The 72,089-nt window shown below is 41.9% G+C and overlaps 3 long non-coding RNA genes across 3 annotated transcripts; 2 read left to right on the top strand and 1 right to left on the bottom strand.

Moving 5' to 3' along the window:
• The first annotated feature begins 22,401 nt into the window (after positions 1-22,401).
• Positions 22,402-27,766, top strand: LOC137471679 (uncharacterized). Its single transcript, XR_010997777.1, has 2 exons — positions 22,402-22,717; positions 27,708-27,766. It is a non-coding gene; the product is annotated as an uncharacterized lncRNA (long non-coding RNA).
• On the bottom strand, positions 26,373-37,144 carry LOC137471675 (uncharacterized). Its single transcript, XR_010997772.1, has 3 exons — positions 37,010-37,144; positions 30,626-30,735; positions 26,373-27,043 (listed from the first exon to the last, which is right to left on the bottom strand). It is a non-coding gene; the product is annotated as an uncharacterized lncRNA (long non-coding RNA).
• On the top strand, positions 35,345-37,628 carry LOC137471676 (uncharacterized). The gene is made up of 3 exons (XR_010997773.1): positions 35,345-35,490; positions 35,910-36,006; positions 37,038-37,628. It is a non-coding gene; the product is annotated as an uncharacterized lncRNA (long non-coding RNA).
• Positions 37,629-72,089: the final 34,461 nt, after the last annotated feature.

The following is a 72,089-nucleotide window of genomic DNA, read 5'->3' as shown; positions in this document are numbered from 1 at the left end:
GCTGAGACCTGACTCTGGCTCTCAGCAAATGTCCACAGGACAAGCTGTGCCCTTGGAAAACACTGTCCTGAAAGGAAAAATTCATCTTCTGTGTGCTTGTGTTAAAGCTACACAACACAAACACACCTGGGAATGTCTGGGGCTCCCCTTCCTTGGTGTCCACAAGAAATGTGGGATACAACATTACCACGGGGATGAGCAGGACAGCATTTGACAGGTTTATTCAGTTTGTATCACACCCAAACAGCAGCACTGCTGTGAGTGGCTATTGACAGTACCAGCATTGTAGTGCCATGGATTTTACACTCCTAAATTACTCAGCTGGCCTTAAGCCCTCCTTTATGCCAACACAGCATCACAAATTACAGATACACATCCATCAACAGCTTGCCATTAGCACAAGCAAGTGGACTGCTCCTACCAGTCTCTAAGATGATGACAGAAATTGTGTTTGAACACAGGAGTAAAAAACCAAAGTGGTTTTTTTTTTTCTGAGATTCTGCCTTAGAAAAGTATCTCTTGATGGACTCAGGCTAATCCAAATACAGCTGATAAGTATCATTTGGTGGGCTTTTGCAACTAGTACACTTTCATATCTCAGTTCACATCTCTTTATGATCCTTATCCCTTAAAAGCCTTTGATTGATGCTGTGAAAGAAAACCTCTGGAATCCTAATCTTCTCCATCCTGAAAGTGGCTACTTTCAGCCACTTACTGTCAGATACCCCTTGCCAATGACACTCTCAAGCTTCAGATACTGGTCACAGATTCTGGAAATAGACAAATTCCAGTCTCCCTGCCCCAGCAGCCAACACACAGAATTTATCATTTACTTCCCTGTTCCCTTGGCACATACAAACACAACTTCTGCTTAGTCCTCCTTTGCCACATAGCTACAGCAAACAGCTTCTGCATTTCCTTGTCCTGGGACTGTGGGATACAGGCAATGGCAGATTAATGGGATGACTTTTTTGAGAAAACAATTATTTGTCATGTATTTAAAATTTTCTTATGGTGTTTTCATCACTGAGCTAAATGTGGTGGTGTAAGAAAGAGGGTAAGCTCAGCTCACGAGGAACTATATGGAAAGATATGAAGGGGAAGTGCTATTCTTTCAATAAATTCTATCTATTTAAACACAATTTCAGGTCTGTGAGTGGATGTCAGGGAAGCAGAACAGAGCACAAAAGGGGTCACAGGAGCGCATGGCTGACCTGCACAATCTCACACACTGCTGCCAAACAACAAATCACTGAGGCACTCAGGTCTTAAACAAAACGGTTCACAGCCCTTCTGCAACACTGAGGTGAGACTTGGAAACCAAAAGACACAATTATTCCATTCATGCTTTCATCATCCTTTTATAAGACATTCCCACTGCCTTGAAGAGTGAATTAAGGAGGGGAGGATTAAAGATAGAAGAATAATAAAAGATGAAAAAAGGCAAAACATGAAAGGATAGCAATGACGCAAATACTCCAATTTCACCTCTCAGTAACAACTTTCATTTTTAATCCTTCACTGTCTGGGAAAGGACTATGTGTATTAAAGAAAGTGCTCATATACAATTTGTGACTATTCTAATTAAAATTTTAAAAACCCAACAATGGGGAATTTCTACCAAGTTATATTGAATGTTCAAATTAAACTGAGAAAACTCAGTGTCTTATTGCATCTGTGTCATTAGCTGGGTTTTCATTTGAATGGCAAAAAGCTGCAATTAATCCCTGATTTATTCTTCTTTTCCATTCTGTATGAACCAATGGGATTTAAAAGCTCAGTTTTACTCCCATGCACATAAGCTCTTCTATAAAAGTGCTCCTACCTGCAAGTCCTTCATTGAGCACAATGCTTATTCCAACTGGTGCTACCCCAAAATCCGTAGCTCCCTGTAATGATGAAAATATTCTGTTCTTGCAGAATACTGTAACTGCAAAATCAGAGTGCTGAGTTTTCATTGCTGTCCTTGGTAACCCCCACAAATGATTTCTGAAGTAAACTGTAATGGACAAAGCTGACAGGCACTTGGCACATTCCTGGTAAGTCAGAAAAGGGCAAGGAAAGGGCTCAGCAAGTATCCCCAAAAGGATGACTCTGTTGACAAATTCTCCTGTGAGGGAGTAGGCAGCCCATCACTGGGATTAGCTTCTGACCACACTGATTTCGAACATCCCAAACAAGACAAAACAACTTCTTTCCCTCATTTCTAGCATCTTCTGATTTATGTGAGCCAAGCACCTATCAACTTGGACATGTACAAAGACATGCACATGGAAAAGGATTTAGAAAAACACACACAACATTTTACCTTCTGGAGAATAAAACAGAATGTGTGTGTAAACAAATTCATCTGCATTTACATCCTTCCTGCTTTACACTCACCCATCATAGGAGAGGGAGAGCCACAAATGTTGCTTTATCTTGCATTCAATATGGGAAGCAGTTCATGCTTGTTTCTAAATACTTTTTAAGACAAATATATCCTGTACTAGCACCAGTCCTCTAAAACAGCCATTTCAGCCACCATGTGTAAGATGTTCTGTTTTAATGATAAGAGCAGTAACAACAGGATTTGAGGTGTCAGGGTCCAAGATAATCTCTTGGAAGAACACCAGGAGGAAGTTGTAGGAAATCACACTATAAATCTCCTGAGGTGCTAAGACATTTTAAATAGTGAATGTACTTTATAAACGTAGCAATTGTGTCATGTCTCTTTTTCCCTTTGCTTACTCTGGTTATTTCTAATGCACTCACACAGTTGCACTTAACTACGAGACAGTAATTGTGTATAGGACTGAGTGTGAAAAGCAATGATTTCACAACTACTTCTAATCCAGCTAAAAGCTGCATATTAAGGAAAGTGGCAACATAAATGCTTAAAGATCCTAATACAATTCAAGAAAGGAAAGGAAAAAACAATCAGATGCTGTGAGACAGAGAAGTAGAAATAAAAGCAGCCAAGGTGTTGGTTTGAAGGCATTCTGGAGGCACCAAACCATCACTCAGCAGAGAGTGAACATGGCAGGGACAAGAAAAAGAAGATGCAGAAGATCCATTTTCACACTCATGTTTGACCACTATGGAAAAATAATGGGTCCTACTTGCACAACCTACATGAACTACAAACATGCTTCTCATAGAAGAATAGAGAATGAAGGAGAGAAGGACATTTTCCCAGGCTGATAAAAATCAGAGTTTGAAACCAGACACTTATTGACACAGCAAATCCTCAGTTCAGAACAAATGGGTAAGTGGTGCTGCCTTTAGTGCTCTTCTCTCATCTCTCAAGAGTAACAATTCAGAGCTCTCACATAACAGTGTGAGAAGGAGGTGCTTACATCACTACTGCCACTGTTCTACAGACAGGATGGAGAAAGTTCCAGTAACATGGAAAAAAATAGGATTTCATAACATTTCTCTGAGAGAAGCATTTACAATGCCACCTCTTGTTGGGTGAAAAAGTGCATTTGTTTCTTTAGGACTTGCTGCATTTCTCTGTGGAAGATGCTCACTGTCCCACTTTACTGCACACCTGGCACATCCTCTCTGGGTTTTTCTCCAGAATTGGATCCTGGCAGCTCAACAAGGGAGAAAAGCCATGGTCTACTGTAGTGCTTGGTAATTGAGACACCTAAACTCCAGCTCTATTTTCTGTCCAGAATGTCTCAGTTCTTCACAAAGATCCCATAGAAATAAAACACTGAGTTTTAGACACAGAAAGCAAAGAATTACTCCTATAAAACCCAGGTACTGAGCAGAAACAGAGCCCATGGGGGAGCAAAAGGTTTCACTTGAAATACACAAGTATTGCTCAGCTGGTGAAGATCTGCAAGAGCAGCTCTGGATCTCAGGCTGCAGCTGTTGTGTGACAGTTCCAGCACAGGGAAATCCTGCCCATTTCCACAGCCAGACAACCTCAAACATGGAGCAGCTGGAAAGGTGGGCACCAAGTAAACTCACTGCCAGAGAACAGGAGACAACACAGGGAATCTCCCTGCTTTTGCTTCTAATATTCTAAGGAAATTGTCCAAGAAAATCATCAGGGCTTTTACATTTGCTCTGTTGCGTCCCAGGAGGAGCAGCATCACCTGCACCACCCAAACAGGAATTTGCAAAGCTGATTTTTAGTGAGATTTTCTCTTTTTGAAAAGAAAAAATAAGGTTAATTTTCATCAAGAAGAATCAGGACCCTTATGGAAAACATAATAAAAAGTTTGCTGTTTTTAAAATTTCTATTTTTTTTTCCCATAAAAATTAAATCTATGCTCTTTAACATTTTGGACTTCTTCTGAAGTTTTCACTGGGATAAAACCCAAACTAATTACTTGATCATCTCCAAGCCTCCGGATCACGTTTCCTTGCATATGTACAATGAAAAATATTGAGTACAGCTTCTAAGAAACCTTTCATTGCTGCGTACTTAGCAAAATTGATTGAAAGTCAGATTTTTTTGCCCACTGGCAAATTCTGATAACTCAGTATCTATTTACATTGCAAATCAACACAAAAATTTGAAATATTCATAGATTCTTTAAAACAAAATGCACTTAACAATTTTGCCATAGAGAAAATTGACTTTTCAAAGCAACTTAAGTGCTATTTTTGCTTTCTTGCATATACCTTCTCCTGGAAGTCAGCATGGCGACTTGTAGCCTGATATTGCCCAATGAGATATCATATGCATTAGGGTTTTTTCCTCCCACCAATTCATGTGCGATTTTTGTGAAAATAAAAAAATAAAAGTGGGAGTTACTTAAATCCAGAGCTTTTCCTTCCAGCATATTGCTACTTTTTAAAATTAAGCCCTTAGGTATCAAATGAAATTTGAAGATGAAAAGAAAAATATTTACACCCCAAAGTAGCCAAGTGACCATTAATCATGAAAGTGAAAATCACCTCAAACCCAGATTTAAATTATTACATTAGAGACTTGAAGCTAAATCTTTCCTCTCTCACCACAACACTATTGCTTAGTGCAGGTTCTTAGTTTTTTTTCTAGGAAAAAATCCAAAGTAAATGCAATTATTTTTACCTAAAGCAAAACAGGAAAGAACCTAAGTCTCATGTGGTTCGTGGAATGGGAAAAACCTTCTCTTTTTTATCTTTTAGATATATTTTTAAGCCAAGTCTATTGGGACAAGCTGCAAGCTCCAATAAATCTCCAAGTGCTTCTACAGTCCTTTATTTCACACTACAGCCCATGTACCTGTGTTGTGCAAAAGCCTGGGCTGTGTAAAACTCTGGATTATCCTCAGGAAACTGGAATAATGGGAGAAGAGAAGGAACTGACCCACACATAAACCTATGAACTAAGCAGGTGTCATTTTATATTAAACTTAATCACAACACTTGGCCGTGTTTAACAAAGATCTGGTTCCCCTGTTGGGGTGATCTGCAATCCAGCAGCCAAAGTCACTTGGAGAAACATGTCAGCACCACCAATTTAATGGCAATTGCTGGAGTCACACCAGTGCCATCTTTCCCTCTGCCATACTCTATTATGTTCTGAACATACACGTGGACATCAATTACAGCCAGTGACTCACAACCCCAGGGGACCCTGCTCTCATGGCTACACAGAGCAGGCCACACGTGTCCTCGCAGCAACAGCCTTCACACACCACACACTAATCTGTGTTTGGAATGTCACTTCTAACATGCAAAAATTAAGAAAAAGGATTTGAGGCTTTTTAAGGATTTTTTTTCCTAAGGGGCCATCAGAGAAGTGGGTGTAGCACGAGCTTCAGAGCCTACAGTGCATCCCTTCAGCCAAGCAGAATTAATGACTCTAATTAGCACTGCTGGGGGCAGCAGTATGAGGCAGGTATTTATACACATGGGAACCCTCAGTTGTGCTGGACGTTCTCCCTGGCACAAAACAGGAGGTTACCTGTGATAAGCACACAGTAATGGCAAGCTGCCTTTAGAGATGCTTTATATTAACAGCAAGTAGTGATTCTCCCAGCAGGGCCACTTTTTAAACTATCTGAAAGTGCATTATGATTAAAAGCATTGTGAGGCACTCAGAAGAGGCTGTTAGGCTGTGCCTAGGACAAACAAAAGGGAAAGCAGACACTCCAGGTTGATTGCTGTCATATCTGGTCTCATTCAAGAGACAGAAATTACCTATATTTATCCCATTTGCATCATACACATCAGTTAATGTATAAATAGAGATAAGTGTACAGGATCTTGTGCTGAACTACACCAGTGAGTCACCAGAGAGGGGGAAAGATAATCTTTTCTCTTGCCTGTACAGGCAAGATAGTATTTATCAGCAAATTAAAGGCAACGTTGGGGTACAGGAAATTCTGATGAGAGAGACAAGGGAGGTGAAACACAGACAGGGGCCCAGATAAGCCATGGGAACTCCTTAAATTCTGCTGGACAAGGCCCTGACCAAACTGACTGAACTGAAAGCTGCCACTGATTGAGGCATAGACTTGCACCAGAGGCCTCTAGAAATCTTTAAAATTTAAAGTATTCTGTAATTCTAAGAGGCAACATGGATCAAAATAGAGAGACAGTTCTGGAAGTCCACAGCATCTGAGCATCTACCTGGAACTATGCTTTTCTTTGAGATGCAGCAATCTTTGTTTTCTTGCTGGGAGACACTTTTTATGATGCTCTGAGCGACACAAGTCACATAACTATAAATCTCTCTCAGACTTGAGGAAAGGTGGTTGTACAGGGACTGCAGAATATTGCACTAGAAGCCTTACAGGGGGGTTTAGGGAATAGAGGGGTTAGGGAAAGGGAAAATGCATCCCACTTGTAGCAACATCATTTAAATCCAGTTTTGGTGCTTGCATTTATCTCCACAGTGCTTTCTATCATAAATCAGGTATTATTTTCCTTCTGCACGACAGTACACAATACAATCAGCAGCAACATCTGGGCTCTGCTTTTTTTAATAGCACCTTCATGCAGTTATAATGCAAAATACAAGAACTGGAACTGGACATAAACCAGAAATGCTAATTTGACACTTGGAACTTTATTACAGTCGCACAATGTAAAGTAATTTTAACTGTAGACTTTTGCTGTTAGGTCATAATTTTCAGTAACATCTTTTTTCATCTAGAGGTGCTTTCTTAATCATCATCACTTGTATCACTTGTGTTTTGGATGGTTTAGACTTATTTTTCCTGTTCTTTTTTTTTTTTTTTTTTTTTTACAGAAGGTCATGGGTCACTTTGAGCCAATTTTATTTCCCTTTATGCAGTGAGTGTGCCCATCACTGTTCTCTGCCATGTTTCATGATAACCAGAGCTTCCTCCCAGTGAGGTACAGACTGACCTGCAGGATCCCTGCTGTCTTTGCTTGATCTTTGACATCAGGCACTTGCAATGAGGCAGGCCAGAAGTTTAGGCATGACACCAACATTTTAACTGTATTACTTTCTATTTACCTGACCACATTTATAAAGGCACAGGCTGAAAACCCTCACGTTATCATCCGTCTTAAGGCTCCTGTGTCGCTGGTGCTGGCCTCTAAATGTCTGTGCAACACGTCAAGTAACACTTCTGTAAACTGACCCTCAGTGATAAAAATGCAACAGCATCCAAAACACTAAGGGGGAAAAGTATAAACCTGTTCTGATGTCAGCTTTGTCTCCCAGACCTTTGGAAAACCACAGAGCAAAAGACACTTGACCTGATCTACAATTTAACTGCAAATACAGCTGTGAATGTGTGGTAGTGCTTAAAGTGTTCCTTGCAGAGCAAATTCTTTCTTACACATCATTTTACACCATTTGTACCTCTGGGAACATCAACTAACCTGTAATTTCCTTTAGCTCAACATTACATTGATCCACAAAGACCTTTGGGAATGCTCCCCCTTCTCATAATATTTTTATTTTCCTGGGGAGAGAGAATGGTTCATGGTCACAGATAAACAGTGCCTTGAGTTTCCCTTCCAAGCTCACCTTAGCAGTCCATGAAAACACCTTCCAAAGCTCCTGCAGCCGGCAAAGCTGCTGAGTGCAAACGCCTCCAGCACCCCGGGGCTGAGGGAAAGGCTGGAGAGGGGCCAGCCCTGTCCACTGACTCATCACTGTCACTGCTGCTCTCCAGTCAGGCTGGAGAAAGCCTGGGGCTTTTGTTCTTGTTGATTTACCAGCCTCCTCTTCTTGTGTGTTCCCTGGGAGCACCTTGAAACCTTGGTGTCACAGTAGCTACAATAACACAATTTACAGTAATTCAGCAGCAAGTTAATTAGCTACAAATATATGCAAAGTTCACTTACCAGATCACTGAGATTTGTGAAATGTTTGCATCCAGGCTTCTATTTTCCTATTCCTTGTTCTGCCTGATTAACACATGATGCATTTTCTTCTGTCTTGAGGTTAGATGTCTGAAGCTTTTCCACAGGAAATTACAAACAATTCACATTTCTTGAGTTAACATTCATTGTTTCATTAGAAAGAAAAAACCAACAAATATTTTGTAAGTCTTAGGTCTTTTATTTCCCATGAAAGCAAATAACCACCAGTACAGGCTGATCCCAAAATCTTGTGTACTTCCATGGGCTTGAAAAATTTATTTAATAAATTTGGGTCAAATGCTGTTTTAAAATTAATAAGTGATTTACTGTTGACCTTAAGCAGCCAGAATTCTATTTTGTATCTCTACCAGGTTAGCAAATTTGAAACAATCCCCTTCTGCCATACACCAGCTAATTATGCCTCTTTTTGCTACCATTAGTTAACAGTAACTATGAATTGGAAAGATGTCCATTAGTTTTATTTAAATAATTTGGAAAAATTATTTGTAGCAGTGAAATAAAACCAGAAAGGGGCCAAAGGAACAAGGAGGGAACAGGAGGATTTCACTGAGTGTCACCAATGTCATGACACCACTGGGTCCCTTCCCCAGGAATTAAGTACAGCTAATGCTGCTTATAGATAAAGATGGACAACACCCAGCACTTTATCGGGGTGCAAAAATAGGTTTGTGATGTCCTCATGTGCACTATACAGACAGGGATTTCTGAATGGGAATGCTGAGAGGAAATCAGGCAGCTATGCTCAAAGCCAAGCTCAGTATCACACTTGGATCTAAACTGTGAATGTGAGCTGCATCCAAAATGTTGCCCACATGTTACTTATTTACCAAGGGATTTGTGGAAAAGGAGGTTAAGTGGCACATTCAGACAAGCTCTGATAATTCACATGTGGAGCAGACACAAAATAAGGAGCTGCAGTTTTATGGCTGGAAGCAAAGGGGAGACAGAGAAATGAAAAGAGGGAAGCATGACATCTAGAGCTGAATCATGCCCAGTGTCCACATTATTTTTAGTTTTAACAGAATCCTTGGATGTGCAAAAACAGTTTAATTTGTCAATTTGTTGTTAAATGCCAGCCTGTACCAATAACTACTACACAGAGCAGGTGAGTAACTTACAATAGTTCTTGCAAAAGAAGGCAAAAATGTTACTGACAGCACCTCATACATGTCCATCAACTGATTTTATGATACTTTCTTTTCCCATGCCCACTCCTTAAAATGAAATAAATTAGAAAAAAGAAAATTCTAACTATATTTAGAAAGTGTAACGAGCCATCCTTGACTTACTATTTTTCTGACTGACCCTAAACCTCCAACTGCTCATGTTCTGTTCCATCCACACAGGTGGGAAGGCACAGCGACACTTCATTCAGAGCGGAATCACACCAGTTTAGAACCACTGAGGATCACAAATATGATGCTAATTAAATGGGTGGGGAGCAGGGGAGACACCACACAAAACCGCCACAAAACCTCGATGATTTCTGTGAATAAACACCCAAAATGCAAATTCTACAGCTGGCAATTGCAGAGAAGCTCCTCTGAATCTCTGCAGATTTCTTTCCAGCAGGAAGATTAATTAAGGTGGGTTGTTTTTCTTTTCTTAGCACACAGAAAATTCCCTCTGCATCTGCCATACATAGTGATTCTTTCATTTTCAGGAACAGGAATTCAAAGGAATCCCTGAAGCATATCAGAGTTGGGCTCGTGCTAAATATCAACTGTACTTATCTTCTAAAAGATGTTATTTGTCTTATTTGAAACATGAACACTAATTCAAGGCTTGCTATCATTTTGCCTCTGCATTGCTATGACAACTAAAGAAGTTAATGGAATACATAAAATACTGCAATAAACCCAAGTTTGCCCCCCAGCATTTCTAGTTCCCTTTCCAAATTAGTTCAGGGAAACAACAATTGGGTCACTCTCATTTTAGATCTCCCAACAGCAAAAAGGCAGATTTCCCTGATTTTGGTAAAGAAGCTGAAATTGTTGGTTAATTAACAAAGCCATTTAACTTTAGAAATCAATCTAAGTCCCAGAAGTGAATGTCAAGGCTATATTGAGTCAAGAGCACTGCAAAGGAATAAAACAAGGTTTTATCAATATCTCTATGCCACAAACATGTAGAAGAATACAGGGCTTTATCCAGAACGTGAAAGAAAGAATTTCAGAGCACCAGAGTTGGAAGCAGGATTGGCAATACCTTCAGATCTGTCATGATCAGGGCCATAGTGATTATTTTTTCCCTGCCAATCACAGCTAAAACACACCTCTGATTTTTTTATTTTTGCTTTTAAACAAAAGAAGGGTCATTCAGGTTGAAAGCTGTACAGCTGGTAAGAAGCAGCACTACCATTAGCCACAAAGGAGGACAAGCTTAAACAGAGTCACAGGATCTCACGCTGATGCCAACAAAGCCTCGCTGCTTTGTAGCACCCAGAGAGCAAAACCACACAGATACCTGAGGAATGCACAAATCCCAGGAGCAAACTGCAGTATGCAAGGAAGGGACACAAAACCTCTATGGACAACTCTGCTGGGGCTGCTGAGGGGCCGAATGCCTCAACAAAGTGCTGCTTTTCCCTGGACAATCCTACCAAAAAAGTTAATACTGAAAGTGCTCACCAGCACAGCCCACACAGCTGTGCCAAAGGACTCCACAAACATTGTGATCTGGGGGATAATAAACAATAACTTCAGGACACACAGAAACACATACAGTGTTTTTCTGTACAGTACTTCTAGATTTGCTAAAGACAATTTTGTCAAAAATCCCTTTGAATCTACCAGTGCTGAGTTTACAAGTCACACCTATATTATTTCAGGGTTTTATTGTTATTTTTATGCAAACCTCCTCAGAGGACTAAATGAGCTCAGGGGGTTAAAATAAAGATTGAAATTTTAAGTCTTATGACAACAGAAAGTGACATATTCTCAAACACCATGACAGGGGAAGGGTATGAACAGCCCCAGCTCACCTGACCCAGCCCGGCAGACATTGATTCCCCCTCACAGGAACATTCCTGCCCTGCTTTCCCTACAGTTCTGTGGGGAAAAAATGCAGCCCAGATGCCAGGGTCTCTGGTGGTCCAAGGACCAAGCTCAATTCCCAAAATATTTGCAGTACAAGCAGCCAAAAGTGTTCTGGCAAGCAGCAGGGGCCGTGGGTGCCCTGAGGGGCCCAGCACGAGGCGTCGCCCTGGCGACCCCTCAGCCTCACCGCAGGGATAAGATGGTGGCCTGCCCTGAGGGAAAATCTTCAAAAAAATAAACATTTAGTTGTCTTATACACACTGTTTTATAGGGAAAACACGTTTCCCTGGGATTTGGCAGCAAAAGCTAACTGGCTGACGTGGGTGGGATAGTGAGATAGTTTGTGTGCCCTTGTCACCCTGATGGCAGTGAGGACTGGAGCCCCCTAACCTCAAGGCCCATCCTTTCCACAGCAAAACAGCAGCTGTGGACAACGGCTGGAAAAGTGAAAAATTCAAAAGTCAGTACACAACAAATGCAGATATACAAGGAATTTTAAACCAATAACCTGTGTGTGCACATACCAAGAAAAAGCTGAGAGAAAGATCCCTTAACTGCCATATTGATGAGCTCCCATTCCACAAACCCTTCTGCTGAGGGAGTCACATCCTGAGCAATAGCAGGATATAATTTAAAATGTGCATTGTTTATCCCTCCTGATACATTATACATACACCTCAGCTGGCTCTAATGCAGGAGCAATCCAAACACTGCACTTTCAATACAAAAATGCATTAGAAAACACTCCTGGCCTCAACCAAAACAGGTCACTTTTCCTTCCTTTTGGGTTTCAGAAATAACCTTATGCAAAAATATAAAAATGATTACAGTTGTAATGTCCATAAGTGAGGGGAAAATGACAGTAAATAATGTAGTGCCTTTTCTGACCACATCAAGGCTTTTGGAGTTTCAATATATGGTCTTTTTTATCTCAGTGAGCTAGGTAATATAAGGTGTCTAAATGTAGAGAAAAAGAAAATATCATCTGTCAATGCCCATAACAGCAAGAAGATAAAATTATTTCTATAGGTTGAAAACAGAAGTGGTCCTGAAAAAAATCATTGCTGGAGAATTATTTTTGGAATGGTCTTCATCAAAAGTTTAAAGGGGGGGTGGGGTGGGGAAGAAAAAAATGTGCATTGGGGGAAAGAAACATAATAAAAAAAAAAAAAAATTTAAAATGCCTACTGAAATATACTTTCTAAATGGAATTAAAATTGTAGGAAGTTTTACACAATTAACCTGTCACATTTTTCCTTTCCCCCATTGTGTGGGTGACATAAAACATACAAACAATGTACTAAGATAAAGATGTTGTACTGACTGATACTGATTCTTTTTTTTTTTTTAATTTTAATGCCATGTAAACCAAGACTTGAGACCAGCTTAGGGCCAAAAGACATGATTTGAGCTGTAACAGTTCTGATCAAGTCATGATTAATTTTTTTTTCTGTTTTCTGAACAGAATCAAGGCTGCTTCTTTCCACTTTTGCACCACTGTGGCTGCATCCAGCTCAGGACTGTGATTTTGGGCTATTTGAGAATCAGATCAAAGCATTCAGCAAAGCTGTAAGATGTCTATATGAAATCTGAAAGTGCCTTAGAGACTGCATGGAGAATTTCATTCAGCTTTCTGAATGCAATCAAGGGCTCTGTCCTCTGACCATTATTCTTTTTTCAGGTTTAAAAAGTAATGTTGTGTTTGCTGAATAAGCTTCAAATGATTAATCTGTTTGGTACAAATTATTATATATATTATAAATGTCAGTTAGGGAGAAAAATTGTTATTTTAAAAGTTAGCTTTCTTTAACTGGAGGTATGATAATTTTGCCTTTTACACCACTAGCCTTTTCTTCTAAAACAGCTAGTCTAAAGAAACCCGATCAAAGATAGGTGGTCTCCATTTTTCAGCAGCTGGAAAACCTGTCTTCCTTTAAATTCTTTCACTGGAAAAAAGGGACTGAAGTAATTTTGCCTAACATTCCTGAAAATATTCCATCAGGTTGAAGTCAAATAAGAGAGATTTCAGCTCCAACAATGCACGCTGAATGTGCAAATCATACATTAATCATTAATGGTTTTTAATCAGTTCTGCCTTGACAAAAATGCTCCAACATGCACCAGGCACTCAGAGCAGCCTCTTCTCTTCCAGTGCTTCATACTGGGATGTAGGAAATGGCACCCCATGTTCCCAAAGAAAATGAGAAACACTGAATATATTGAATGTCAGTGTGATCAAAGGGATCAGCTAAAACAGTCATTGCATGATCTTTCCATTTAAATACCTTTTTGTTTGTATACCTCTCAGACAGGATTTCATCTCCATTTGCAGAGAGAATTTATATTTATCCAGCTAATTCAAACTGCAGATATCATTAAAAGAAATGCACTAATACTTTGCCATCATCCTGACAAATCCCAAGGGAATGTAAATGCCTCACGAAATCCTTTTAGATTAAACACAAGGTATGTCACTAAAGCAATCTGGTTGAAGGTTCATGACATCACCCAAACTCATAGCAGCCATGTGATGAAAGGCAGCACAACACTCTGTGATAAATGTACAGACTTTCCAAGACAGGTGTAATAACTGCTTACCTAGACAACTTTCTAGAAGGTGGACATGAGTGTGCAAAGACACATCAAATGGGAGAAAACCCTCCAAAAACACCACAGGAAATCCAACCCTGAAGCATCAAATGATCAAATATTCAGTTTGCTCTGTATGGGTTCTATTTTAAACCAGGCTGTGTGTTTGCATTAACAGCCAGGGTGCAAAACATAAATAGGGCTGGAAAGAAGATCCAAGATAGTGGGGACTCTCCAGAATGACAAGACTGCTTCAGAAAATGCACCAGTCTCCAAGAAAAGCTTTATGACCAGCACCAGCTACTTCCCTCCTGCAACAGGAGGCAGATGGATAAATAGTAAATAGGTATTCTCACTGGGTTCTGCCTTCTGCAGGAAGCATTTTGTCCATCCTTGCTTTTGAGTAAGGAACAGAACCATGCTTCAGAGTCTACAGATGCAGATGATCACTGCCATCTGCAACCAAACTGTTCTGTGTTTTCTCATCTACAAAGGGTTCAAGGAATTTAAAAATAACTCCCTTTTTGTCTCATCAATACAAAGGTCCTTCTTTCAGCAAAAAGCATTTTTACCAGCAGCAGCCAATTCCTGAGACTGCTACATTTAGCATCAGCAGAGATGGAAACTGGCAGCAGCAGGATTGTACAGCTCCTTCTTAAAGAAGATTTACACCAGAGACCAAAAAGACTCTCAGTCACTAAACCTACACAGATTACTTCATTCATGCCAAGACTCACTTTCAGTCCAGGATCACGCAAAGATTTCTATCCTGATAACATTTACTGATAAGAGCAACCTGCACTCTCCTATGCCACCCCGATCTCACACAGTAGGCTGGGCTTTAGGATGTGTACAAGATAAGTTGGTATTTGTAGGTCTTATCTATGTTTTGCCCTATCTGCCTTTTATTCTGCCTGCTCCCTTCCAAATGGATTTCTTATTTTTTAAAATCACCTCCAAACACTTCAGATTTCGCTCTTGTTTCTAAATCTGGAGCCAAATCTGGAATTGCCATCTGCAAGCTGAAACATTACTTCAAGCAGTGAATTGTTATTCATTACTGTTTTTTACCTGGGTTCCAAGACATTCCATGACAATCCTGAGTTTTAAAAGAATTAGTAATACACTCATAAATCAACCCAAACTGGAAAGCAGGAAAACAAGTGAAGTTGTGTTTTATCTTGCTTTTTTTAAAGGTTGCCAATGCAATTTCCTTGGATTTGAGATCTGGGCTGTCCACACCCTTAATGTGGAGTATTTTAGAAAGGGACAGAGCTCAGCACTGCACTTGAACCACCTGGAAAGGGGAGTTTATCCTGGAGGTGCTGAAAATTCCAGGCTGGAGGGGCAGCAGCAAGTGCCATTGTCAGCAGTGCTGAATGCAGAGGTGCAAAACTAATTTTTATCTGAGACAAAGGCCAAGATATTCAGCTGTAGAAATTAATCTCCCAATGTAAACTATTTCCACTTCAAGAGCAGCCTTACACAATTAAAACCTGCAGTATCAGCTTCAAGTGAAGAGATCAGACGGAGGTCCCCAAACAATTACATGAAACAAAGTCACCCTTGCAGCAGTCTCTGTAATAAAATCAGGGCTCCATTTCATACTGTTTTATTCTCCAGAGATATTTGCTAACTATGTTTCAAAAGGAATTCAACTTCTGCAATTCACAAGCTCAGATTAAGAAATCCAGTCCATAGGTCAAAGACACAATTACCTCCGTTTCACGTAAGTCTCCTTCCCTCATGGAAAAGTTGACAGTTTTTTTGCAAAAGCAAGTGAAAAGATTCATAGAACTGATGTATGAATATTTTCTCATTGTCTGTGACTCCTCTCCTAATTTGCCAGATGCTTCAGTTTTCTGATATTTAATATTATTACTTACTAAAAAAAACCCCACAAAACCCAAAAACCAACAAACTTTGAAAAATGTACTTGCATATAGCTTGATGGAGGTAATAAAACCCAAATTGTTGCTTTGAAAAAATATTTGTTCATACCAATTTGAAAACCTCACACTTTTTTCTTTTTTTTTTTTTTTTTTTTTCCTTTTTTTTTTTTCCCCAATCTGAAATTCCTGGATTTTTCCTCTGTTGCTCTGTGCAGTGACATTTCCTAACTTCTGCAGTGGCCTAATGAATCCTTCAGCAACTTCAAAGACTAAAATCCCGCAATGACTTCAGTCTGCTCAGGTGGACTTTTACCTTATACTCTCTAATAGATTTAAACCAAGTCTGCAGCTATATTCTATAATTCTTGCTGAATTTTACATTCATCATCAATTTATCCATGGACTTAATTTAAAAACTCACACAGACATAAATCACAAACATATAAAATATAGTACTGCATGTGAAGCTGATTAATGTTCCTCTTAACACCTATTTGAACTCTTACCTAACTTGTACATTGATGCAAAAGTCTAATTTCTCCTTTTGCTGCAAGAGAGCAAAGGGATGAACTGGGCAACACCCCCTTTACAAGCTCATGTATTGGAATTAACATGTGGAACAGCACAGGCAAAATTTCAGTTCTACTTAAAACACGTTTAAAACTCTCCCTGGCCAGAAACCACAACTACAAGCAAGAAAAAAAAGACAAGCTCCTCATCCAACTTTATTACTAAATCAACTGCTGAAATACTGGCAAACCTCTGAATCTGGAGGAGGCATCAAAAAAAAAATCTGAAAGCTACAATAGTTTAATGTCAAAATCTATTTTTTCCTTTAACAATAATTCAATGGCACTGCCTTTCTGTAGCCTTTCACACACAGTTCACAGTACAGCAAACCCATGGCTGGTGACAATGATATAAACAGAAAAAGATCTACCAAGCAGGTTCAAAGCAAATGCAACATTTCATCCAGAAATCAAACTCCCGGGTGTGCACTGGGGAGAGACAAGGTGTAAACCCCACACCCTAATGTCCTGTGCTTTTATGGTGTCTGACAGATGGACCTAAGTGAGCCTCTGAAGCACTAATGTGCTAAACAATAAAATAAGGAATCAAATGCCTCCACAAGGCAGCATGGCATTTGAAAAATGTGCTTAAGAGCTATGGCTAAAGCAGCAGAAAATAGATGAATAGCATGAAGAGCCTGACTCACTCCTGAAGCTCAGATTTTTAAAGCATCCTACCTACCACTGATGGCACAGCGATAAGGGATGAGCACAGACACCTGTAAGGCAAGGCTGAAAACTGCTCTAAACATACCAGGGGCAACTATCATTCCTACATGAAAAGCAGCTCTAAATTATCTGCTAGTTTATAAGCACAGTGTGCAAAAACAGGACAAGAGCAAATGTAACCATGGTTTAAATGCAAGGAAATGGCCATTTTCTGGGGAAACTAAAAGGAAGAGAGAAAGGGAACTTGGTGGAGCAAGTATTGGCATTTTAATCAGCACTACTGCTCTTGGTAAGGATCAACAATCTCAAGGCACATGGGAGCCCAAAGCAGCAGTGTCTCACTTCTGCTCTGGCAAAGAGCTTGGCACCAGTACTTCATCCTGCTGAAGCACTTCATCCTTGGCAGCAGCACCTGGACCCTTTCCTCTGACAACCCTCCAGGGAAACTCAGGGAGCTGTTTAGGAACAAGTTTGGGCTCTTAAGGTAATACTCCCAAATCCTTCTGCTCTTAAAAGCCACTGCAATGCTAAATTCTGGGGCCAAGCTCCAAGGACCTGTTTGGCACTTGGGTTCACTGAGAAAGTAGTTTCTTCTGTGTGTTAATGATGAAGAAAGAGGAGCATGGTCCCCCACAGATCCAATCAATCACCCACAGAAATAAATTTCAGACACCTCTGCATGTTAAAAGCCAGCACTGTCTTTCTCTATCTTACCGGTAACCTTTCCACACCTAAAAGCCAACTGCTGAAGAGCCAACTGCCTTTCAGGTGGTATTTTTGGCCACAACAGCATCATTAATTCAGACTTCTGAATGTAAGCAAAGCTTCTGACTAAATGTAAGACACACTTGCTGCTGTCATCAAGGGAGTGGCAAGGGGAGAACTGTCCCTTTTGCTCTGTAGATAAGGACCTGCTTTGCCTCTTCCTGGTTTTCAACTACAACACAGGGACTGTAGTAGGTGACAACGGGAACAGGCAGTGCTGCAAAGTTCAGCACCAAGTGACCCCCAAGGGACTGTGTGTGACCAAATCTTTTCCAGTTCCTCCAGCCCAGAGGGAGGGACCTTTAGAAGGGGAAAGGATGAAATCCGACTGACCTTTGCATGAGCCAAGAGCTCCCTGTCTTGTAGCCCTGCGCTGATGGAACAGTGGGGATGTGCCTGTGGAGCCCCTCAGGTCACTTACCACTTCAGGTCTTAGAGAAAGATAAATGCTAAAACTATGATGGACCAAAATGCTTTAGATATTTTCCAACTTTTTTTTTTTTTTTTTAAACATTGTCAGGTTATATAATGGCATATCACACTGACAGCTGATGAAAACATTTACTGTTACTTTTTTGAGCAGGCTCAACTCATTACTTAATGATGCATCCAAACCAAAATAACTAACAGAAGCCTCCTGCCTCACCCAGTGTTATGTGACCTTTATGAATAAATGTATCACTTCCACTTAAATGCAGTTCAGAAAACATGTGAAGAGGGAGGCAAGAGGAATTGCTCCCCTCGTGCCACATTCAGTCCTAAATAAGGCAAGGGGGTGTGTGGGTCTTACCAGGAGAGGTGGGCTTTGAACCCAGCATTTCCAGGAAGCCAGGAATAGTCTGGCAGTGGGAGTGAGAGATTGTAACACAAGCTCCATGAGTGCCTACTATGGTACAGGAAACCTTGAGATGGGCATACACAACCAGGAGTATTTAAGCACAGATTCTGGGAAATGGACTGAAACAGTCATTTTCATTTCTTCTGTTCCAGTCAGTGTCTGGTCCAGTGAACACCTGGGAACACCATCTTGATGCATTTAGTGCTAGAACAGACATTTAGTGGAATTGTGAATATCTTGGATGTATTCAGTTTGTGCCTGACATGCTTTGCTTCAACTGCAGCACTTTCAAATACCGTCCCTATTACTCTGCCTACAAATAACTCTGAAATAATTATTGATTTGTAGTTACAGAGAGTTTAACTCTCTTCATAAAATAATATGTAAAAATCATTATCAAATGTGACCCTTTTTGACACATTCGAAAACCTAAATGCTCTCACATCAGGATATTTCAACCTTGTATGTGCCATTAGTGAAAATTCCCAGGGTTCTCAGAGAGTCCTGTGTGTTTCACAGAGTTATAGCCATCAACAATTTTATTTTTTTAGTGTAGGAATGCATCAGTGCACATCTGAAAGTGCAGACCGGCTTTGGGGGCAGAAAGGATGTGTTGCCATTCCCACAAAAGCCTTTACTGGCCCTCAATCAGCAGTATTTTTTCCCTGACACTGTAGTGCCTGTTTTCCCCAAGCAAAGAGCATCAATTTGACCGAGGGAATCAAGCAGAAAACACGACATTTGTAAAGACATTTTAAGAGCTACCACTGCCACATTACAATTTGGCCTCCTGCAGGCCACTAACTGTGCAGCAGAGGTTGATTGCCTAAATAGATTCATTTATTTTAAAGGCAGCCACCTTCCCACTTATACTTCCCACTCTGTATAAAATAGACTGCGATACTGCTTATCCATTACCAACACCTCTGGCACAGGCATTTAGAATTATTCCTCATTTATCCCCACTGCTATCTGTATTTTAGATCAAATAGTCTATCACCTGCTGTTATTTTGGTTAATTAAAATTACCTTGGGAAGGCAGACCAGCCACAAATACTTAATGCTACCCTGCTGATTCCTGAATAAGTGGAGTAACTGATCTATCAAAAGCAGATACCAACTTCATTAACATCAACTTCCAACAATAGCACCTGAAATTCTGTAACAGCTTCCAGCACTGTTTCTCAACTATTAAAACTTCTAAGATTAATATTTATTATTACTATTTCCCAGCTTTGGTTTACAGACTTAATACTGTTAAGTTTATACCCATAAAACCCACTTTAATCTCAAGGGCTTTGATGCCACTCCTTAAAAACTTGTGGAGTTCAGAGAAGCATTTATAATTTTAATATTTGAGTAGCTATTGGTATTTTTACAGCAAATATTAAGACTGCTGCCACAGACTGCCTGCTCACCCCTCTCGCTGCTCCTTGGCAGTGTTTTTCCCTCCAGGAACTTCACTGATAGGCAGAGGGCTGACAGGTGGGAGAGGTTAAGCTCAGCAGGCTCCAGTAGAAAGAGTTAAATGGCTTCAGCTGGACCTTGTGAGATCTCCATGAGATCACAGCACACCAGAACAATGTCATATATTTGCAAAGAGAAACCTGTGGCAATTATGTCAGCAATGGGATTGTGAGTTCTGAATCAAATATTTTATCCTCAAATTCAATGGGAAAACCTGGAAACTTTGCTGGGACTATTCATCACAAGTCAGAGCACACTCAAATTATTCCCAAAAAGACATTCCCAAACCCCAAAGGGCTACATCACTAAATAAGATTTGTGAGCAGTTGTACTTGCAGTAGAAGCCCTGATCCTATGACAGGCCATTTGGGAGGAGTGGTTGGATTAAAATATTAGTGATTTGGGCATTGAAGCTAAAAAAAATTAAAGATGAGATTGATTTTCCTGCCAGTGTGTTCTAGTAACAAATTGAAGATTAGGTGTCCTTTAATTACCTGAGAAATGCTCTAAAATTATCTTTTGTCTGGAAAATCCTTTTGGAAATGGACTCTATGCACAATAATTGCTATTGATAAACATTTTCACCTTAGAACTATGTTCAGGACTGGATGTACCCAATCTAATCAAATCTGGAATAATTGTTTAGAAAGAAACTTTCCACAGAAACTATTTTGCTTTCACTCTCTGAAAATTGACTTGGTTAATTAATCATGAGGCTTTTAAGGAGTATTTCTACTTCTCCAAGGGCAGGGCAGAGACTGAATATGGCAGCACAGAAGTCTGCCCAAAAAAGCTGAGCTATTCAGCAAGGTATCAAGCAAGCAGGAAGGCTCAGTTTCTAGGGGCTATTTCACTGAATTTGAACAATAATAGAAATATTTCAGAACATTCCCAAGGGACCATGTACCCCTTGGACTATATACAAAGAAAAACTAACAAGATAAAACAAAAACCACAGATAGAGGTGGACATGTATCAGCACCAGGGGAAAGAGAGTATTTCTACCTCAAGATGTTTATCTGTCACCAATCTTTCTCTGGGAGTCAAAGAAAAACAAATGTCTGATGTATTCACTGTAGACTGGGGGCTTCCAATAGTTCCTTACACATGGAAAAGCACTGAGAAAACCTGGAAGTGAGGGATAAAGAGCTCTTCACTCTTTCACTGATGTATTCACTGTAGACTGGGGGCTTCCAATAGTTCCTTACACATGGAAAAGCACTGAGAAAACCTGGAAGTGAGGGATAACGAGCACACCAACAGTAATGGGGGAGCAGGAGACAGCCCTGCTATGAAAAACTGATCAAAGGGAACTGCCTAGCTCCCACAGAATGTGTTTCTCTTGGGGTTTCCTCGTGGGAAGAAATGCAGGGAGGAGCAGAAGCACCTCTTGAACCAGCGTGAGTGAGAAAGGCTCCTGTGGGGCAAGGCAAAAGGGAAGCTGGGAGGTGATGCAGAAAGGAGAACGTCCTTGGGCTGGTGAGCCAGGAGCAGCTCTGGAAGCAGCTCTGTGATGGGGGAAAGGCCAGAGGATGTCAGGGTCAGCTGGTGAGATCCCAACAGTGTGAAAGTCCTTTTTCCCTGGCCCAGCAGCCAAAGAAAAGGTCTGGAAGGTGTGAAGCTGAGTTTTCAAGGTTGTTTATTTCTTCTTATCTAAAATATTTTCTCTCTCACCTGCCGAGGTCTGCCTAGTACAGAAGCCATGGCAGTCTGCCCCGAGTGTCTCCCACATTATATACTCAAAATTATGTGTACCATGTTTACAGTTCCCGTACCAATACCTAAAATCTATGTTGGACAGTGTGTCCCTATCCTAGACCAATAGAAAAGTGGCACTATCACACCGAGACATGGAGGACAAGAAGAAGGAAGAAAAGGTTAGGGCATGCCCATATTCCTCCATATTGTATCCCTGAATTGCATTCTAAAAAACCCCAAAATTCTACTTTTTCACCCTGTGTCAATTCCCTTATTACTACTCGAACCCTTTTGGCTTGTAATTCCTCATATAGAGTTGGCAGCTTCTCCCATGGGCTAAAATCGAAGCCACAGGTGTTTTTGACTTCTTGCCAAGGTCCCTCAGCCCCCTGCCAGGGTCTCAAGACATCCAGAGCAGCCAAAGGGATGCTCTGGACTCTGACAAGAGGAGAGGAGCCATGAGATGCTGGGATGGCTTTTGGGATTATCCCCCCTCACCCAACCCCTGTTTGCTGTTAGTTCAAGTCAGGCAGAGCAAACAATGAAGAGACATTTCCTGTAGGGAAGCCCCTCTGAGTAATTGCCCCTCCCATGTGCTGTGGGCAGCAGGAGCCAGGTGAGAACAGCACAGCGATTTAATAATGACACCTTCCTGTCACTCACTGGCACGTGTGAGCTAAAAACACCCAGCCCCTCCAACCTGGCGTCTGACAGCTCCAGGATGCAGGATGTGCCTAGAATAGCAGCCTGTCTGCTCTGTGCATATGCTCATTTTTATAATGATCCCTCGTTTTTTTCCCTCTCCCAAGCAGGAAGCAGAACTTTATGAATGGGGTCACAAAACGCCATTGATGAGCTGCAATGAAGGCTGAGGCCAAACAAACCGTGGGGTGAAACAAGCAGGTAACAGGTCATGGACATTTTTATGCAGTTTGAAATATTACCAAGAATTTGCCCTTTGAGCTAGAGAGGTCTCAGGCAGGTGGCAGGAGCACTCTGTGCCATCCACTGCCTTCACACCCCCTCCAAGATGGAACTTTTTTCCTTGAAGGAAATCAAGTAATAACAAGTAGGAAGAATGATTGCAACGTAAGGAAGCAAAATAGCAGGAGCAAACCTTGGGCTTTTCTATTCCTGTGTTATATAGAGATGACACTTTTGTTCGCTGGGGATTCTGGTTCCAAAAAATGAAACATCACTGCCCCCTTCTGTAATCCAAGCCAGCTCTATCCTACCAAAAATGTGAGTGAAGCACTGGGTAGTTATATGCCAGCTGACACTGACATAGTGAACTTGCCCAAAATATTAAGCAAAAAAAAATATTAGTTAATATTTCAGTAATTACTTCCATGTCTGTATCAGTCTTCAAGAGCCTTGTAAAAAATCTACTCCCGAAGAGAATAAATATTGAATAAATCCACTGGAATTTATTGATTCAACAGTCTGTGTATGAGACAGAATCTTGTTCACTTCTGAATTTATTAAAAAGCTGTCAGAAATTTCCAGCATTCATTGAACTGTCATCTGGGCCTCTTGTCTAAAATGAACAAATTTTTCCCCACAGTTTTACAAGAAATTATGTATAAAGTTGATGTTAAATTGCCTTATGCGCCAGGGAAAGTGGGAACTCAGTGCCTGGATAACATTTCCAGAAGGAACCTGGAGATGCTCACCCACACTGACTGCAAACGTTACCCTTGCCAGCCTGTGATTTAGCCTCCCTCTCTGCAATGCTCAGATTTCCAGTGTGTATTCAATCTGTCCTTGCTCAACCACCAGCAAGTTCCTCACTCTGCCCACATTACCAAGTCCTGCACCCAAACTTTCCTATTTCCCAGAACCTTTCCTGTGACCTTTTCCATACAGAAACACCTCTGGGCACCCACTCCTGCTTTAAGCCTTCTCTTTTAAGTATTTTTTCAGCTACAACCAGCACACTCTCAAGGCTTTCATCTCCTGAAAGCCAAAAAACCAAAACTGAGCTCACCAAACTGAACACTCCCTCATGCAACTTTAAAATAGACTTGAAAACTAAAAATATTTTATTTATTGAAAGCTTGCAGCAGCCTTTATCTGCGTAGGCTGAAACTCGGGATCGTGGATGTTCCTGCAGTGCTGAGGCTGATTATTTCTTGGGGAGAAATCTGACCTGCTGGTAGGTTTGAAAAGATTTTACACATCTTTTTCCTTACAATGGAAAGCTCACCTTCTCTCCCATGCTGCTGGAAAGGATATGTGATACTAAATTATTCAGAGAATAGGTTGAATATGAAAAGGCAAGAGAAAGTAAACTTCATGTGCCCACAGCTGACCAGAAAGTGGAAAGAGCTCCTCCTCTTCTCTTCTCATGATTAGCCCTGTGGGAAAAGGTGCAAGCCAGCACCCAGTTGAATTGTACAAAGATGCAGACATCCTGCAGAACAGGGCCAGTTTCTAATTCTGCTGACTTGCCCTCTCCAGGCAGAGCATTCTTTATAGTGCTGCAGTGCAGTGAAGAGAAATCCCTATTGATGTTTACGAATTGCTAAGCCAAGACAGCGAAACCATCTGAATTATGAGGTTCTTATACACAAAAATACAAGGAGTTATAGATTTCTTTTGCCACATTAAATAAACACACCAGGACTGCAAGAGTCCCTGTGAGCCAGAGCTGATTTATGCTGCAGGGAAGATAAACATTTAGGTCTGTTTTGAAAGCTGAGCCAGGGCCCTCACACTTTAATTGCTTTGAACTGCCCTATGATTTTTTATTTCATTTCAGTCCACAACAGTGACAAGGAGAGGCACTGAGAGTATAACAGAAATATAATTATCTTAGTGTCAGCTTGATTCAGTGGGGTGTGAGTAGCTCTGTTTCAGTCATTACTGCTGGCAAGGCCAGGGATACTGTAATTTTTCCAAAAACAACTGTAGTCTGATTCTGGAAATACTGCCAACCAAGAGTGTGCACCTCAGACCAGCAGCACTGGGGAAGGGATCAGAGTCCCAGCTGCACTGGGACTGGGGACAAAAGCAAAATATGAGAGAAATAATGGTGAAGCAAAGCAAAGGAAAACTGGGACAGGAGTGGAGCGTGCACGAGGCATGAATGGCTCCCACCATGTGGTGCCTGCAATGCCAGGCAATGGATGATGATGAGAGCTCTTTCCATGCCTTCACAAGGTGGTGGGGGATAATTAATAATGCTGCTATCAGCTGATGAACAGGCACAGAGAGTCCTTTTCTCCCCTTACAAAACCACAGACCACAGCAAAGGAGCACACATGGACACACACAGGCCCAGTGACACATGAAGCTGTGTCCACACAGAGGAATCCACTGAACTCACTCCAACACCCAGAAAACAAAACATCCAGCACTGCAAAGCTCTCTACAACCCTGTTAAAAACAAACAAACAAACAAACAAAAACAAAAACCAAACAAACAAACAAAAAAAAAACCCCAAAAAAACAACACCCAGAAAACAAAACCAACCTATCTGTAATGGCGAGAAAGCATTTGGTGATTAGACACCCAGTGTAAATTTGTGAAGGTGGTCTGCTTAGACTGACTGGGTGACTGCCATTAAAATCTGCACTGGTTCTTGGCCAAGTTCCTGCCCGCTCTCACTTTGATAACACACTCCTGAAGTAATTTTTCCTGGCTGTTTGCAAAACACTACAAGATGAGGACTACCTCACGATGCAGTTTTCTCTGCAACCAGTGCTGCAGTTGATTTCACAAGGCAGCTGCTCCCAGGCACTGCTTCGTTTAGGGCTCGGTCTGTAACTGATGGGAAGTGTATTTAGCACCTGAGAGTCCCCCAGTACAATCCAGCAGCAGCTTTGTGCTGTGTTTCCCCCATCTTTTTATGAAAGTGTCTCAGAAACTATTCCCTGTGTTCCACATTGTATCATTAGGGACCAGCAAGGGCTGGGCAACTTTCCTGCTGTGCAAAAATACAGTCCCAGTAAAGTCAGCTACTCCATCTGGGCAAGTACTGTGGCTCAGGTGGGTTCCAACAAGGAATGGCTTTTGCAATCCAGGAATGCCACCATTCCATGGCTCCCTGAGCAGTCAGGGTGTCCATGTGTTGACACAATGCCTTGTCAAATATTAAAATTTTGATATGTGTAGGCCAAACTCACTTCTAGATGAAACAAACCTTGTATTTTTGATCTGAAACCCAGATAGTTTCACATCACTATTTAAAAAAAGAGTAGCCTTGGTTTTATTTTAGTCTGAAATACAAATAAATCTGGAAATGGTGAAAGCTGCTGCAAAGTAGAATTGTTATTTCTTCTGCCAACTATGATATCAAAGACAGGCAGCCACGGATCATGGATCACTGAGTAGTTTTCACTTCTCCCATAAATCCTTATTACACTGATCTTCTCAGAAATATTGACTCTGATTCAGGAATGCACTTAAATATGTTCTTTTGAAGTCAGCATCACAGAGCTGAACTCCTCTGGAGAGGCAGGAGCAGCGGGCTGGGGAGGTGAGGGGCAAGCACCGGGGCTTTGTCAGCTCCATGAGCTCATTTCCCCTCCCGGAGGATTATGTAGAAAGGGCAGCTCAGGAATCCCCAGATTTAACAGCACTCACTGCCCTTCTTTTCCTGCACAGGATTGTCGTTTCAATGGTTTCAAAGCATTTGGCTCAGGATTCCTGCTCTCAGCTGCTTTATAATGTTCTGACATCTGAGCAAATGATTATTTTCCTGATTCGAGGGCCTTTGCTTCACACCATACATTGCAATGTGAACTTCTCGTGTCTGTGCACATCCCTCAGGACTGATTCTGACCTCAAAGCTACCTTGGTGTGCCCTGGCCCTGCCAAGTGTGAGCCACAAATACTCTTTCACAGACAGTCCATGCCAAATTCCACTCCTGAGCTTCAAATGGAGAATGGAGAAAAAAGAATTTTTTAACTGGAATAATTAGGACAGACACTGTTCCCATTAAAGTTCTATCCTTTGTAGAGAAAGATGTTTGGGTTTTTGGGTCAGCAGATCTTCACAAAATGATGCTGGTTGTTTTGACATAAAGTCACACTGCCCATGTGAAGGTATTTTTATTTCTAAAGTTCATAATGAAATCCCTGAAATTCATCTAGTCATATTTTCCTTCCTTGGAAGCTTCTGGGCATGCTAAGTGCAGTCATTTCTTTCTTGGAAGAAGTTCCCATCCCCTAGATCCCAGAGAAAGGGTTGCCACCACAGCAGAACAGCAGGAGATGGCACTGCTCTGTGAAGAGGGAGAAATCAAATAGAGATACAGACATTTGGAGATGGGGGAGGTTTGATGCTCACTGTCAGCAGCTGTTAAAATTCTTGCCATGAACTGTGTCAGGAACACTGACAGTTTTGGTGTATAATTCCCACCATTCAGGCCGACTTGCAGCTAAATCACTTAAGCTTTCTAAATATATCCCAACTCAAGATACAAGCAGGATTTAAATATTTTTGCTGGGTTCCTTTATGCATTCTTTGCATTGTGCTAAACAGGGCAGGAATAAGAAATGGAACAAAAGAAAAGAGTGTTTTTTATTTCACTAAAGATTTCAAAGGCAGTGGATATGTTGTGTCTAGAAAAAAAATACAAATACACTCTCAAATGGAAGAAATTGGATAAACAGAAGTTGTCATCAAGAAATGTCGATAGAAAATGATGTAGCCTGGGCTGCAACACCTGTTTTTTAAGGAAAGCATCACATTCAGTGCTTTCAATACTCAAAATCAATTCTCAGGGAGGGGATTGTTTGTGTTTCTCTTGCCATTCTTCTGTAAAACCCCACAGCTAATCAGAGATTTCCAGAAAGTCCAGGAAAATCTTGTAAAAATTACTGATTGTAAAAATCTAAGACAAATGTTTCACAAGTTCATCTTTCCTTTTTTTTTTTTTTCCACAGACTACAGGACAGATGGATTTTCTAAAAAGCATTAAAACACTGCATCAATAGCTATCAAATCATTCCTACTGAAATAATTTCTATAATGTTCTCAAAATGCCAAGTATCTGGGGTTTTTTTGTTTGTTTGTTTGTTTTTTAAGAGTAAGTTGATGAGAGTAGAGCATTGCAGTGTGTCACTTGATTATAAAATAAACCCAGCCATGAAAAGGAGGTTTTCTGAGGGTTTTCTGCCTGTGCTCACTTGAGCAAACTCTGCGCACTCCCTGTTGGAGCCATGAACCCAGGGGCAATTTGGTCCTTTTCCATGGAGCTGCCTCCATCCTTTTGCACTGCTGAACTCAAACCCTGCACGAATGCCTGAGTCCCTTCAGCTGCCTCTGCTGGGCTGTGCTGCCACTGAAAAGCCAAGAGAGGTCAGATCTCCCCTGGCAGTTTTCACTTGACTGCAATTAGACAATTTTCAGTGCTGGGTGGGCAGTGGCCAAGCAGCTGCTGGGTAAACAGCCTTGGGGACTGACTCTGTTAGTTTTGGAAAACACATATTGGAAAAAAACCCAAATAACGGTTCTGAATCACAGTCATTTCTATTGTCAACAGAGACATGATGTCTTTATTTTTGTTCCTTTCCTTCAAAACTGCCGCAAGGGAACCCCTTCTGTTGAAAAGTCTCTGGAAAGAATCTTAATCCAGTGCACCTTTCAAGATGGGAAAGTTCTCTCTAAGAGTCCAACGGGAAAAGTTGGGGGAAACGTTTTAAAAATCATTAAACCCTGAAAGCTTCTGAAACGTCTTTATTTATATCAACTGGTATCTTGAAAGCCCAGAACCAAAGAAGGAGTTGTGCTGTTCAGAAGTGAAGACAGAATCCTAATATTGCCTCAAATATTAATACAGAACTGCTCAGACATTGGCTTTGTTTTAAAGGCTGCAGAGCACAAACAACATTTTCTGTAGGGAACTCCTCATCGTTTGGATGCACTTCTGATAAATGGGTGGCCAGTGCTCCATGGTTACTCTGTAAAAGATATATTTGTGCAAAGAAGTGGACTTGTGCACTCTGTAAAAATACAGGCTTAAAATACAGAACTGCAAAACCTGATTCCAGAGCACTGCTAAAAATATGGAAAACAGAGTCCTCTAGTGGCCTCCACTTGCCGCAACAGTAAAAGCAGTCAACAATTTAGGGGAGAAAGTGCATGGTCTGAAACGTGACCTCACAAGAAATAAATTTTAGTCCAAAGCTAAAAAAAAGCAGAGAAAACTTCCCCCCTGAACGTCCATGAAATACATCAGACTTTGGAAAAGATCACAGGATCATAAACATAGAAACAAGTGGGAAAAAAAAAGTAAACTTCCCAAGAAAACAAGGGGAGGATGAGGAAGCTTTGCCTAAGTACCTGTTAAAGGAGCTAATGAAAACACGGCACGAGAGCGAGGGAGAAATGGGATACTGGGGAAAGTAAACACTACACAGGGCACAGGGGTGCTGGCAGGGAGGCCTGCTTGCTGCCCACACCAAGTTCACAAGACTACACCTCTTCACATCAAAAATAATGTAAATAATTTGGCACAGTAGACAGGTGAAATAGCCATGCATGTATTGCTGAAATAGGTATATATGTGTTGGTGCCAGTATTTTAGCTGTTTTTATTTGTGTGGCTTTTTTTTTTTTTTGTTGTTTTTGTTTTTGGTTTTTTGTTTTTGGTTTTTTTTTTTTTTGTGAAAAAAAAATTAAACTGCATGTTCATCATTAATTTTGTAGGAATCCTGAATAATAGCTCATTACTGCCATAAATTATTAGAATGAAGTGTTGTAAAGTAACCATGTCTTTCTCTGAAGATATTAAAATAGTGGTATCAATAACAAGCAAATGGCAAGACAGCATTCCTAAATTACACAATGAATTTCCTGACATCTGCTCCATGCACTGCCAGATCTTAAGCACTCCCTTAGCCAAGGCACAAAACCAGCCCTAAAAACCTGGCCAGCAGCAGTTTCTGAGGAAGGTCTGTGTGGTCCTCGTACCAGACAGTTCCCAGCACTGTCTTTAAAACCTTATCTCAGGGAAGCACTTGGAAAAATCTGTTCACCCTTTAAAGAAGAACCCCATTAGTTAGAGCTGTGGGGTCATCTGTCAGGACCATCAGCATCCCCCACTCCAGCATCTCCAGCTCCACCTCTGCAGAGTTAGAGCATGAAAAGATGAGTTCCACATGCAAAAAAATTCCAGGGTCAAACCTTGCCTGGCTCTGTTTGCAGATGTATCTTCAAACCTCTACCCCTACACCTGATTTTTCCTCTTGGTGCTGGCCTGGCTTTTATCAGCTTTACTACTTGTAGTTCACATTCCTACCACAAAAGTGTTACTTAACTTACACACAGACATAAAATAAAGTTTGAAAAGATCCCAGCTTTCATCCAGCAGGGGAAATGATTCCCTTTGAACAGGCTGTCAGCCTCAAACAGGGTAAGGGATTGGTGCAGAGTGCTGAAACCAGAATTTTGTGTTGTATTTTGACATGTGCTTCCAAAACACCAAAAGTTGCTATGCCTGAACCAATGCAGAGCTGTAAACTCAACAAGCCTGTGGAGATACAACTTGGGAGGGAATTTCAATGTCAAACAGACAAAGATGTGCAATAACCTGGGACAAAAAATACCAGGAAAAAGATCAACCCATGAGCTAACAAATGCAGAAATGCAAATTAATTTCCATAAGGGATGTTTTAGCAGTAGGTGTGACCACTCCAGTATCAAATATAAGCTCCTTTTCCTCCTAAATGGGAAAGGAGTTTGAGTTTGGAAGAACAAAATTCTGAATGCTGCTGTGCTGCCAGCACCATCACCCCCACAAGCTGCCTGAGGGACCCAGTAAATCGTGATTATTCCCTCAGACTCAGTAAGAAAATGATTACCTGCAATGACAGCACTTGGTGCAGCATTGCAGAGGTGAACTCCTGCTCGTGAGACAGGGTGTCAGGGCAGGGGGCAGAGGAGAAACTCTTTACTTACTGGTCTGCCAGGGCTACATTCAAAGAACAGGAGATGCCTTTTATGGCCTCTGAGTCCAGTGGAAATGATGGAGATCACAGAATCGCAGAATGATTGAGGCTGTCAGGGATCTCTGGAGGTTGCCTTGTCCAACCCCCTGCTCAAGCAGGTCCACCTGGAGCAGGTTACCCCAGGGACGAGTGAAGCTTACTCATGGCTGGAAAAATCACTGTAATTTCAGCAAGCACTGTTCACACTGGAAAGAAACCTCCATCAGTAACAGCCCTGATCTTTATTAATAGCAAGAGCGGTGCTGGACCTCAGCTTCACAAACAAAGGTGAGCAAGAAGGTAAAGATGGGACATTCTCTACAACCCTGCAGGGCCTCTGTGCTACAGTCACTCAGTAAATATGATCCAGGTGCCAGTCACATTTCTACTCACATTTCCAACAACAGGGACAGATTTTATGTTCAGTTCTGCTGTTTTCCTATGGACACAGTCACAGCACTCCTTCCAACCATTAGCACATGTTCCCATCTTCTGAGGGGAATCAGGAAGGATTCCTGACAATAGGATCTTACAGAATACGGCCCTCTTGGAGTAAGGAAAATAATGGAATTCTAATTGTGACATTAAAGTGGCACGACTGGAAATGTCAAGTGCCTTTTACTCACTGATGGCTCTAAAGATACACTCAGTGCTCCATGAAATCCAATTGCTATTTGCATTATCCAAACATGGTTATTTTCCAGCCAAAGTTTCTACAACTTCAGCTTCTGGTTCTGTAATCACCTGCCTAATACTGCAAGCACAGAGAAGCCTTTTTGTTCTCCCTGCAGTTCAAAGAATAACCTTTGTCTGCCCTGGTTATCTTTGCACATCCAGTCCCTGTCTCCCACAGCTCTGCCTGCTCTCAGCAGAGGCAGAAGGGGATGACATCTCTCTCAGTCCCTGCAGAAGCTGCCCCATCAGCATGGTCCCTGAAAGTCCACTGATGACCCCATGGGTTCTTCCCCATCCCATATCCTAATCATTCTGAGGAAAGCAATGAGTTCTTCCACATTCTTATGAGGTCTTCTCATAATCTTAATTGAGGCGGTGGGCATAATCCAAATGCAAGTCATAACCATAACGATTTAATTAGAATTATTAAATCCAAAGAGCCAGAAGTACTTAATTAAATAAATAGCTTGTTTTGTGAGCAGAGACATACTTCAGATCACTGCAGTCATGAAATTCTCACTGTGCAAAATTATGAGTTGCTGTTTGATAACAATCAATAGAAGAGGCCATTGAATAAACACCTTCTGACTTGTTTTCCAAACCATCATATTGGTCGTAGCAATTTGCCCGACAGATATAAATAATGATGCAATTGTGTTTCCAGTCTTGCTGTTATTGGTATCTATATAACCCCTGACATGACTAAACAAAAAGAGGAGGCAGGTAGTCTGTCAAACCTTGCAGGTCATTGGCACTGTAACCTCGTACAGGGCTGGGGCTGCCAGGGCTCCTGTCCTTGTCACTTGTGTTCACAGCACGGCCTTTTGGTCTGAGGCTCAGAGAAATACATGGACACGGAGCAGATGGATGTGTCTCACTGAGACTGCACTGCTGCACAGGGCCAAGGAGGGAAAATACCTAAAATGTGGAATCATAGAATAGCCTGAGTTGGGAGGAACCCACAAGGATCATCAAAGTCCTGTTTTGGTCCTGCTCAGAACAGCCCCAAGAATCCCACCCTCTGCCTGAGGGGGCTGTCCAAATGCTTCTTGAAGTCAAGGTGTGGAAAAGAAGAGGAATAAAAGATATGGAAAAAATCCATCATGCATTTACAAATTATTACTAGAGATGACAGGTTAGGAATCCAAAGCACATATTATTAGACAGGGCATTGCAAAATCTCTTACAGGTCTCAGGCAGATTACTGGCTTTGGTTATTCCTCCCCTGAGATAAAACCTTCCACATTCACCTGCAGTAGAACCAGAACTTCCTTCCTATGGATGGACTTAATTCTGAGCCCTTCAGAAATGTGCGACTGACAAGGAGCCAAATGATCATTTTCCTTGGCCTGGAACATTTTCAGTGCAATTGGGATGAGGAAACATGGTACAAGACAAGGAATTTCCATCTGCTGCTCTCTGGCCCCACAACATCCTTTCTCCCTTTACCCACGTTGTGCCTTAGCCTCCTTTGTAAGCCGGGCCGCCCCAAATGCACCCCACACATGTGTGACGTCTGTGCCTATCCATAACACAAACAACAGCCACACAAAGCCAAAAACCCGGGAGGAAATCTTCTGGAGCCTCCTTCGCAGCTATTCACCCTGCGAGCAGCAGATGGCATCCCTACTGCCATTCCCGTGTCCTGCTACAGAGCTCCCCCTGCTCGGCAGCTCCTGCTCACGTCCAGCCCCAAAGCCTGCCCAAATCCTGCCCCTTCCCACCTCTCCTGGCCTTTTGGAGCTACCCATCACTGCGGGGAGCTGCCAAGGAAGCTCAGCCTGCCAGCGACTCTGCTGTGGATTTTCGCCCTCGTTTCCAGAGTAAAGCCAGTGACTCCCTGAGTTCGGTAAAATCCTTGCCCACGGTGAAAGTCTGGCTGTAAAATCCCTGTGCATGGACAGGCATTTGTGGCACTGCTGCTTCCTGGGCTGAACAAAGAGTGGGCAGAGGAAGAGCTTCACAGCCCTGTAAAAAAGGCTGTTTGCAACAAGAATTATCCCAAGCCCAGTGATTTCAGTGCTGCGGGGCTTCGGGCTCACTCACTTGGAATTTAACTGCATGATTTGTCAGCCCTTGCTTGGTAGGAACTTTGAACTCTGCTCTTTGGTGTCAATCTGCATTGTTTTCTTCCTTTGAAAGAAGAAATGTGTTCTGTATGAAATGTCTTATCCTGGTAATAATTTTTGAGTGATGTTTTCCTGCAAAGAAAACAAGCAATTGTCTGCATATCCCATCCCCAGCTCTTAATTTGCTTCTCCTTGTGCAGTTGCTTATCCAAGCACAGAATAAAAGGGGAAATAAAAGGGTTTGCTGGCACTTCATACAAATGTACAGGAGAATTCAGAAACTACACCTGGCAGAGAGAAGCAAATCCACTTGCTCAGATTAGGATCCACATTTCATTATCTGCTTTGTGCCCTGCTTCTGCCAGGTGCTGACTGAGGTAAACTTTGTCCAACTCAGTTCAAATTCAGAAAGAATAAAAAATTTTCAACTTTTCCCTGCAGTTGCTGTGATATTTTCCAGTGTAATTATGATCTCTATCAGGGTTTTAGACAGCAGAACAAAACTGAGGAAACTCAGTTGTAAGTTTCTGTCTGGACTGGCTGCCCTGTGTTGTGAGGCTCATGGCAAATAAAGCCTCCCTGCCATAGCATGGGAAGTTTGCTATAACCAGAAAAATAAAATTATCCAAGAGCAACAATGTTTATTTTCCACACTCTATTAGTAGCCCAGAAGCAATTCAAGCATGTTACTAGAAACCAAACCCAACTAATTAAAAATAATGTTCCAAAGCTCCACTGATGTGTTTTGCATCTGGAGCTGGCTTCTGCAAATAAACATACACAAAACCAAGGACAAATCACAATAAATCTAAGCAGACAGGTACAAGCAAATTGGTCTGTGGAAGTGACATGTCTCTCTGCTTAAATGTCTACCACAAATCCCAAGGAGACGTGGTAGGATTTAATCTAATTGGGTTTGCCACTTCCCTGCAGCTTAATGTGAGAATAACAGCAATTATATATGACTGTACTTAGCTCAGTACCAAAAATCCATTTATTAGGCTATTAGAAGCTATAGAAATCTGGGCTTTGAGATCATTTGGATATGCTGGTTAAACACTTGGCCTGCTAGCTGTTTTGTGGTTACTGTTTCCAAATTGCCACTGATGAGGTGGTGGTAGAAAAGCAGATGCAGTTAAGCACTTCAAGGGATGGCAGAGAAAGGTTTTCTTCTCACTTCAGGATCCATAATGGTACCTTAGAAGTTGGCTCAGTGCTCTGCAAATCTCAAAACATTCATCAGGAGCCTGAGAAACCAAGAAGCTGCTGAGGTTCAGAAATCTGTTGATCATAAAGCAAAGCACCTTTGCATGTGTGGGGCCCCACAGAGTTGGCACAGTATGGCACAGAGATGCCAAAAGAATGATGTTTAAGGCCAGCATTATGGGGCAACAGAGGGAAGAGCCTCTAGTTTTTCAGCATTTGAGAGAGTGCAATTAGCAAGAAATGTAAGAAAAGCCATTGGGCCATTCCAAAAAAATGTATTCTTGTCACTCTCCTGCCTATTCAGTCTGCAAGGGGAGCAGGTGACTGATAGGCTCCCTGTGGAGCTCAGCACGAGGAAGCTGCACAGCCCTGTCTTCTAAGCCTTTGTCAGCTCAAACAACCATCATAAAACCCTTCTTGCCAAACAGATGTTTGCAAATGAGGCTGTAAACCCTCACAACTTCATTCTTTTCCTAAACCGTGGTGAGTACTGGAATAAAGGTGGATTTTTTTTTGAAGTCTGAAAATCTTCACCTCTAGCCACAGTCCTCCAGTGCTCACCCAGTGGGGGTAAACCCCTAACAAATGGTTCCTTCAGCTCCCCACACACTTCAGTGAGGGCCTGCAGTGGGGGAGGACTCAGGGGCTCTCTGTGAGCTCTCAGACACCACTCATGAGGTATTGGGGCCATATTCAACCTGCAGATTTGTTTTCAAAGCCAGCCTTACAACATGAGATGCTCACATTCAGCACCTGGAATTGCAAAGGCTTGGTTTTACTCCCAACGAAGTGAGTGACCATGGAGACATACCCATGGAGACACAGGGACTGTGAATGTCTAACTTTCCATCCAGAAACTTCCCAGCCTAACTTTCCTGGCAGCTGAGATGTTGATCACCTTGCACAGCAGTCTGGGTTACACATAATTTTAAAGAGATTTCTCTTTTCCAGGGCTCAACTCTGATCCAAACAGACAACTATCAGAAATTAATGCAATTCCAATGAGCTCTGCTTGAATCAGTCACCCCACTGATTACCTGCTGGAATTCAAAGAATATTAGTTAAGGTCCCTGTCCAGCTGCTGCAAAGTATTTCTCTGGGAAGTGAATAAATGTAAACCTAGTTATGGGCATTGTTTTTAGGGTAAAAGAATAGTGAACAGAAAGGATTGTTTAACAAAATCATCATCCTCATTACTCTCATTGCAGCACCACAAACATGGGTGGCAACCTCTCTCCAAAGGTGCAGGCATCCTGAACCTGTCTGGTTTTCTGCTGCCTTCTAGCCTTAGGATTACTTTAAAAGGTTATAATTAACATAATTACCCAGACTGATATCTGAAATGAATGCACAGTTCAAGGGAGCAGCTTTAGGACTGGCTGTGGATTTGAAGTCCCTTTTGTCCCCGCATACCCCGACCCCTGACCCCACTCTTAAGGGGATGGCAGTGGCATTAAGCACTTTAGTGGGGCAGGCAAGGCTGTGCTCCCTAAGGAAGGTCCCTGTCTCCTCGGAAGGAAAAGCTCCAGGTGAAGTAGAAATGCTTCCAAATCAGCCCAAAGGCTGCTGAGCGCCAGGCACCACCCAGCTCTGAGGATGGGTGGGAAACACAGGAGAAAACTCCCACTCTCCTGTAAAAAAGCTGGTAAAATCCTACTGGGAAACACAGGCTCTTGTTTATGCTTCTGCAGGTGAGATCTTACCTCTCATCACCTGGCTCCCAAAGAAGCAGTGAAGAGGAACACACAAACGTCTCTTTTATGGTACCAGCATCCCTGAGATTCCCAGGTTCAAACACATGGATGAGGTGAGTGCAGCTACCATGGAAAAAAATTAATTTTGAGAATATTCACCTTGATCAGCCCAAGTCAAGGGCCAGTAAAATCCTACCCCTTCTGAGGAAACTCTTTAACCAAAAGTTATGTTTTACATGCTCATATCCTTCTGTGAGTACAAGGGGGTGACCAAGCGTTTCCCCCAGAAAACCTCAATTGTGGCTGAAATGGGGATGCACTAAAACACTTCTGACTCCTCAGAAGACACATCCTACAGCATTACATTTAGAGACGCAGGAATTATCAGGATGGGATCTCAAATGGCTGCAGTTTATCACACCCTAGCAAATTCACTACACCACACAACCTGATGGCACATGACAAAGTGTGACAACTGATGTGTATTGCTCAGGAGAGACTGTTGAGATGTGCTGAATATTTTCTAAACTGCTATCGCAAAACATATGTTTCTAAGGGGTAATGATACAGTGGGTCTGAATAACTCATAAAAATTATGAATGAAGTGTTCTCACCTTCATTTGACCTTTTTTACTTCTCCAGCAGACAGAGCTAAATGTGTGGCACACCAGAATGCATCTGAAGAAGAGACAGATGATAATAAGAAGCTGTTAAGAGCTGCTCACTGGCTCTATTAGTTCAGCTTGCTTGCACAGAAAGAATTTCCCTGCACGTGTGAACATGAGCACAGATCAATAAAGGGAAATATCTAGGCTGATCCTTTCTCAGCCTGAACTCCTCCAAACAAGATGCACACACAGTCCAGTGCCTTGTGGAAGGCTGGAGACAGGGGTTGTGCATGAGGAACCACAGAAATCATGGTTCTGTTCTCCCTGCACAGAGCATCTCCAGCACCAGCTGGGAGCATTCATTCCACCCTTGGCTGATGTCACAAAGGTGTCTGGAAGCTTTAACTCTCATTTTCCTGTCTCCTACAGCCAAGGTCTGCTTGGCTGCTCACCTTGTCAGAGATCATAAGAGATCTTACTTGCCTTAAAAATATGACTGCTTGACATGTTTTTCAAACATCAAAAGGGGAGCAATATATTTCAAATGTCAAGAAGAGAGCAATACCTGTGTGCCCTTGGAAACACATACAGGCTGTAAAAATACAGTTTGGTCAACCAAAACAAAGCATCTCCTGTCCATAAGAAAGTAATCCAGATTGGCAGGAATGGTTCCAATGCGATCAGCCTGCCCTAGTGTCCTAGGGTGACGTTATGGTGCTTGTATTCCCAATCATGTGTTCTGTTTATGCCTGATATTATGTTCTGTGCCTTCAGGATTGACTCTGAAAAGTGAAGGTTTGTTTTGTCTTGCTATCAGCCGGCTCACCTACCCCCATGCTCTGTGTCTAGGAGAGGCTAGGTTCGCTTGCTAGCTTGCTGGCTTGCTTGCTGGTTTGCTTGCTTTCGCTTTGCCCTTGCTTTTGCCTATTAGTTAATTTAGCTAGGTAGTCCAATTTTTACCCTGGACTGTTTTTTTTCCTTTCCCTTTCCTGAATATCATCTGAACCTGCTCTGGACTGGGACCTGGAAAACACCAAGAAACACCGAGAGCCTGCATTTTGTGACCTGCAGCAGCCATCCCCAGTGCCGGAGTCCGAGAACTGGGCGACCACTCCCAGGAGAGACTTTCTGAATTTGTCATCTCTTCAGAGCGGTGAAAGAGTTTTGTCATCTGGTGTTGTGTTTTTTTTTAATTTTTTTTTTTTAATATATTTATTGGGGGTGTTTTGCTTGTTAAATAAACAGGTTTTTTTTCCTCTTCTCTCCGAGGAAATTCTTCCCGAACTAGGTGGGGGAGGGGCTGTGGGGGGCTTGCTTTCTGGGGGCTCCTCCTGGAGGTTTTCTCCCAAATTTGCCCTAAACTAGGACACCTAGAACAGGAGGAGTGCCTCAGTTTAAGGCTTGCTGCTGTCTGCTCACACCTCACATCTGTCAATTCTTTTTTCCCCATCATCACCTGTATATGCTGAATTTTCACCACATCCTGAGTGCTACTGGGAATGCTTGGTGGTCTAAAGCCTTTGCCAGCTTTGGGAGTGTCTATCCCTTTCCTTTCAATGCTCTCTGGGCCAGGTACTCACATGGTTTGGTTTATCCCAGATAAACCTCTCAATGCTATTTTAATTTCTGTAAATGTATCCAAGCCCATCCAGAGGGATTTATCTCCGGCAGGCACCCAGATTCTCAGCTCTGATGTGCCCATGGCATTCTTATCACTTTTCCATTAAGGCCCAGTGAGTTTTTCAGGGTGTGGATTTTCTGAGGCATTTAACAGTCTCCTTGTCTGACTCTGCATCACCTGCCTCACTCTCCCGCCAGTGCCTGGGGCATGATGGGCAGGAGCAATGGGCAGCATTTGGTCACTGAGGAAGGAGGTATCACACGCTCTGCTGAACAATCCCACAGATGCTGCTATGATGGCTGACAGGTGGTTTTCACAAGGCTCTTCATTTCCTCGCAGTTCAGCCTGTGGTCTCCAGACACAGCCAGGGCTATGCACAACCCCTTGGAAAGGATATGTGTCCACACTGGGAGTTCTCAGAGGAACTCATGAGGAGGAATTACATTTGGAGAGGTGGAGGGTACCCAGAGCAGGCACTCCAGCAATGTGGTTGAGCATGGTGGAAGAGCTGGCTGGGTGCTGAGCTGGGTACAAGGGCTCTTCTGAGAGGGCACAGCCAGACATGGGCTACACCCATCTCCCTCTGCTTCTGGCTTGCTCTTTGCTATCTTGAAGCATCAGGGAGCAGGCAGCAAACAGCATTAAGGACACCTATCAACTAATTGAAGCCATGCACAGGAGTCTGCACAGCAAACATGCTGCAGAAGTGCTAAACCACTGCAGATGTTAGAAAGGCACAGGGTAAAAAGGAGGGGATTACAAACGGGAGTGAGCGAGCATCAAACACAAAGGAAGTTGTAATGAGAGCAGGAGCGTGAAGAGTGGCAATTCAGCATAGGAAAGATAAAGATGGAACAAGAATGGGATCAAGAGAGATCGCACAGAAAGGACGGGGAGGAAGAAAAATTTGAAATGGAAACTATGAAAATGGAATATAATTTCCAGAGGGAAAGAATAAGGGTGAATGAGGGTCCTACTGGGTCAGCCCATGCATATTTAGTCAGTTATAATAAGGTAAAATTGCTTCCTCATTACAAAGAAGGGAATGATGTTGATATGTTTTTGCAGTCTTTTAAAAAACTGTACAGAACTTATAATTGGTGAGAGGAGGCATGGGCAGCACAGTTCAGCCCCTGTGCCATGGGAAAGCCCTGGAGGCCTGTGCCAGGCTGGTTGATAATGACTGCCCTGACTATCAAATTGTGCATGGAGCCTTCCTGAGAAGGTATGGGCTTGACCCCAGAGACCTGCAGGGTTACACTTGGGTCTCCAAGGAAAGGATCTGATAACTCCTTTCCTGAATTGGCTATAGAAATGACAAATTTATTTAACAGGTGGATAGAAGGTGAAAAGATACCTGTATCTGGGTTTTTTTCCCCCTTTTTTTTTTTGTTAAATGATGAAATTATCTTGAGGAGCAGCTTCTAGAAGATGTTCTGAATGATTTGGGAGCCCACTAGACAGAAAGTCCTTCTATTAAAATTTTCAGCCTATGAATCAAAGCAATGTTTTTATGAGAAAAGTAATGGGAATCCTACCCACTTCCACAAAGTCTTGCCCCTTCTTTCAGAAATAACCAGAAACAGACAACAAAATACACAACTTCCAGTATTTTATAAGCCACAATCTATTACTTCAAGAATATAATAACCTAAACCTCATTATATTTCATATGCAGAGACCACAGATATGCCATGGAGCCTGATGGAGGACATCAGTTCTTGTGCTTAATTCAGCACTGTAAAAAGAGTTTTACATGAGCAAGTTCAGATGCAGTTTGTTAAAGGACCCTTAGTGAAGCACTGACACCAGCCTGTGTTTCCAGGGGTGGCTGGCTCCTTCCTCCTGGAAAGCATTACCCACAATGCAGTCACATTCCAGCCTGGATTTCCATTTCAAACAAAGCAGGAAGGACTGGAAAGTGGCTGCAATAGGAGACAGATGTTTTTCTCTGCTTTCTGAAATATTTACTGCTTGTAATGAATCTGTAAAACTCAACGTTGACTCAGCTACTGCATTGCCAAATTCCTTCCAGATTCTCGACTCAGTCTCCTCTCTGTCTGGCAGTGTCCTGCTGCTTGCTCTCACCCTTCCCTCAGCACCCTTCCCTAGAGGTCCAGGGGCAGCACATCCCTTTTAACAGCACAGCAGCCCTGAGGTGCTTTGCACCAGGCTCTGCAGCCAAGGCTGGAATGAAGAAATTTGCTGTCTTCAATGTAATTTTCTATTGATCATTTATCCTTTCTCTTTTTAACTCACCCATTTTATCATTTACTTTCTAATACCCTTAACAGAATATCCATTGTACTTCTTACTTACCTCTCACCATTTTATCTTCAAATTCCCCCTGAACCTGCCTGTGTGTACAGCCACCTTACTGCCAGCATCATTTGGGCTTTCATTTCATTGCCTTTTCATGTTCTGGATAGGTTTTGGCATGGATAATTTCCTGCATTTTGAGATGGGAAGAAAACAGCATTTCTTTCCCCTTGAACTCCTGCTTCTCTTCTAATTCTTGTGTAAAAGCCTCTATCCTCTACAAGGATTTCAGTGGAGGAATTACCACCACCTCCTCACATCGTATTTCCCTCTCTCTACAGAGGTCACATCCAGACAGGGGCTTCACTGAGGGGCTCCACTGACATCAAAGGGAGCAGATTTTGGTTTAAAGGCATTTCTTGAACATTTCCCTCCAGTTCCCACATTTGCATATGCTCTACCCTATTTCCCATATGTGCTAGTGTGAAAAGAGCTGCCTGTGGGCCATCTTTAGGGTGGCCACCACCATTATTTCTGTCACCTCTCATAGAGTATTTGTCTGAAGACCCCAAAGTATTTCAGAGAGAAATCAGTGAGAGAGAATACCAATGTTTACACTTGATAAACAGGGTAATGGAGGCACAAAGCCATTCACACAAAGTCACACAGCTCAGAGATGTCTCACAAATTTGTCATGCAAATGCTTTATCTTTGATGCAGAACTTAATCTTGAATTCCTTCATCCTATCTCAGCCCTGACAGAGAGAAAAATCCTTGAGAGAAACAGTGCAAGCTCCTGGCCTGTCCAGCATAGTGGAGCTGTTCTGACTAGTACCAGCTCACCAGCTGCTCCTGACTGATCATTTATCCCCAGCTGAACAACTCCAAGCTAAAAGAATTCTGCATGTGCACTATGTTGAGCTTGCAGAACACATCCAGGGAAAGCACGTGCTGGATTTAAAGCGAGGTTCAGGTGCTCCTGTGCTTTGGGGGTGAGCATTAGAGCTCCACATAACAAATAGAGGGTTATTTTAATCTTCTATAACTGCATGAGACTCAGATTTTAATTGACTTCTTCCCTCCTGAACTCATCTCATAAAGCGTGTTAGGTATATCTGCTGAGTAAATAGGAGACAATAATATGTTTAAATGTCTGTCTGGAGAGTTTCTTCCACTCAGAGCTGAAAACTGATACAGCTCAGAGAGACATCTCCTGTTAATATAACTTTTCCTTTCAGTATGTTTCTAACATGTTTAATATTTTTCAGTGTTATTTTGCTGGCACTGAAAGCCCAACCCGTGTCGCCAGATCCCTGAGCTGGGACTCCAAGGATGTATATTCCACTCCTGGAGCCGTTTTTAACATCTTGGACAAGTAAGTACAGCTCTCCAGGCCCTTCTATCCATTCCCATCCATTCCCTTTTGGGCCTCTTTCCTGTAAAGATGTGTGCATATATTTGACTGTATAAATTGGGAAGGTATTTAGTGACTAGGAGCAGTCCAGTGACTTAAAGTTACTGTTAAATCCAGCACCTGAATCTTTGCAAGACATGGCTTTGAATTGTACACTCAGATTGTGCTGAATTGGGATAATAAAATGTGAAGCTCTCAAAGACAATCTACCTGTAACACCCAAAAAAATAAAGCCATTTTTGATGCTCTTGTTGGGCCTCAAAGTCAGATTTCAGGCTTGGGATTGAGCAGGGAGGAAGTTTCAGGTCAATTGCATCTGTCCCTGGGCTCTTACAAATAGCCTGGATTTGCCCCTCTGGACTGAATACTGTCAGGCTGAAAATATATGTTGGAAAAACACTCTCCATTTCCTGCCCAAATCAGCCTATAAATAACCTGTGCAGCCCAAAGTGGCCCTGATCCCACCTCAGGAATAGCTGCTGTGGTGCAGCAGTGACAACAACAAAGAGAAGGGAATTGGTTAAGTACTTTGGGGGTTAAAATCTGTGCCCTGCACTGTAAATTTTATGGCCAAGAGTGAGTCTTCTATAGTCTCATTTATTATTGCAAAAATGATTGGAGCTGGGGACCATGACACTATTACTTGTTACTGCAGATTTATTGAAAATTAGCAATTCCATTTATATCTATGAGATTTCAGGGATTATTCTGTTATAGACTGGAAAACCGATAGATTTATAATGCTGGTGAATCCAGTTGTACCAACTAATAGAGCCAGTGAGAAAATTTAGAGGTTTGTACTCCTAAAGGAGTTAACCTTTGGATAAAGAAACATTTTTCAAGTAGCATCTGAGAAATTATTGGATTAATAAATTCTTGCTGCTGCAGCATGAAAAATATTCATTTCCTGCCTGGGGTTTATGTTTTTGTTCAGAAAAGATACAGAAGACAAAATTTAATCCAAAACCATTTCACTCCACTCCTGCTCTAATTGCTGCTGTACCTTCTGTTAACCCTTTGGCACTTATTGGCAGGGTTTGCCTGGCTGGCCCTGAGGAAATTTTCAAGATATGAATCTTCTAAATCCATTAACATTGTATTAACTTGAGTGAATCTGATTTTACCTTAATTTTTATTTTTGTCTACTCGCTGGACTCCTTGAAAATTGACCCAAACCTACAAAGGTATTAACTTCCTGTCAGGATGTTGGGAGTTCTTTAGGATGTGGTTTTTTTTTGTTGTTTGTTTTTTAATGTGTGAGATCCCTGACCGTGGATGAGCTTGTGTAACTCAGGTTTCACTTTTCCATGGCTGTTTTAGTATTGATTATTGCAAAAACTGGAGAAGTGGCAAACAAATCTGCAATTTATCTAAGAATATATGAGAAAAATCTAATGGGGCCCCAGCTCCTTAGTAATGTGAGAAGAGTGATCATTGTATTCCTACAGAATGCAATTAAAATCCATCACCCAATAATACAGATTGCCCAGGATGCCGCTTCTTCTCCCATTCAATATTCCCCAATCCCTGTTGTTCAGGCTTGTTAAGGAGGTGGCTGGGCCTCATTCAAACCTCAGCCCTGCTGAGGGAAAACATTATGACTTCTATGGGACTACCCCAGTTTCTCCTAAGGGAGCAGAGGTAAGGAACTGTTTCACTGATTCCAGCAAGGAAGTTGGAAGAATTCAGACTTGGACACTGGACTGTGAAGATTCATTTTGGCTCTTATTAACTTATGGCTATTTTTGTCTGAATTACATATACACATAAACAGGTTTTTTTTTTAATTACTTTAAAAAATAATTCACGGGTTTAAAAATCACAAAAGCTGCAGGTGCAAAGTCCAAAAATAAATAAATGTTGAATTTCAGTTAAAGTAATCCAGAGTACTACCACGTCAAAGGGGAAGAAGAATGACAAGTGTTTGTAATAAAGACCACATCCCCACCCCAGTGGCATCAACTGAGTTTGGTTATTAACTTTGGAAGGAGGGGAAATCCTTTATCTGAGAAACTCTAAGGAAAAGAGCCCCTGGAATTACCCCATCATTTCCCAATCAATAAGGCAAAAATGAAGTGTGCAAAGAATTATGATTCCATCCCTCTGTTATAACACTGCACCTGTAACTTGGGAATAGGGCAGTTCTCAGTGTCCAGTGTTTCACAGCAGCCACAAACCAGGTTTAAAATGCCCAACAGAATTTTGATTTCTGTTTATATTGAATATAAACTTATGGATGAGATATTGCCAGCTACAATTAAAAAAAAAAACAACAACAAAAACCAAACAAAAACCTGAACAAAAATATTCTCTTTCTGTGTTCTACTGTAAAGTTGGTGCTGGCTTTTGACCCAGGACAAATCAGCACAGATCCATCAAAGGCTGAGCTATTGCCATTTACAGCTTTTCAAAATCCAGCCCAGAATGCACCAATTTCTGATTATTGTGATAAAATATCCCAACTTTTCTCAATTCCTCACTGCAGAACCAAATATAAGAACTGGACATGGAGCTACATTTATATATAAGACTTGGTCAGAATACGGACTTTTCTCTCCTTGCAGTATAAAGTAATTGTATTTCAAAGACTGTAGATCATTTTACAACAGCAGTGACTCCTGTTCAAGCACAAGAAAATATCCTTGATTATAACTGAAGGAGATTTCTGGTACTTTTTTTATGCAAAACCATTTTTGCATCTCTCCCGTTCTAAGGACCAAACACAACTTCTCTGGTGGATGAATTCATGGCTTTCAGAACCATTCTTCTAAGGAAGCTCAGTGGATGTCAAGAGGCAGGAATTGTGCAAGAATGATGCAAAGCAACCAGGAAGAAGTTGCTGAACTAAATAGAAAACATTTATTCCCCCCCACAGCTGCTGAATTCCACCTGGAATATTTTTCTTTACATTGTTAAAGGAAGCTCGATCATGTCCTGATATTTTTTTGCTACAATAATCAGTGCATCAGTACTTCAGACTATTATGAAGGGAAGTATTTTAGCCCAGAGACAGGCAATAAAAAGGAATGCGAACAAATAATGAGTAAGAGAGCAAGAAGGCAGGCTACGTTCTTCATGTAAATCAAAGTTGTTTCAGAAAAGCTGGAAAAGAAAGGTTGCTATTTCCAACTGAGAGTCAACTGAAAGTTAATGGGGACATCACTAAAGATCACAGACAAATGGGCACTGTACTTTTAATGAATATTTTATTCATGTCACCTTTAAATTAGTTAAATTTGATAGGATGATAATGTAATGGAAAATAGCTTCCTCCCCAGACCATTTTAGGTAGAGGGTAGATCAGAATTTAATTTTAGGCTAATGCCAGGTCAAAATTAAATTTAAAAAAAATTATGGTTGGAAAGTAATAAATCCAAAGTGACCAATGGAAAAAATATTAAGTTAATGAGATGTGCAAGCCATTTAGAAAAGCACAGATATTTTATATGACATATATTTTTCTTAGCTGGAAACAAGCCATTTTAATACCTGGTGACAGGGATGAAAATTGGGAAAGGAGAAGGGAACACTCTTGAAGTTATTGCTATCAGGTCTTGAAAAAATTGTGAAGATAAATGCAAAAAGCTCATGGTGAGTATATTCATCATTTCATCAGCAAGCTTGATAACAACTTAAAACCCCTAAAAACCCCTTTAGGTATTTAAAGGTGTGTTTTGCTGCTCAGGGTGTTGTCACTCACATGTGCTAAGAAAAAGATTTCCAAACTGGGTTCAGCAGCAGCCCTGAAACCATGAAGGTGGGATTAGGCAGCCTCATCCCTCTCCTTTCTTTGCTCCATCCTGAGCTGGAACACACAAACATCCAGGACATGCACGGGATCTCAGAATTTACATCTGCTCTTATACAGCCTCACCAGTCCCATGGACACTGTGCTTCCCCTCCCTCCTCAAAAAGGAATGAAAAAAGACACCCAGCTGTGAGAAAGTTCATCATCATTTGTAGAATGCAACAAGTAAAAAATTCAGATAATGTAAAGCCAGAGCAGAAGCTGTGAGTGGGGGACTGAGTAAGAGGAATGTGCTCCTCTGAAATGAGGTCTGAGTGAACAGGAGTGTGGAAACCGAGCTCCTGGGACAGGAAGAAACTCATTTAATGCACAGACATTAAACTGCATCGTGATGTGCAACCACAGAGTGTAATGGTTCCCCTGCAGTACAGCTCTGGGTTTGTGACTATTGTCACAAACAGGAAATACACCCAGGGAGTTTCACAAATGGAGTAAATAACCTGATTCCAAGTTATTTCTGGATATTCTACTGGCAGCACTGCAGCTGAATAATCCAACCATGTCTGCTACTTTTCAGTGTGAATCTGCTGCATTTGCCGTGCCACCAGAGCTGTGACACTGGACAAATGGACTGGAGCTTCCCTGGAGCCCCCCTCCAGATCATTTGCAAACTGAAGCCATGAAGAAGAGTGTCTTCCCACCCATCAAGCAGCACACAAAGTTATTGTGATTCTTCAGCAGCCACTGGGGCAAATTTTGGGTGGAATTTCAGGTGTGGGTGTTATTTGAGAAAACCCAAAGTGAAAATGGGCACATGGATGGACATGTCTTTCCCATCTCCACAGAGCAATGAGAGGAGGTGTCAGAGCCCAGCAGGAGCCAAGGCATTGTTGCAGTTTGCTCTCCTCACTGCACAGCTCACTGATAAGCTGCAGTGGTCATCAGGACTATTGATTTGCTTTCTGAAGGGGAGTTTGTGAATGCTGGCTTTAAGCAATCTCTTCTCAAGGCTCAGTTTGATAATCCTTTTCAAGCTTTTATTTAAACTCTCTGAGAGAAAAAAGCAAGAATGAATTAGAAACTGGAAGAACACAAAGAAGCTTGAAAGAGAAGATCAATAACTCCCATGCAGAGCAATAAACAAACTGGAACAATTACAGTGAGAGATGGTTATTGATCAATATCAGGAGCAGCTTATATAGCAGCACCTTCTGTTTATACCAGACCTCAATAAAATTGTTACTTGCTCATAATAATATGACTGCATTCTACAACTTTTATCACCAGGGAAATTTTAATTCCCTTTTATTAGTGAATAATAACCACATGTTTCCAGGCAGTGGTGGCTCTCAGCATATTTCCATATCAGCCAGTCCCCACTGTCCCTGTGGAGCTGGAACCTCTCCCACAGCCTGCAAAGCTGAGTTGCAGAAAAGTGAACTGATCCCCTGAGGCCAAGGGCAGGGGCAGATCGGGGCAGATCTGAGCTCTGGGGACTTGCTTTTCTGGCAGCAACAGTCCCTGGGGACCTCCACAGCAAGAGGAGACTTTTCAACCAAGAGCAAAAATCATCACCTGTAAGTCAAGACAATGAAACACCAAATAAACATCAGCTCAGCAGAAATGTCCCCCAAACAGAGCCACCTGCTTGACCTTGGGATCGAAAGGGATTCCAGCCCTTCCTGTCAGGGCCAGCACTGCCTTGTGCAAACAGCTGAGGTGTGTAATTCTCACTGAGCCAGGACATTCCCCCCCCTCCCCACCTGCTCTTGCCTAGTCTGTAAAAACTCTCATGCACTCAGATTTTGTTCAATTACACAAGTCTGAGTGAAATTGAAGTTTCTGCTGGTTGGAACTTCGTGGTTTGGACTTAATGAGATGTATCAGCACCAACACAGCTTTCCCTTTCTCGGGAAATGCCTCCCTCATAAGTGTCTACAGTAAGTGGGTTTTAATTCAAGGTATCCATGTCAATCCTCCAAATCTGATATATAAGACAACTTGCTAAAGAATAATGAGCTGAAGTCTGTCCTCATCAAAAGTTTCTTTACTCAAGCAAGCTCACCTTTAAAATAAAATCAAAATCCCAGAATCCTATCTACAAACCATATTGAAAATTGAAGGGGTGAAGAATTAGACCTGGCTGAAATAAATTTGAAAACCAAAGTTGATGAGAAGTAAAATAATTTATGATAAACTAATTTTTCCCCCCAGAGTTTGATTGATACCATTTTACTAAAAAACTGTCTATTTAATAAACTTCTCCATAAACATTGGTGAAAATATCAATAGCCAAGAGATTGTTCATAAAGTTTCAATTTGAAAAAAAAAAGTGTAGATTTTGATTTTACTGTCAACAATTTCAAGAGGAGAAATATCCTGAGAAAAGCCCTGACGTTGATTCCATGTCCTGTTTCTGTTGGGTTGTATTACAAGCTCTATCTTTGCTTTATTTTAAACATCCACTGTGCCTTTTCACTTGCGTTTTTATTCTGATCCAACCCTCTGCTGTCTTGACATTCAGGTGTTCTTCAAAGATCTGTCTCTGATTTCCTTGTAATCCTTACACAAAATGGACAATATGCAAAGGAAAACCGCCTTGCAAAGTTGCCAAAAGAGCAATTCCAATCTAATTAGGAGTTCGTAGTGCTTCAGTGAAAGCAGCACAAACACTGTTAATATTCACTGCAGCTGCTTTGTCAATAACTCCCAGTGAATCCCCCAATTTATAAGAAAAATCAGGAAACTATTGGATTCTATGACACTGATAGATCTATCAGTATTCATTGCCCCCATCCTCTGCAACACAAGGCACAAATGCCAATAACTCTAACAGTCCCTTAAATGCTGAAGGATCATTATTAAAGTGTGCTTGGCATCCCTGGTCATTAATTATAATCTTGTGCACATATGCAGTGTGATTGCAGGAAATAATCAGCTTTGTCTGCCAAATTGGCAACATTTAGAAACTAATTTGTTATGACATACCATCAAAGATATTTAAACAACAAACCCAAAGCTCTGCTGCACTGTGCACACTGTTAAAATATCAGATCACATCATTAAAAAATAGTTAACATATCCGAGGGGAGATAATATTTATCCTTGAACCCTGGTTCAAGTGGAATTTCCAGAAAGAACAGTTCTATCCTTTCTCCCTCGCAGTTCACAGGAGAGGGAACTCTGCAGAGTGACGGGCGGGCGGGGGAGGGAATGACTGGGATTACAGCGCGGCCCCGCTGTCACTCAGGAGCTATTAAACAGCCACTGAATAAATGTTTGCCAAGAGCAACGCTTGCCCGGGATTACCGCACTAGCCAGAATGCCTGCACATTCCTTCAGAGCCTTCAAACTCATATTTATCTGTCTCATTTGTCTTCCAGCCCCTGTTGCCACTCTCATGTGCTTGGCCAGCAGAAGGGTGCGAGCCCCTCCAGCCTTGCAGCCGTGCTGCGGGAAGGGAAGGGCTCAGCCCCAGCTCTGCCAGGGCAGCCCGGGAGGAACTGAGCCCTCCTGTGACCTTCCCCCAGCCTGAATTCCTGCTCACGGGACAGCAATTTATTCCTTGGTTTCTTCATATTGCTCCAGACAACGGCAGTCCCTGCAAACCACCTGAGGGAACAGAGGGACTCCCATAAAACCCCTTCAGGCTGTGTCTCACAGACCCTGCTCATGCAGGATGCAAATCCCACGGTTTGGACTTCTCCCTGTGATCAGCCATGCAGTGACACTCAATGGCCCATTAACAGAAGCTGTCTCCTGGAGGGAGGATTGGTTGTGGAAGAGGTAAAGAAAAACTGCCCAGTTATCAGAAGAGAACTGCCCCATCGGATAGGAATAGAATACACACACCCATTTCCAACCTAAGACACCCTGGGAAAGGGTTAATTCTGGGAAAGGGCTAGGCTGTGCAACAGGTTTGCATCAGGGATGTGACAGATCCCAGACACCCTCACATCTGTCAGGGTGAGCTCTGAACCTGGGCATTGACACTTCCGTGGCTCCAGATCAGGAGCTTGCAATGGAATGTAGGAGACTATGGAATATTCCAGGGCTTGCCAGGCTCACATGGATATCAGAAGGTGCACGAAGCTTATTGTATTATGTGCATACATAATGGGATTTCTTTTCTCAGATCTATGGTCAGAGCATTAAAATATGAATCAAAATAAAACCAGAAATTAAATATTGAGCTACACTTTCATCCAGGAAACAAAACTCTCCCCTTTTTCTTTTTCTACATAAATAAGCAGAATGATTTTAAAATGGAAAATCGCTTGTCTAATGTATTTTAAAGGAAACAGTTTCTAAATTGACATATGGCTCTAGTTTTTATTAAGAGAGCCAAATAGGATGCTTTTCTCCAGAGTAAGAAGTGAAGTTGCAAATTTTTCTGCAGTCTTTTCTGACACTTTTTTCTCTACATTCTGCATCCTTCAGTGATTTTTTTTTAATTGCTTGTGTCCTCACCTGTGACAGGAGTTCAACAGCCCAGTTAAAGCTGAGGATGGAGAATCCAAGGAGAAGAGACAAGTGAAAACACTTAACCATGAGATTGCTGCTCCATTCTTACAGTAATAATTGTTCACTCTGGCAGGCAAGACTTCAACAGAATATTTTTTTTTCATTTTTGTGATAATTTCTTATTATTTTCCCACGTTTTCTCAGAATCCAGCATTCCATATAGCTGGAACAGCAGCTAAGAAATCAGTTTTGTGCAAATCCATTTCCCCAGATTCTCAATTGCTGTCATCAGTCACTGAACCAACAATAACAGCTTTTCTTTTCTTTCTCAGGGTATTTTGTAGCTTGTAACTTATTTAATTAAAAAGTCCTTTAAAATGCTCAAAAAGAACCAATATCTTTTTCATAACATAATTAATGTTACATTTCTCTAACACAGTTTTGAAATTTATGGATTCCAAGGATACTTCTTGAAATAGAGATAATAAAACGACCTCAAATCAATTGTCATGGAAAGATAAACAGTATCAAAAAGTACTTCAGACAATTAATGACTCTTATATCAATAGTCTTGAAATGTTTCCATATTTTCAAAGAGAAATAATAGATATAAACTTCTAATTTGCACCTGAAAAATGAAGTAAATATTTTCTACATAATTTAATGCAGAGATTTTTTTCTGCATAACATAACTGTAGAGATTTCACAGCATTATTAGCCTTTAACCTTTACAAGAGTACACATTTTACCTTGAAAAGTTCTATTACAATGCACTTCACTAAGGCCAGCAGTTAAATTACATAACAGTATGGATATAATTATTTTCTTCTTTTTTTCTAATTTGGATAGAAGTTATTCAGCAGTTACATAAAGGTCCCATACACTGGCCTTGGAAAAAAATGTCCTGTCAAGGAAGCCTTTTGAAAGGAAGTGTACAATAAACATCTCTGTCTCAGATTGGAAATGGGTGTGTGTATTCTATTCCCATCTGTTAGAGGTGGGGCAGTTCTCTTCTGATAACTGGGCAGTTTTTCTGTATCTCTTCCACAACCAATCTTCCCTCCAGGAGATAGCTTCTGTTAATGGGCCATTGAGTGTCACTGCATGGCTGATCGAATTCCATCATCCCACTGGGAGATGCTCTGCCCAGGGGGAGGAGCCAAACATTCCTACCTGGATATAATCTGGCATTTGGAACACCACAGCAGCCTTTTCCACTGGATTCCCAGAGGAAGACTAGGCCCACCTACACCACCATGAGACCTTCAGGGGAAAACTCCACCTTTCTACAGGATCTCTGCTCCAACAGAACCACAGCTGTCACTGCAGGAGGGCTGCAGCCACCATTTAATGGGACTGCTACCAACACCCTGACCCACAGGGTGTCAGGTCGTATTCTGACTCTGTCAGTGTTGTTTTGTATTACTGCATTGTTTATTTTATTTTTATTGTCTTCCCTAATAAAGAACTGTTATTCCTGCTCCCATATCTTTGCCTGAGAGCCCCTTAATTTCAAAATTATGACAGTTCGGAGCAGGGGGATTTACAATTTCTATTTCAGGGAACACTCCTGCCTTCCTTAGCAGACACCTGTCTTTTCAAACCAAGACAATCTCCCACTGGGAACCAAACCAAATTAACACAAGTCCAATGCATCTCAGCCAGGCTGATGCGCTTCCCCTGTGCCTCAGAGTGTCAGGACAGTAGTTCTGTACCTATTTCAGTGGAGGCAACTCCCAAAATGAACTGCCTGAGGAGAAAATACAGGAGTGATTCAACCCCCATGAAATCCAGCCCCACTGGGCTCATTTTCTGCTTCCTCACGACAGCATGGAGAGGAGCTCCAAAGGCAGAGGTGGCTATGACCTCCAGACCACAGGAACAGGAAGAGTTCCCCCTCTGTACCAAGCCCATGGAACAGCTCCTGTTATTCCAGTGCTGAGCACAGGATGAGAAGGTGCTCTGAAGAGCTGGGAAGACTGAAAGTACAAGGACAAGCTCCTTGAGTGCCCATCTATATCCTCGCAATCCCCATCTCTCTCCTTTCCAGTGCTTTCATCACTCTTGTCATTATTCTCTCAACACTCTCCAGTTGTCATTATCCACTTGAATTATGGAGAGGGGAGGAGAGTTGCACACAGGGAGCTGGCCAGCAGCAGTCACACAAGCACCAAAACCAGGTAAAAGAACCTCTCTCGATCTCTTGAAATTTTCTTTACATTCATTCAAGAATTTCATTAGCCCTTTTGGCTGTGGTGGCTTCTCAGATCTCACATCTGCCTCGTTATCCACAACAAACAAAAGGTTACACCTTACATCCTCCCATTCCCCACCGAGAAATTCCTGATTAATATTCTCCTGAAATAAGGCTGGAATGGGAAGTATTTCATTATCATTGTTGGTCATTCTCCTGCATAAATACAGAACAAAAATACTTACTGGCAATGGCAGCAACCTTTTTCTATACTTGGATGATTATACCTAAAAATTCCCCTTTCCCAACAGTCTCATCCCTGACTGCTCCAAGCTGAGAGGTCTTTAGTTCAGCCCTTCAATGTAAAACAGTTCTTCCAACAAACACTTTTCCTTTACCAACAGGCACACGATCCTTGCATGCTCCTGAATATTCCCTAATGGTAAGGTACAGCACCACTCCTGATTTAACATTTCTTGTTAATTTGAATTAGGGGCAAGCAGGATGTATTTGGCACATCAGGTGTCATTTGGCACAATAAACTTCTTGTAGTGACATTATGAACAGTTATCACATACATATCCCAACTTGCCCAGCTTAAATAAGGAAGAAAATTAGAACTCAGCATCCCATTCTTTTAATACTGATAATATGTATCTAGAAAGTTCCTAAGGCTGTTGGGAGGGTTATTTACTTGCTGTGCCAAAGTTAATTCTCTGGAGTGCTGTGTAATGGATTGGTAATGTTCTCCTCGTTTTCATCACCACAGAGAACACTTCATTCGTTTGCAGTAGAAAATAAACTTGTTGAACACATAAGATGGGCATTATTTACAACTTTCCAAATTCAGAAAGAAAAGTCATTCTTCTCCGCAAGCAAAACATTTTGCCGAAGAGACACATAAAATGGAAATATGTTTGTTTCTCCCAAATGCTGAAGGCTTGTCTGCAGATAAAAATACAGCACACTCTGCCTATAACCACAACTACTTCTGTACAGGCTCCAGTAACCAGCTACAGTCACACAAAATTAGGTGCTCCATTGCAGTAACATATATAAAATGCTTGTATATTAAAAATCTAGAATTTTAAAAGTCTTTGTCGTGCTCCAGAAATCCTAATGCCTATTTCTTAGATCCTTGGGGAAATTAGGAAGCTACTAGACAAGTTAATGCTTTGAAGCTGTAATTTAAAAGGTTTTTTTTAAATAAATCTTTTCTTTTAATGTTTTCTTCCTGAAGAACTTGGCATATTTTAAACAGAAAATTATAATAATAATTATGGATATATTGACCTCTTTGTACTCTTATGCTGGCCACTCAAGTGAAGTAGATTTAACCAGCTCCCTGTAGGCTTCTGTGTGCTGTGGCACTACTTGCATTCATCCTGCAAGCTGCCTAACACACCTTAAGAATTGAATCACTAAGGAAACATTTTCCCAGGCCATTTTGTCACATGCTGTGACAAACTGAACAGGAATAAACCACCCAGGCAGCCCCCGCCTGGATGTGAACACACTGCACTCCCCTTTGGGGCTATCCAAGCCCAGCCTCCAGCTGCAGCTTTCTGTGGAGATGATGCAAGGCAGGTTTAAGATTTTTAACTGCGCTGTTTAGTTTTTCACTCAATAAAAATGGACAGACCCCATCTGCAATATAATTTGCACTCCTGGTCTCACCGAGTAGTTCTCTGATGCTGCTGAGGCTTTGAATGAGGCACAAGTTGTGATCCAAAGCCATTTGATATTGGTGAAGAGCTTGAAATCAACTGTCAGGCTTTGGATCAGGCCCCAGAGGTGTGATTTTGGGAAAGCTGAAGGACAAAAGAAATACCTGAGTGCCACATAACACAGTGTAATACTGATCTACACTAAACTGCAGGTTTGTAATATAAATAACTAAAATAAAAGGAAACACCCTCTTCACAAAATAAAAAACCCAAACCCAACTATACCTGAGACACAGTTGAGCTGTACTCAGCATAACTTCAGAGATCAGGAAAATATCAGGGGCTTTGGCATTTTTACAGTAATAATCAGAGGAAGTTGTGGGGAAATACCTTAACTGTAAATTTCTTATGCAACATTTCTTTCTTTTCCTTTCAGCTAGGAAATGTTATGTCTCAGCCTATAGCTGGAAATACAATGAGTGGACGTAAAAAAATAAGAACTGGTTCCTGTACTCTGGAATTAAGGCCATCTGCTGCAGGTCACACTTCACCTCTTAAAGATCTGGCACATTTTTCCTGGATAAACCAAAGAAAAAGGAAAGGGGTTTGTGAGTGGGAGAATAGATCATGGATTTGGCACCTGTGTCAATCTAAGTGATGCAATTGAGATGTTCCTCCACTGAAATCCCACACTAGGACTGTCAATGGCAGATAAAGAGCTCACATTACTTTCAAGAATAAGAACATGATTCACAATAAAATACACTTTGGATTGAAAAACTGCATTTATGTCCAGGCTTAAGCACATAGAAATCAGTTTCTTAACACTCTATTTCTGATCTGAATGTCCGTTCTTCACACACGTTGTGCCCATTTAAGTCAAGAGATTTACCACAATGAAAAAGAAGTGTCACCCCAGAGGCTTTGCTGTGTTTATGTGTTTTAAGACAGAAGAAGAGAGAAAAAATGAATGGATGTCCTTTTCTTATACCTTTCTGTGTTCTCACTAACAGGCAGAGGTCTATTATACCCACTAAATTAATTTCCCAGTCCTGGCAAATGAGGCCTTTACCTTGATGTGCACAGATAAATAAGAAGTTTTAATCATTATTATCATTAAACAATTAAATGTCCCATCAATTCAACACTGAAGTGGTGAAAGGAAGTTTTAAAATGGGATTTCTTGTGGTATTTCTCACTAACTGTTTTAAACCCTTCCTGCACACACATTTACATACATCCAGTCACACAGGGTAGTAACAACTCTATAGGGTCTCAGCCCCCAGTCAAAAATTCTGCTTGGAAGAGTCTTGAGATACTGACACAAAGACGGCACAGGAAAACATCCCTCCTCCCTTCCCAGGAACAGGACATTCCTCTGGGGGAGGATTTAGAAAGCAGCAGTGAGAGGACTTCGTGAAGGAACTTCATGTGTTTAGAAAGAAAAGCTGAAAAGAAAAAGGAGCTGGTGAATCTCTTGGTCCAGCTCATGCTGAGCAAAAGGAAGTGTTCACAGTAGAATCCAAATACACCTGTTAGGAAGGCAGAGAAAGCCCAGGAAAAGCTTTTACAGCTGATGGGAAGGAGGGAGATGTCAGCCACATTTGATATAAAACACAACCACTGGGCGCTCAAAAGCAGATTCATATCTGTGTTCCAGATAGGGAACAGCTGAGCTGGGAAGCATCAGGCCTTGAGCAAGCAAGCCAACTGCAGGACATGAATTCACCTTGTGCTGCTGTGCCACCACCCTCCTATGCCCAGTAACAAAGCTGGTCCTTGGAAACACTTTTAATTTTGCCTACTCTTCTTGACTCACACTGAGCTTGAAGAATTTCCTTTAGCCAGGGCTGGTTCTCAAGGCAGACAGATCTAGAGCTTCGTGGCAGCATCCCCCGTGCACAAAGTGCCTCCGCACCTCTCCATTCCTGAGCTATCCAAGAGTTTACCCTGCCTTTCTTCCTAACCACGTCTTCGGGATCAGCTGGATCACTCCTGCCAAAGCTTTCAAGGCAGGAGCCTCAGGACACAGCTGGAGCAGGCAGCTTGTGCTCAGGCAGTTGAGTTTTGCAAAGCTGTGAGCAACTGAGGATGAGTCAGTGCCACCCTCACTGCTCTGGCACTGCTGCTCTTACCAGCCCCTGCAGGTGTCACCCACATGTGCCTGGGGCTCAAAGCACCCATCCTTCCCTCCTCACTAAAAATATGAGCAATGAATGACCTCCAAAGCAGGGGATAGATGTGAACAGCAGTTAAAAGTATGTAAGAAATTAAAACATTATTTATTACTCAAATACCTGAGATGGAAGCACAAAACTTTTTGTCTTCTGTTTAAATACTGGGAGATTTCACTGCAGTGACCAGCTAACCTGTGCCTGGACTTCTGGATCCTAAACCCTCTCTCTAATCCCATTCATTCCTATTTGTTCCTTTTGCTAATATTGGCCTTTTTAATCTCCCTTCATTTGGAAGCACCAGCCCTCCCAATACCTTTAACCACCCTCATTGCACTTTCATTGAAATCAATGGGGCTTTGCAAATTACCATTGTAGAGCTGAATCCATTATGCCCATTACAGATTTAAAAACATGATGACAAGAAGCTCATCTGCACGCACAACTCCCTCTCTTCTGCTGTAAATAACTCAGCCAGATCATTTTTAAAATCCTGAAATGCCTAAAGACTAACAATATGCAAAATTTCATCTTCAAATAAGTCTCTGGCATTTTTTTTTGTAGCTCCAATAACACAGTACTTTTCACAGACTCAGCTAAACTGTGATAGCTTTTGTTTGTTTTCTCTTGTTTCTTGTTTAAAAATGGATAAAGGCATGTCAGGCCAATTTAATTTAAATGGGATGTTCAGCGACTGAGAAGTGAAGTGGCAGAATTTTGGTTCTACATAATGTTAATAAGGAGAATTAACAATCCAGCATCACTGCTCAGCCCCTCCAAACAGGCTCTGACAAACTCCTAACCACATTAAAAACACCATTTCCCCTCATTAGTGCCAGGCCTGCGCCAGCAGGGAGAGAACTGGCAGAGGCAGCTCCTTGGACATCACCAGGCAGAGGCTGATTTCACCATGGGACACCTCTGGCGTTCCAGACTGATCTCTGGAACTTTCTCCAGGGCCTTTCTTGACCATGTGGCTTTCTGTCCCCACCTCAGGAAGCCTCAGGAGCTGTGGATACCCTGAGTTGGTGATTTTCTTCCAGCTGTACCTTCCAAGCCCCTCAGTGCTGTGCCAGCACAACAGGGTGAATGAGAGCCCCCAGCTGCCACACCCTGTGCCAGGGATTTGGGGACTTTGTGCTGCCAAGTCTGTGGCAGAGTATTCATTTGTGCCCCGGGGATGGTGCAAGGAAGGGAAGAGGAGGATGACATGCAAGTGAAACATGGGGACAGGGAAAGTGTGGGCGCACAGATTCTGCTCCCTTTTCTGCGGTGGCTCATCCTCCCAGGGGCTGTGGGCACCAAGGACATGTCCCACAGGTCCCAGGTCCAGTGAGGAGCCTCATGACATGTCCTGTGAGGCACTGTCACCTGGCCAGCAAAGCCCTCCTCGAGGTGCCGTCACCTGGCCAGCAGAGCCCTCCTCGTGACATGTCCTGTGAGGTGCTGTCACCTGGCCAGTAGAGCCCTCCTCGTGACATGTCCTGTGAGGCACTGTCACCTGGCCAGTAGAGCCCTCCTCATGACACGTCCTGTGAGGCGCTGTCACCTGGCCAGCAGAGCCCTCCTCATGACACGTCCTGTGAGGCACTGTCACCTGGCCAGTAGAGCCCTCCTCATGACACGTCCTGTGAGGCGCTGTCACCTGGCCAGCAGAGCCCTCCTCGTGACACGTCCTGTGAGGCGCTGTCACCTGGCCAGCAGAGCCCTCCCATAAGCAGCAAGACAAGATGCTGTGGAAGGAATAAACTGTCTTTCCCCAAGGAACTTTCCTCCTCCTGTGGGTGGGAATGATTTAGCCCATTGTGCAGTCTCCACCACTGTGTAATTTATATTCACTGGGGTGCCAGAACTGCACAGTCTCCTCTAAATATAAGCAATTAACTCCCATTAGCATTAGTGGGAATCACTCAGGAGACTATCCACCATTATTGATTATCTCGTTTTTTGTACCAACCCAAAAAAATGTACAAAGAGAAGAAAATCACATAGTTAGTGGCTTTGGCTAAGTTAAGGCAGGCAAATAAGATTCATTATCATTCTTCAGCTAAACAGTGGGGCTTATTAGAATGTAGTTCATTTACATACTTTGATCTGATGGGTGTAGATACCTAATTATACAGCAGCCAGCAACTTATTTTTGATGTTTTTTATTAATTAATATTCAGCATTATAATTAAATGCTCAGGCTGCTCTTCTGCAATTTCTTTTTTTTTTCTTGTAGCTGTTGTTATTTCTAACACAAAAATAACTTTTGAAATGTACCTGTGAAGTCCATGACCAGCAACACCATGCAATGAAATGTACTCCATCACTTGGAAAAAATGTGGCTGTAAGGGCTAAAATCTGTGTGGACATACCCAGATTTTGATTTCTCCCTCATTGGGATAGAGTAGAGGCTATGGAAGTCAGGAGATATTCAAGGTATCACCGATCTGCCTCTGCCAGAGGTCTCTTGCTCTGAGCAGCTCAGAAGTCTCCTCTGCAAAGCAGGAATCTCTGCAGGAAAAGGGATATCCATCCTGCTAAAACTCCAGGAGTTGCCTGATGATTAGGTCATTAAATAAATCAGCCATGACAGCTGAATTATGTACAGCTCACTATAAAAGAAATGATGGAATAAATAGCAAGTGAAGCTCACTAAGCCTTGGAACACAAAGAACTTTTTTCCTGAGCAGACAGTGCCAAGCGAGCTGAAAAATTAATTTACTATTTGTTCCCAGTTTTGTTATGATTGGTATCTTCACAAATCTGAGCCATTAGCATGTGAGTTTACAATTATCCTCTGAGCCTGGCAATGCCCTGTCATTCACCTCCAGGGATTTATGTCAGGATCCAGCTCGGTTCCTAAGTGATCTTCCAGTGGGACAGAATGACAGCACCATTATGGCTCCCTCCAGCAGGTGATGGTAATGATATTATTATTCCCCTGATCAGCTTGGAGATGATTGTTTGAACTTTATGAGTATTAATAGAGAAAATAATAAAGGTATTAATATTTGAAAGCTCTCTATTGTGTTTAGTATCATATTATTGCTACATTTTATGGCAAGTACTTTGACATTTCAGTGAATTTCCATTTACAGTATTACCACTATAATCTACTCTTTTTATAATTGCTTCTGGATACTTGTAAGGTTTAATTTCTGATATTTCCTCTCAATAAAGAGACCTGCATATGAAATTAATATACAGTTATCCTCACAAATTTACATTGTTAGCCTAGAACTGGGGGGGCTTAAAACAGCCAAAAATATTCTGTGTGACTACTGGAGCAAATAAACCTTATTGACTTGTGGGGTTCCACAGTGGCCAAGATTGCTTCTAACTCTGAAGTATCCTCTCCATCAGACCAATTAACAATATCCACAGAAAAGGGCAAGAGCTGCTGAGCAACCCAAGCTGAGATTTTCAGAAGAATCCTCAAGATGGAGAAAAATACATCAAACAATCTGCCTGTGCTGGAAAAGAGTCAAAAAGAGTAGAAAACATTCCATCCAGGAAACGGCAGCAGGCATAATGACTGGGTTGGGATGGGGTCATCCCACTTGAATATGACCTGGAAATATTTGATGGAGGGAAAGACCTGCTAAAGAGCCTAGGAAATGAATTTTCTGGATTTGCCCTTTGCCAGGGGCTGGGCCATGAAGAAATGCAGACAGGAGCAATGTAGATGGACTTACTGAAGCTACAGCTTGTGTGGAAGGCAGGAAAGATACAGAGCACATGAACCAGAATTTGTACCTAACTTCTGGCTCAATGTTACTTTTTGAAAACATTCCAGCAAACACTTGCCCTGTGCCACATGAACTTCTTCAGAGCAGTGTAGCTGCTCCTGCAGAACTACAGATTTCATTCAAGAATCTGCACAGAATTCTGAGTCACCTCGATTCTGCTTGTAACAACTTCCACAAATTTAATAAAGCTACAATTTTCCAGAGTGACAGGACCATGTATTCTGACTGTTCAAGCCCCATTTTTCTAAAGGGAAATAAAAAGAAAACTCTGGCTTTAAGGAAAACACCAGCAGTAGTCTGCCACCTCCTTAGTTTTATAAGTGAGCATCAAAAAGGAAATGAAATTGGTAACTACTTCTCATTTTGAGGCTCAGCTTAAGCTGTTTTCCTTGCTTTACTCTCTCAGCTCCAGAGCAGCTTGTAAATCAATGTCAGACACATCACGTGAGAGATCCTCCATGAAATCTTTATAGAACTGTGTGATACCCAGTGAGATGCCCTGTCAGAAAATACCTCTGGTATTTCATAATACCAGGAGCTCTCTTGAGAGCCACTCCCCACCCAGCCTTCCCAGGCAAAAATGAGGTGTGATGAGGGATGGCAGATGTGCAGGAGAAAGGATTTAAACAACAGCCAGGTCACTCAGTGACTCATGGCACAGGGTAATGGTGGCTCCTGGGAGCCCTGATCACCCATGACCACCCGTAGAGATGCTTTTAAACAGAAAAGACAAAGAGTGTTTATAAGAAGGCCGGGGTTGTTAAATAGAGCTTGGATCCAGACATCTATTTCAGACAAAGGGCTAAACCCCAACACTCAAGAAACTCTTTTGGTTTTAAGTTTTGCTCTCAGAATTCTCACTATGTAAGACATGAGATTAAGAGGTCTGTTCTAAGGATCTGCTATCCAAACACAGGATTCACTTGCATTATGAAATCACCAGGGATGGAATTGAAAGTCGAAACTTCCTCTGCCACGCCTTTATTACCAACCAGCTCATGGAAATGCCACCACCCAAGAGCCCAGCATTTCCTATTTTCAGCCAGTTCTCAGCACAGACCCGGACTGAGCATCATTCATTCAAGTTTCTTCCTGGCCTTCAGCTTGGCCACAGATTGGCGCCTTTGTCTGCAGGCTCTGAGGTTAGGAATTGCTGATATTCCCCAGGAAGTCAGCAAACATTGCTAAGGGAGTCTTATCAGCCCAGGATCTCCTGTGGCCCTCGAGCTCCTGCCTGTACCTGGGCTGAATTTGTGCCAAAGTCAGACTGCAGTAGCAGGAACATTAAAGGAAAGCCCTGGGCTAGTGGCTGCCTCACAATTGTATTTACAATAGCCTCACTGCCTTTGTCAGGCTCGTTCTCCATGGAATTGCATACCCACTTAAGGTTATGAATTTGATTTATTTGCAAGATTTGAGGTGAGTTTCAATCCTTGTGGAAGCAATAGAACAACGGCACGGAGCAGGAGAAGATCCAGGGAAGATATATCTGTGTGGGAATTTACCACCCACAGCTTTGTCAAGGCCCTGCAGTGCTGATTTGCAGAGCTTTGCAATACACATTTCTTGTGTGGCCACTCCTAAATTAGTTCAGATTTACATCACTGTGGGCAGCACGAGAAAATACAGATCTGAGCCAGCAAAACAAACACGTGTTTGGACTGAGGTGTCAGGAGGCACAGATGGATTGTGCCACCTGCACTACTCATTCTACAGCACGTTCAAGCTAACTTCTTACATTACAATTAAACTGATTTCCCACGGCATTAATTTCATAGTGATGATTCAAATTGCTTAAGGCTCTGTCCAGAATAATGCTGAACTTGGGACAATAAAAAAGTGGAGGCATTTTGAATGACTCAAAAGATGTCACCGTGAGACACCGTGAGAGCAGCCTCCATTCAGTGCATGGGAACACAGGCTGCACTTTTCCATGGATCCTACAGATGCAGCAGCCCTACAGGTGAAGAATTGTCCTTTACAGCAGACTCCAAAATGCTGTCTATTGTAAAGCTGGAATGGACTTCAAAGCTCTTTCCAGCTGACATTCCAAGTGTAGCTGAAGGCATTTTACATCCTGTTGATGCCCTTGGACCACTTGGCAAAGTCTCCCAGTTGCAGTTTCCCAAAATACAATCTGCACCCTATTATTGGATAATACTGAAATACCATCCCCAGCTACATCTTAGGGATGTTCCACTTTTCCGCCATAGACCTAAATCTCGCATTTTTCAAATCAGTGGGAGGTTTGCTTGAGGAAGAAATAAAAGATTAGAGCTGCAGAAAACACAAAGTCAGTAATTTGGCAGCCTGATTTTATAATAATCTTTGTCTAATGATTATTTAATATTGTACTAGGCTATTTAAAAGAATATTCTACAAAGTACTGGAGCTTCCTTTTCAAAGCCTGTGTAAAATGTGGTTTGTAATTAGTAGCTTTAGATATGCAATGTGTGTGAGAGAATATTAGTATTCCATAAAAGCTGCTGTCAGTATAAGTTATATGGAGAAGCACAAAATAATATGAATACTTAATAGCTAAAATGCTTTATTTAAAATTGATTTGCTAGATTTTATAGAAGCTCCACCTGAAGGACTTAAATTTATTTCTTTTTCCTTTAAATTCTGTTCTGAATAAATGAGTTAGGAACTATGACCATAAATGACCCGAGCACTAAGGGAATATATTAAAATTTACTTTTAAGTACTTCAAAGCATTTCACTTTATTCACATGTAGATACTGGATTTATTCGCCCAGCTTGTTACCGCAGCTCTGGAAATTCCCACTGTAAATGTCCGTTAAATATTGATATTTACAGTAGGTGTCGATGCAGTAAATTCCACTGACTGACGGCACCACTGACGGAGTTTGGAGCGTGGCCCGTTCCCTAAAAAGCCCCGCGCATCCATCGGTGTGACTGGGAGGGGACGCAGCTTGCGCGGCGGTGGCTGCGCGGAGCGGCCCCGGCCCGGAGCTCGCCGGGCTGTGCAGCAGAGGGCACTCACACTCTACGCAACAGCCGCTGCGCACCGCCGGCCGGCCCCGCACGCACGGCTCTCCCCTTGCTGCGCCACAATCCCGCACACATTTCATTCCGATTGCCTCGCAATTACTGGAAGAAAGTTAAGGAAAAAAAAAAACAAAACAAAACAACCCAAACCCCACGATTTCTTTGTTCATACCTATGAAAACTCCTCACACACATCCTAAGGTCTCAGGGACAATCCTGTGGATCTTAATCAAGGAGCAAAAGGTGCCAATCCTTGAAGAGCTTCTCAACAGGCAGAGGGAGCAGGATTTGGCCATCAGAGAAGCAAAGAAGGAAAAATGTTTCTTAAACTGCCTGGACCTAAGGCAAGAATTCTTTTAAGGCAGTAATAACATCAGCACTGGTTGCTCTGTGATCCTAACATGCCGCTACTAAACCGTGAATATGAAAAGAATATCTAAATTAATGAGTCCTGTGTTCCCTAGTGTTGTGCCACGGCTTGATTTCTCCCTTCACAAAGGAGTTTTCTCAGCATATTCCCTTTCTGTCCTAGATAAAATAATTTCTGATTTTTCATCTACTTCTGGAAGGTAATGGCATGGTGAAGAATGTGATGTGTGAGCTACAGATGGCACTGAAAGAATCCAAGAAATCTAAAAATATAGTAAGTTTTACAGGAGAGGTTTCGTAAGGTGGCTGTCTCCTCCTTGACATCACTATTCAGCTGGCTATTGGAATGGGACTAATTTAATTAAGAGAACAACTCAGATAAAACATTTTTGTCAGATTCCCCAAGTCCTATTCACCTTGCTTGAGTTCTCAAGCAAGTCTCCTCTGAAGCAGTCCAGTAGCAGAGCTCCCGTCATGCCAGCTTAGCTGAGCACAGCCACAATAGCAGCAACTAGCACAAAAGAAACTACTGAAGTTAATGTAAAGATTATCATATTATTTTTCCAATGCTGACCCAACGGTCAAGGCAATTGCTGGCAAGAAATTGTTCACTGCAGTCTTGATCTTTCACTCTTTAAAAGCTCCAGGTGAGTTTTATTTGCAGTGTTTGGTCCCGAAACCCTCACAGCTTGCCACGAGCTGATTTAATTCCTCTGCTTTCTCAAGTATCTGAAGCAAAACCAGCTATTTCTAAGCAATAAACAGCAATTGTGGGTTCGGGCTTTTTGTTTTTGAGGTTTTTTTGTAAGAAACACAAGTAGAATGGTGAGACCATAACATAGTTAAAATACAAACCAGGTTGTTAATTTGACTGTGCTCCAGTCTCTCCTAGCATGAAACTTGATTTCTTAATAATAAATTTCTGTCTGGTTTCAGTAGGTAATCAAATACCACAAATCCACTTTGCATTTTAAAAAGAGTGGTGTATTTTATAGGAAAGAGAGAAAGCTGGAGAAGATGGGTTTGTGGCTAAACAATAGAGTTCTTCAGATCCCAAAAAGAACCACGATATTCCATAAGTGCTGGGGAGGGGATGGTGGGGAAAGGTGGAGAAAGAAAGGGAGCCGAGGAGAAAAGGGTTAATAGAAGTTTTCCAATCTAACAGTCTCAAAATAAACACATAAACAACGAAAAAAAAAGCCTCTATCTGACCAAGGGAGAAGAGTGTTAGAAGGATGTAATGGAATCCCTGCAGCATTTCAAACTCTACTTCAAATCTAGGTCTCTTTCCACATCCCATGTTCATTGCTCGCAGCAAAACTGGGTTCCTTTAAAGAGCATGTCCCTTTATCATCATAGAACCAGCAGTTTCAGATTTCATACTTGTGATCTCAATAGCTGGCGGGAATTTATATTCAGAACACAACTTTGGTGTATAAAACTGGGGAGGAATCTCAGACAATGTACTTGTGTATCACCCAGCAATCTGAGGGGGGACCAGGGTATTTTAGCTGTCCCAACATTGTTTTTCAGATGTCGGGAAAAAAGAGGAATACTAAACAAACAAGCAAAAAATTGCTTTGTGTCTTGTTTGAGAAATAGTAAGGATGGCTCACCATTAACTGTTTAGTGCTTTTTTGCTGAGGGACTGTTTCCTGAGGAAATGTGCTGGCTGCAGGCTTTCAGCCTCTCCAGGTAAAGCCTTCAATGAAGAAATCCCTGGCTTAGTATTTCTAAGTGTGTGTGTAAGCACATATAAACACTTGCAGTGCTCATTTACCCTAATTAACACTGCTAACTGCAGTTTCACCTGGTTTGATAACTTGTAAGGGAGTCTGCTCAAATGTCAGTCTTCCTTGGGCACCAGTTTTTGTGCAGTCGTGTACAAAGGATTAGTGACACGCTCAGGTGCACACAATGCTCTTGGGGCATGGCAGGATTAAGCTCAGAATATTTTTCTCCTTCAAAACTTTTTAAAAATCCTGATGGCACCTTTTGCCTTCTTTTCTCTATAACCTATTTCCAAAAGAGACACGTGGTGCAGCGTTCAAGCTTAGTGTTTCTTTTCTAGTGGTTCAGCTTAAAACAAGTCATCTTTCTATCCCCATAAACAGATAAAAAATTCCTCCAGCACCCTGAGAAATGCATATAAATAAAAACAAATATGAACCCACATTTCCATTATTTTCATTTTTTTTCTCTAATGAGGCCTATAGTCAATCTCGTGTAAAAATCTCTGGGGAAAATGGAAAAGTGTGAGCAAAGGCAGATGTTGCTGTACCCCTGACCCCCAATGTAATGCCAAAGAAGAGCCCTGAGCTGGCATTCCTGATGCCACAATAGACACTTTGAATCTTGGAGAACTTTATGAAAGCAGTAAGATCTCCTTCAACAAAAACAGTTGCACCCACATGATTCCCACTCTTGGCTATTTTGCCCTGGTGTATTGACTTAATCAAGATGCTACAGGAGGTAACTTAAGTTGAATGTCCTGGCTTTGGAGAGATTACTGGCATTATTTACCTTCTTTTTTTACCTATCAGATTTTTAATTAAATTAAATTCCCCATGCCTGGTTAGCTATAAAGTGCATATTACTTACCTGCATCTTCAGATCTTTTACAGTCCCGTGGGTAAATCCATAATTAGTTGGTTTTGTAAAACGCATATTATTTACTTGACAGGCCAGAGTGGCTCTAGAGGAACTGTCCTCATGTCTTGGTTAAGTGCATAATTAGGCAGGTTTTTCAAACCTATGTTATGTTCCCCATATTGAAGCCATTGCACTCCATTTGTTAAATATTCATCCTTTTTTTTTTTAATGTATTATTTACTCAATTGGTCAAGACAGCATGTAATTATGTATTTATAATGTGTGCAATGCATAATCAAAAACAGTCATGAAAATGTATGGAAAAAATTACTTTGCACTATTAGGGCATTTTTAGGCCACAATGTCCTCCCCATTGTCTCTCAAAATACCAAGTAGGTTCAAAACAACTATTTAATGAAAAAAGTGTTAAACCAAGCTCTACTTAACAGGCTACTTGCACATTGACCTAAGCTTTTATTATAATTTCATAAATAAAGGGAGCATTTGTGCTATTTAGAAGCAGAATAAAACTTGATTTTACAGACCTACCTCCTCAGTCCTTTGGGACAGATTCTCCCCAGGATAAAGGAGTGTTGTTTCACTGAAGAAGGCACTGGCATGTTAATCAGCAAAGCAGAGATATCCTAAAAACCATGAACTATGACCTTCCAGGGGATGTTTCTGACAAGTACCCATGAGGATGCTCCTGTCAATGCAATGGAGACCTTTGAGGGTGACCGTTCCCCATGGAAAAAGCCTTGCAGGAAACCAATATTTCCATGTGACTCTGAGATCTTATGGGGGACACTGGTTGTGCACAGGCTTTGAGGTTTTCATGAAGCTGAAGGTAATCATTTTGAACAGCGTGATAAAATCTGGAGAAACTACCAAGAAGAGCTTAAGTTAAATAATTAGAGAGGAGTGGGAACTCCCTGATCTTGTATCACCCTTAGTGCTGCTAAACTGAACGGGAATGATGCGATGTTTAGTAACTTGTAGGGTCACAGCTGTTCAGAAACGGTGACACATCAGCTGCTTGATGGAAAGGACATCTTCCTAAGCATCTGCTGTTCACCTACTGGGGACAGCTAAATAAGAATTCATTCCCCTCTTCTCCCATCTACTCCCAGCTCCCAGACTGTCCCTCCATTTCAGACAACCCCTGTAGCTCCCCAGCCCCTGGCCAGGTGTGGAGTCAGACAGCAGCTACAATGCCTTGGGGCTGGGCACCTCCTCCAAACTACAGATCAACACCAACAGCAACCAAAAGAACAGAATGTCCTGTCCTGTCCCACAGCCCAGGAAAGTGCCAGCTCCCCTTAAAAACTCCTTCACACTCCCTGGAGTTCCCTCCTCGCCCCAAGTGCTGCAGCAAGGCCAAGCTCCACCCCAAACCCCTGATGTATTCATAAGCAGAATGTGCCTCCTTTCTGGAATCTGCTCAGGTTATGGGCACACAATCAAATGCAATCAAGGCACAGCGGCTAAACAAGCCAGCACCTGTCAGCTGGGCCTCTAAACCTACCTCTGGAAGCGCCTTTATGTTCCTCCCAGAAGCCTATTATGGGAAGGGCCGTGCAGGGAAAGATGCTGCCTTCACCCCTGGTTTGTTGGGCTGTTCATCACCCTCTGCTCCATGTCACCTTCACATTTCAGCTGGCAAATCCAAATCTGGTAGTGCTTGTATTTGCTTAGCTGGAAAAAAAAAAGGAGAGGAAAAAATATCAGATGGTTTAGTTAAGAGAGATCTCAAAACTGAGTGGCTGCATGAGTGCTGGATTGCAGAAGGACTGATAGAATGTTCTTTTTCTCCTTGGACAGCTGTTTAAGCTGGTTAGGGTGATAATCCCTATGACATAAGCTGGAAGGAAATTAAGCCACTCTTGCACAGCTCTGGAACAGCTCCAGCCCACCCTGGCTGCAAAGGAAAACATGCAGCCTTAAATCCCAGAGGAAAGGGTCTCAATTTCAGTTGGTATTCTCAATAAATATGAAAAAGAACATGCAAGGCAAAACCAAACAGGTTCCTTAAACTAAGACTGTGATTAATTTTAAACTATGTTGTCCAATCATATTGATCATTATGGCCACTTACATTGACTATAACTACTGGAGTTCTTCTGTTTTGTTTCTGTACTTCAACACAAAAACAAGGTCCCTCTCCCACAGTTGGCTAGATATTTCCTGAAATAACACATGAGTGGTGGCTATTTTACCCAGCAGGTTCCTTTATCACCACAGAGCAGGAAAGTTGACAGGCTTTGTGTCTGAAATGTAATTAGCTCGCTGGAGTACAGTCATAATGAAAGCAAAATTTATGTGATTGTTTGCTCTTTCAAAAAGGAGCAAAAGTGAATTCCGAGGTTTGTGTCTGGGGGGCTTGTTCAGTCAATATCCTCACATGATACTTCTGCCAAGGGGATGGGAAGCATGGAGTTTTAGGCCAGGTTTCTTTTAAGCTTTTAAGAACTCAAAAAAGAAATGAATGATGGAAAATGAGCAAAAATCTCTTTTCTAGATGCTTTTGAACCTGTTGGCCCCTACAAAAATTTCAGAAAGCAAAGAGCCTTTACTCAAACCAATTTTGTTGTGAGGTTTTCCACCTATGCAGGTGGAAAGCAAAGGAAGTAGGAAATTCTTCATTTAGATGATCTCCTAGCAGGAATGCTATAATATACTGTAACAACAGCAGTTTCAGGACCTACATGGAGAGATCCAGAATCACATTGTGGGAAAAGTCCCTGAGATTTAAAGATCATTTTTTCCTTTGAAAGCAAATTACATTCTTTCTACCAGATGTTCCTCAACCTGCTTCCAGGCAGGACACAGTAAAAGAGACTCCAGCCACCTCCTCCAGTGCTGCTACAATCTCCCTGACCAGGAAGGCTTTTTTAAAATCTAGCCTGACTCTTGCTACTTTCAGTCCATGGCTTTGTCCAGCAGAGACAGGGAGATTTATCTATCTGAAAAGAACAGCCTTGCTTCCAGACATCAGTGCCTCAGGCTCAGTAACCCATTTCCTTTAATCTTTGTGGGCGACATTTTCTGGGCTTCTGATTTATCCTCCCTGTTCTCCTCAAAACTGTGTCCTACCGATTCAGATCTTTCCCAAATTGTGTTGGCCCAAACAGGAAGAAAGGCTCCTGGTGGGGCCTTCTGAGAAATGGGAAATCAATGCAGCTCCTCACAGATGTTCCCCAAGAGCTGCTATCCAGGCACTAAAGCTAAAGAGAAACATAAACAAGGTTCTCTCTACAAAATTTTCAGTAAGACAAGTTACTGTGTTGTCTCAGAAACCAACAGTGGACTGAAGAGGGTCCTTACTGGAGGGACACAACAAGCATTAGCATGAATCCCATCATGTTCTCAAATTTCCCTTTCTCCTAGCACAGACAGGAATATCACCACAAAGGGAAGAGGAACGTGCCTTTAAAGTTCTCTGTATGCAGACCTGTCAAACATTTGATTCTATTTTGATGAAAGAGGCTTTCCACTTGAGCAGAAGCAAACCTGTCCTTAAGAGTGCTGGGGTGTAGCAAATAAACTACCCAAAAAAACTTGCTACAGAAAACAAGTTTAGGAAAACTTATTAACTACAATTTAGCCAAGAAGACACAAATACTGTATCTGTACCCATGCTCTCAGAATTGATGCAGATTTTATTTTAATGTCATACTGTCCACAGGGAATGGTGTCATCACTGGGCAGGTTGGTTGTAAATAGAAAAAGCCATAAGATGATGAAGAGAAAACAGATTTTCTTTCCATCTCCCATTGCAGAAAAGATTAGGGGTTGTAGAATTTGGTGGTATTTTGCTTCAGAGTGGGGAAATCCGTCCATGTTCTTCTGAGAAGTGCAGTGAGTTTGCATCGTGCTGTGATCTAATGTAGCAAACTGTGATCCCTCAGAGCTGATGCTACAGGGCCTTCCCTGATTCCTGTTTTGCAGATGAAATGTTCCCCTCCTGATCCACCAGCACTGCTTAATCCATCCGCTGGATACAGCTTGGGTTGAATGAACTGCCACCAATTCCAGGTAACTGGTGACCAACAGACACCGCAGTGAGGATAAAAACACATTGCAGTTTGATAATTTTGTTGTCACTCTATCCAATTAATCAGGAACTATTTCTTAATGAGTGGACTGCCAAACTGTTGTGATTATATCCTTTGAAGTAAAAGTAGGTCTCGATCTGCCTATTTTATTTTTATTTTTGCCTTTTCCTTAAATCAGCAAATCCTCTACACAGCCTCTTGCCGATTTTAAGAGGCATATGGTTCTTAATCCAGCGGTGTATGAATTATGGCAGTAAATGGCTTTGAAAGTGCCTCGAAAGCAAAAATATGGAAATTTCCCTCCCAAGAGACCAGGACGAGCAGTCATTATTTTTGTGATTGCAGAGAACACTGCCCAAGTGTTCCAAGACTCCATGTGTGTAATTGTTTGTCTCTTTCTTGCTTTGAAGTTTGTTTTTTTTTTTGTAACAGCAAAACCTCAGACACACTCAAGGACAGCTTCCACAGCTTGGTCAAGAACACCAGCGTATCTACATATTCACTAAGTCATAAATCTTCTGTACTTTGGCTATGCATATATGACACATGACCCTTATTTCTCCCTTGTGGTCGCAGTCTGAGAGACAATAGAGGTCCACTAAAGCACACAGCTTCCCTCTCAGGTAATATTTCATATGTATCTCTTTACAGCCACCAACACATCAAGGTAACTGAGCTGCAGTCTGGGAGGGGAGTTTAACCATAATTGTCTTAAATTGTCTAATTTGGAAAAAATGAGCAAGAAAATTCCCTCAGCTATTAGTTAGTATAATAATGTCATCTATATGTTTCTTGCCTCGTGGTATTCTGCTTTGTAAAGGGGAATGAACTATAGCCAGAATCCTTTGGATATTTGGTTCGATCTGTCTGTCAGACATTAATTAGTTTCATAGCAATCTCTCACTGCTGTCTTGTGGAAAGACAGCAAGACTGAAAAATAAGCCAGGACGACAAAGGGAGAGCTTGACTTGCTTCTGACCAAAGAAATCCGTCATTAAGAAAAGGTTCAGAACTCAGATCTGAGGCTCCTTTGCCTGCCTTTGCCTGCCTTGTGGGAGTACAGATGACTGGATTAAAACATTAATGTGTTATTATACACCAAATTGTCTCCTCAAAGAATGGCCTATTTGCTCATTTATTTCTATGTACATAAACAACTGGAGAGAGGAAGATTTCCAGGGCAGGAACTCAACCATGCGACTCTCACTAATGACAGTGGCTGTTAGACAGCCAAAACCTCGAATGAGGCTTCCAAATTAACCTTAAAATAACATTACTGAGGCCTCAGCAGCAGCTCTGCAGTTAAATCCATATTAAAATTTGCACTTGGAGCATCACTAATGTCCCAGGATTTCCTACTCAAATTGCTTTGCATCATCTCCCTATTTTACATGCCGAGGTCTAATTCTCTGCTTTGGAGCAGCATCCTTTAACATGGGTACAAAGCACATTTGCAGCACCAGCAGAAAAGTGCTGCTAGAGAGCACAGAGTCGTGTCCTAACTCTCCAGGAGACAAGGGAATTTGCCCATGTGTATTTAAATATATTAACTTTCACTCAAAAAGAAATTTAACCTGTTCTATTAAAAAATCTGGAGCCGTTATGCTATTTCTCCACACACTTGGTGATTCCTTTCTTCTATACCTTATCCCTCAGAATTCCTAAGCCTCTGTAAATAAAGCAGTTTTATTTACATTGCTAAGTAGAGACACTGGAGTTTTTAAAATGTTGATTGACAGGTCGAGTTTTTACATGGAAAATGTGTATCAGGCTCACAGCA

This window comes from Anomalospiza imberbis, chromosome 3 (assembly GCF_031753505.1).
Source record: "Anomalospiza imberbis isolate Cuckoo-Finch-1a 21T00152 chromosome 3, ASM3175350v1, whole genome shotgun sequence".
NCBI lineage: Eukaryota > Metazoa > Chordata > Aves > Passeriformes > Viduidae > Anomalospiza > Anomalospiza imberbis.
Note: the sequence above shows the minus strand (reverse complement) of the source record. Positions and strands in the feature narration are given on the sequence as shown.